This window comes from Malania oleifera, chromosome 13 (genome assembly GCF_029873635.1).
Source record: "Malania oleifera isolate guangnan ecotype guangnan chromosome 13, ASM2987363v1, whole genome shotgun sequence".
In the NCBI taxonomy this organism is placed as follows: domain Eukaryota; kingdom Viridiplantae; phylum Streptophyta; class Magnoliopsida; order Santalales; family Ximeniaceae; genus Malania; species Malania oleifera.
The window spans coordinates 29188347-29260435 of record NC_080429.1 but is presented as its reverse complement, the minus strand read 5'-3'; the positions used below and the strand labels follow the sequence as shown (position 1 = coordinate 29260435).

The window sequence follows — 72089 nt, the reverse complement described above, 5'->3', positions numbered from 1 at the left end:
TTCGGTTATATATCGTGCTAATTATGCAAAATGGGTAAACTGAGAGGGTGTGTGCTGGTTTATACTACATATGGATATATGAGTTTGTGAAAATACTGGAATTGCACAGGTTATCATGTTTTGTTATAAATTGTATATATGATAAGTGGAACCACAGCTTGTGACTATTGGAGTTGAAAGATACTACCACCTAAGGGGTTGAAAGATACTACTGACTAAGGAGTTGAAAGATACTACCGAATTGGAGTTGAAATACTTCAAGGTAATGGGGTTTATAGTCTCGATACCAAGAGGCTCGAATTCCGTTGCCAGTGAGTACAGTGCAACCACACACGCTAAGCGGTGTGGGTACAGAGATGGTCGGCTTGCAGAAGTTTGCAATCACGGGTGAATAATGGACCAGGGGAGGTAGTCAAACTATATATAAGATACATGACGGTGCTTGCACTAACAGGGCATTGTTAGAGATATCAGTGCACAACCCATGCCACGGGGTAAAATAGGCATTATTTGTGATAACAAGTTGTTGGTCATTCTATATTCATATACATGATTTAAAAGCTGATATGGAAAAAAACGGTATTGTTTATATTGATATATGTGTTGTGCTTCAATATTGAAAACCTTTATTTTATATATATGGATATATGTTTTAAATTGAAATACTCACATGTGGTCACACAATGATTGCAATACTTTCTTCCTTACTGAGAAGTGTCTCACCCCATTATACAACCTCTATTTTCTGGTCCTTCGGGACATCGGTCCTAGTTGCTAGAGCGACTAGGAGGGTGGTTTTTGGTTTAGTTGTGTAAGTATTTGGTTATGTAATAAACTTAGTTAGAAGCATCTTTTTGGAGGTTGTAAACACTAATTTATGTATTAAGTTGGATGTTTGTGAATCTAAGAATATAGCTGGTAGACTCTGCTATATACCTAGTATAATGCGACATTTATATCCCAATTTTGTATGATTTACACTCATATGTCCCTGTTTAGGGCGAGTTGTTCATATATGTCTATTAGGTACAGGTTATTATGTATATAGGTTGGCAACCTGGGTTTGTATAAAGGTTCGGGCCATTACAGTTGGTATCAGAGCCTTTAACCAGTCGGAAGTGTGATTTAAATCATGCTGCCTGGTTAAGGATATGTTCAGAATTAAGAATTTTCTAGTTCTGTAGTCTAGAATATACCAGAGTATAGGACGTGGATAAGACCTCGGGTTTCGTTTTGTATACCTGGAGACAGATTCCCTTGGCAGACTTCTATGTTTTTCTAGATCATTCAAAGGGGGTCGGAAAATCACGGCAATCTATTGATGGTGTTGTTTCCAAGCAGAAGGGTGGGATTTGAGTTAGAATGATAATGTTAAATTAATGGAGTACGTCAATATTGAAAATATGACTTTAGGGGATTGAGTCTATAATAAAATAGTATTAGCCGATATTTAGGCTTTTATCCTTCTAATGGATTTTCATTTTTGCCTTTCAAGATGGAATCCAGGAACATTACTGCAAACATAGGAGGTAGTAGTAGTGAGGGTGCTGGCCTTGAGGCTAGGAGTGACTCTACGAGTGTATTACGGGATTTCGCATAATGGCTTATGACTAAGGTGGTGCGAACGAATAGGGGGCAGGACCGTCTCACATCTGAGATGGGATGCTACATTAATTAGTTCACCAGGTTGAAGCCTTCGGTGTTCGTAGGAAGTGCAGATCCAGTTTATGCTGAGAATTGGATCTAAGAGATCAAGAAAATCCTGGATGTCTTGAACTGCATGGAGAAGCAGAAAGTAACCTTTGCAATGTTCAAGTATTCAGGGGAGGCAAAGAGATGGTGGGTGTCAGTTAAGAAGATGAAGGAACATTGATCGATACCATTAGCGATGACGTGGTCCCATTTCAGAGATCTAATTCTTTGAATGGTACTTTCTGACCACGATCAGAAACGCGAAGATGGAAGAATTTATAAACCTATCTCAGGAGTCACTATTGGTGCAACAATTCGCTACCAAATTCCAGGAGCTATCCTAATTCGCTCCATTCATGATACCGGATGAAGCGAGGAAGGCTTGGAAGTTTTAGAGGGGTCTGAGGAAGGAGATTTATAGACAGACAGTGATCTTGCAGTTGCAGGACTTTGCTACACTGGTCTACAAAGCCACTGTGGCAGAGGAGAGCCTGCTGGAGGACGTGGAGGTTCAAGTCCCGAAGAAGAGGCTAGAGCCTCCTAATTCTTCATCTAGGGCGAGGCAGGGTAACTGGAAGAAGAATAGTGGTGGTACATTTCATAACACCGTAGCTTCCCATGGTTGCTCTCTTTGTGGTAGGAAGCACGCTGGTCAGTGTTGGTTGACTATGGGGGCTTGTAAGCGGTGTGGTAGGCAAGGATATAAGGTGAGAGATTGTCGCCTACCAGGAAACAGTGGAACCTTACAATAGTCATACAGAGGAAATACTCAGGCGTAGTGTGGTGGTCAGCTAGGGGGTACAGCCCAGGCTAGGGTGTATTCTCTAATGCTTGGCGATGCAGAGAATGCTAGTGATGTAGTCACAGGTATCATTTACATGTTTTCTCATAAAGCTGTCATATTATTTGATTCTGGGGCAACACATTCTTTTATTTCCTGAGAATTTGTTAAACTGTGTGGATTGGAGGTTCAACTATTAGATAATGAACTGGTAGTGTGTGATACCCCATGGATGAAAGACTTAAAAGATTAAATATTACTACCCATATCAATAAGGTGCACCTTTCTTTTCGAGAGCGTTCCCATAAGAACTCCATAGTTAAGCGTGCTTGGCTTGGAGCAATCTTGGGATGGGTGATCACCTAGGAAGTTTTCTCAGGAAGTGTGTAAGTGAGGACAAAACACATTGAAAAGGACACATGTTGGTTTGTGGGGTCAGTCATTAGTCCAATAAGGCCTGCCCCCCTATTGTCTAGTCCAGGTGGAGGAGGAGAGACGCAGTGCTCCCTGGTAGACCCAGGTTGGGGTGTTACATAGTGGCTACACCGTCAGGATCAGTAGTCAGGTGTAGGAAGGTAGTCTGTGACTTCCAGGTTGAAATTTAGGGAAGGGTACTACCAGTTGACCTTGTGGCGTTTGATATGTATGGCTTTGATATCATCCTAGGGATGGATTGGCTATCCGCCAATTATTCCAGTATCGATTGCCGGAGGAGGTAGGTGATATTTAGATCACCAGGGTAGCAGGAATTTAAGTTCCTAGGATCGTGTGTGCGTTCTGCACCACAGATCCTTTTTATCTTTGCAAGCTAGGAGGTTAGTCCTAGTGGGTTGCCAAGGGTATCTAGCATTTTTGAAAGACACGCCAACTAAAGAACGTAAGCTGGAGACGATTGCAATAGTGTGTGAGTTCCCTAACGTGTTTCCAGAGGACTTGCCAGGATTACCTCCGGACTGTGAAGTGGAATTCGCTATAGAGTTAGCTACAGATACGGCACCTATTTCGAAAGCTCTATATCGCATGGCTCCAGCTGAATTAAGAGAGTTGAAAGAACAACTGCAGGAGCTACTAGACAAGGGATACATTCGACCTATTGTTTCTCCCTGGGGAGCACCAGTGTTATTTGTGAAGAAGAAAGATGGATCGATGAGAATATGCATCGATTACAGAGAACTTAACAAGGTAACGGTAAAGAATAAATATCCACTACCCAAGATTGATGATCTGTTTGACCAGCCTCATGGCATGCAGATTTTCTCTAAAATTGATCTACGATATGGGTATCATCAACTGAAGGTGAAAGCGGAGGACATTCTGAAGACAGCATTTCAAACCCAGTATGGCTATTACGAATTTATGGTTATGCCTTTTGGTTTGACTAATGCACCTGCAACATTTATGGATCTAATGAATAGGGTCTTTCACGAATATTTAGACCAGTTCGTCGTGGTATTTATTGATGACATCTTAGTGTATTTTAGGAGCGCTGCAGAGCATGAAGTTCATTTGAGGTTGTTATTGCAAATGCTTAGGGATAAGAGGTTGTATGCTAAACTAAAGAAGTGCGAGTTTTGGTTGGAACAGATTGCATTTCTAGGGTACGTCGTGTCCAAAGAAGGTGTATCAGTTGATCCAAGTAAGATTGAAGTTGCAGTGGACTAGGCAAGACCGAAGAATGTTGAAGAGGTCAAAAGTTTTCTAGGTCTTGTAGGTTACTATCGACATTTTGTAGAAGGGTTCTCCAGTTTAGCAAGTCCTTTGACAAAACTCACGAGGAAGAACGTGAGGTACGATTGGACTGACGAGTGCGAGCTGAGTTTCCAGGAGCTGAAACGGCGACTGGTTACTACTCCAGTCCTGACCATTCCATCTGGGGATGACGGATTTGTTATCTACAGTGATGCCTCTAAAAAGGGTCTTGGTTGTGTTCTAATGCAGCAGAGCAGAGTAATTGCTTACGCTTCTCTTCAACTTAAAGAGTACGATAAGAACTACCCGACACATGATATGGAATTAGTAGCAGTGGTGTTTGCATTAAAAATATGGAGGCATTACTTGTATGGTGAAAGGTGCGAGATTTTTACCGATCATAAAAGTATGAAGTACTTCTTCACCCAGAAAGAACTAAACATGAGACAATGTAGGTGGTTTAAGTTGATAAAAGACTATGACTGCACTATTAGCTATCACCTAAGAAAGGCTAATGTGGTAGCTGATGCTCTGAGTCGGAAGTTTGTTGATGCGTTGGTCTCAGCAGTGGGGGTTCAACATCAGATCTGTATGGATTTAGAAAGGTTGTGCTTAGAGGTGGTGGAAGGGAATCATTAGGCTATTCTTACCAGCTTGGTGGTGCAGCCGACCTTACAGAAGAGGATTCGTGCGGCACAGTAGGAGGATTCAGAATTAGTTGAGTTTATAGAAGGAGTTCAGAGTGGGTTGAAGCTAGATTTCAGTATTTCTAGTGATGGGATATTGAGATTTCGCTACAGGGTTTGTGTACCGAATAATTCCGTAATTAAACAGGTCATTCTGGAAGAGACACACCGTTCGCTCTACACCATACATCCTGGTAGTACGAAGATGTACCGAAATTTAAGGGAGTCCTTCTGGTGGTCCAATATGAAAAAAGAGATCGCCCGTTTTGTAGAGCAGTGCCTGACTTGTCAACAGGTCAAAGCAGAGCACCGGAGGCCAGTAGGACCACTTTAACCACTTGCCATCCTCGAGTGGAAGTGGGAGCACATTTCGATGGATTTTGTGACGGGATTACCTGCTGCGGTGCATGGGCAAAATGCTATATGGGTTGTGGTAGATCGGCTGACGAAGACTGCACATTTCATTCCAATCAGAGTCAACCATTCTTTGAATAGGTTGGCAGAGTTATACATGTAGGAGATTGTACGACTCCACGGTGTTCCTGTTTCTATAGTTACAAATCGAGATCTGCGTTTTACGTATCGATTCTGGAAGAGTCTATAGGATGCCTTGGGATCACAACTGACATTCAGTACGTCTTTCCACCCGTAGACGGATGGACAGTCTAAGAGGACTATTCAGACGTTAGAGGATATGTTGCGGGCTTGTGTACTGGACTTTGGTGATAGTTGGATATAGTATCTACCGCTTGTTGAGTTTGCATATAACAACAGTTACCAGGCTAGCATTGAGATGACACCTTTTGAGGCATTGTATGGTCGTCAGTGTCGATCTCCGTTATTCTAGGATCAGGTTGGTGAGTGACAGATACTGGGTCTGGAACTGGTTTAGCATACCTTTGCAAAGGTCGAGTTGATCAGGGAGAGAATTAAGGCAGCTCAGAGTCGGCAGAAGAGTTATGCTGATACTCGTCGATAGGATCTGGAATTTGAGGTAGGAGATATGGTGTTTCTAAGGATCGCTCCAATGAAAAGGGTGATGAGGTTCGGAAAGAAGGGGAAGTTAAGTCCTCAATATATCGGGCCTTTTGAAATCCTGGAAAGGATAGGTTCGGTTGCTTATCGAGTGGCTTTACCTCCAACACTATCTAGAGTCCATGACGTGTTTCATGTCTCGGTACTGTGGAAGTACGTGTTGAATCCTTCGCACGTGCTGAGTTACGAACCTCTAGAGATCAGTGATGCTTTATCATATGAGGAGGTACCAGTACTGATATTAGATCGGAAAGTTTAGCAATTACGGACTAGGGAAATACCGCTAGTACATGTATTATGGCGTAACCATGCAGTGGAGGAAGCTTCATGGGAGTTAGAGTCAGAGATACGCCAGATGTACTCGGAGTTATTTTCTGATGGTATGTAGTTTGGTATAGTAGTATAGGTGGTATGGTATTCGAGAGAGTTTTGTGTGTGTGTGTGTAATCTTTCGAAGCATCACATTGTAACCACTGTATTCCTCCGCCATAAGCGAGGGTAGATAATAAATTTGGGTCGGAGCTGCTTTGTGGGTGGCTGCCGACTTTTTTGTAGGTCTCCGACGTAAGGTAGAGTATGCTTGGTATCAGTTGGTGAATTTTGGGGACGAAATTTTTATAAGGAGGGGAGATTGTAATAACCCGACCCAAAATAATAATAATAATAATAATAATAATAATAATAATAATAAATAATAAATAAATAGATATTTTGGAGGAGATATTTTGGAAAATATATTTTAAAAGGAGATATTTTGAGATATTTGTATATAAATATCTTGGAGGAGATATTTATTTAGATTACTTAAAGGCTAAGTTAGTTTTTATTATATAAATACTCTCATTCTCTCTCTCTCTCTCTCTCTCTCTCTCTCTAGGATTTCACGCCATTCGTTGTCGAAATCCACAATCCGTTGTTACCACGTGGGTCGAGAAGAGAGTCTCTACGTTTATTGTGGAACATATCTTTGTTTGTGGAATTTCTAGATTTTCCCTAAAATCGAGGTAAGGGTCTAAATTCGGTTTCGATTCGGTAGATCGATAGTATAGGAAATTATATTGAAGTATTGTTCGTCAGTTTTTAGGTTTTGGGGACCCCAAGTCATTATATTCGATTGGTTCGTTCGTGTTTCGGTTTCAGGTTTAAGGTAAGGGGAAATTGATTACAACAGTTATTTCGTAAAACTAAACCGCTAAAAAGATAGTTTACATTCATATTTGACTGCTATTTTACTAAATTTCACTAGGTTGAAATGCCAGGTTTCATGATTTTACGATTTTGGTAAAAATACGGGTTTTGGCATATGATCTCCAAATGTTTCAAAACTTCTTTATATGTATTATTATGTATGTAGGAGATACCCGAATCCCTTATTTTTATTTAAATGGTGTTTATTGTATTATATACTATGTAGCGGATTTTTGTTTAAATTAGTGACATGTGGATGAAAATGAACTTGTGAACATTTGATATTATTGATATGGATTATGGGAACGGAGTCCCAAATTGTTATACTAGAAAATGTTGAAAAACAGGTGCAGGTTATATATCGTGCTAATTATGCAAAATGGGTAAATCGAGAGGGTGTGTACCAATTTATACCAGATATGGATATATAAGTTTGTGAAAATACTGGAATTGCACAGGTTATCATGTTTTGTTATAAATTGTATATATGATAAGTGGAACCACAACTTGTGACTATTGGAGTTGAAAGATACTACCACCTAAGGGGTTGAAAGATACTACCGACTAAGGAGTTGAAAGATACTACAGAACTAGAGTTAAAATACTGTAGGGTAAAGGGGTTTATAGTCCCGATACCAAGAGGCTCATATTCCGTTACCAGTGAGTACAGTGCAACCACACACGTTGAGCGGTGTGGGTACAGAGATGGTCGGTTTGCAGAAGTTTGTAATCACTAGTGAATAATGGACCAGGGGAGGCAGTCGGACTATATATGAGATACATGACAGTGCCTGCACTAACTGGGCATTGTTAAAGATGTCAGTGCACAACCCGTGCCACGGGGTAAAATAGGCATTATTTGTGATACCAAGCTGTTGGTCGTTCTATATTCATATACATGACTTAAAAGCTGATATGGAAAAAAATGGTATTGTTTATATTGATATATGTGTTGTGCTTCAGTATTGAAAACCTTTGTTTTATATATATGGATATATGTTTTAAATTGAAATACTCACATATAGTCACACACTAATTGTAATACTTTCTTCCTTACTGAAAAGTGTCTCACCCCATTATACAACCTCTATTTTCAAGTCCTTCAAGACGTCGGTCCTAGTTGCTAGAGCGACTAGGATGATGGTTTTTGGTTTAGTTGTGTAAGTATTCGATTATGTCATAAACTTAGTTAGAAGCATCTTTTTGGAGGTTGTAAACACTGATTTATGTATTAAGTTAGATGTTTGTGAATTTAAGAATACAATTGGTAGACTTTGGTATATACCTAGTATAAATCCCGATGGATATTCATGTTTTTCTGGGACATTTATATCCCAGTTTTGTATGATTTATACTCGTATGTCCCTGTTTAGGGCAGGTTGTTCATGTATGTCTATCAGATACAGGCTATTATGTATATAGGTTCGCAACCTGGGTCTGTATAAAGGGTCGGGCCGTTACAAATATGGTTGGAGATATTGACTCTAGAAAATTTACTTCAGGTTACTTGATCACTTCTGCAGGGGGAGTTGTGGCTTGGCAATCCAGATTGCAAAATTGTATTGCATTGTCTACAATTGAATCAGAGTTTATTGTAGTGACCGAAGCGTGTAAGGAGTTAATTTGGATGGATAGATTTATGCAAGAACTTGGCTTTACACAGGAGAGCTACATGTTATTTTGTTGTAGCCAAAGTTCTATTCATTTTTTTAAGAATTCAACCTTTCATGCTAGGTCTAAACATATTGATGTAAGGTATCATTGGATACGAGATGTTCTAGATTGTAAATTGTTACAACTTGAGAAAATTTATACTGATGATAATGGTGTTGATATGTTGACTAAAGCCTTACCAAGAGTAAAGTTTGAAACTTGTTGCTTGATTGGTGGGATGGCGAGCACCTCCACATATTTGGGAGGGGAGAGATTTGTTGGGTTTGGGTATCCCTCCTATGTGGAGAATCCCATTCAACTATTTAGCCCATTTTCTTTGGGCTCTTTATTGGGATTTTTTATAGGCCTTTTTACACCTCATTTAAGTAAATAAAATTAAGGTTGGCATTGTAGAATTGTATCAAAAAAGTGAGAGAAAGTGCACAACAAAAAGAGGGAGAAGCAGAAGAGAAAATCTGGGTTTTTGCTATAGTGTGCAGTTTTGATCAATCAAAGATTGGAGTGTCATTCGTAGTCCGATCGAGATAATCTTTGTCAGTAGATAGAGACTCATAGACGTTGATTTTGAACGATCGGATTGGTCATTCAAGCATTACAGCATCAAATATTGGCTTTTGAATAGTAACTACATCGAGAAAATCTGGGTTTTTGCAATGGTGTGCAGTTTTGATCAACTAATGTTTGGATAGTCATCTGCTATCCAATTGAGCTGATTTTTTGTCAATAGATAGAGGACTTATAGATGTTGATTTTGAAAGGTCGGATTGGTCTTCTAAGCACTACAGTGTCAGATATTAGGTTTGAACAGTAACCACATTTTCGATAAAATTCTTAACTTTCCCTCTTTGATTTTTAAGATTTCTTGTTGTTAGCTAAAAATAGACTTACATACTCATTGTGATAGCTGAAAATTAAGATCTTGTACCCACACTTTTATCATAGTGAAGTTTTTGAGTGGACTCTTAAGTCCCGTGATTTTTACCCTTTAATTTGAAGGGGTTTTCCATGTAAAATTGTGTGTCTCGTGTGATTGAAGGGGTTTTCCATGTAAAATTGTGTGTCTCATGTGATTAATATTTGGGATTATTTTTGGGCTGATTTTGCACTACTGAAAATGTACATTTTTGTGTTGTCATTTCATAAGAACTGATTTTGTTAATTGGGAGAGAAACAACTTCCGGTTGTGCTTCCGTGATTTTTCGGTAAGTTTCGTTTCTTCCCAACAAAAGTCGGTTAAATAAAAATGTTTTATTATATAAATTAATTTTGTTTACGTTGACTAATTATTGTGGATTTTAGCACACTTGACGCTACTAGTACGCTATTTTTTTTTTTTTTTTCTTCCCATTGATCTGAGGTTGAGAAAGTAACATGTTTTAACAACTAGAAAATTACCTAAGTAATCTTTATGCTCATTTGTATTTATAGAAAGATGGTTGATTCATCCTTCTTTTTAATTTTATGACAAGTGAAATTCAATATAAATTATAGCCTCCTATATTTTCTTCATTGGAAAATTATAGGGTTCAAAAAATAAATGTTTTAATCAAAAAATTAATAGTAGATAATATAATATACCAAAAAAGCTTGAATATATAATGACAGTACTACCTAGATCCTTGAAAAGGTTATGCAAAAAGAAAAATATGTACGTGACGTATAACAAACTCCACTAGAATGACATTATTTGTGATGAGCTAGCTATTTATGTGCACCCCTTGTGGAAAATAACATTGATTAAATTATTTTATTTCTTTTTTTGTTTCACTAAAAGGTTCACGACCATGATTATTCCTTCTTGAACCTCTCTTCACTCATTTCCTTTAACTTGAGACTTCTCATGAAATAAAATTCTTATTGATCAATGAAAAAATGTGATTATATCGTTGTTTTGAAAAATTTTACCTTCCCTTCTCTTCTAATACAAATCTTTTATAAGTCAATTCATTTTTCACTCTATTATAATTTAATCCTCTATTGTTATATAAGGTATATGTATATTTTGTGTGGATCCCACAACAATGAAGAGATGAAACACCTCTCTATTATTTTTTATCCCACATTGGTAGAAAAATTATTTTGAATTTTTCTTTATTTGTCCCACATTGGTGAGAAGTATTTTTTGGACTTAAGGGTGAAGCTATACAAAAAGTTCAAGTCTCTATTTATAAAACACACCTCAAAGTTGTACTTTGTCAAGAAATAGTGAATTGATCATCGGCACCCGAGGACGAAGGTAATTCTGTACCGAATTTCGTTAAAGTCTTATCTTATTTTTTTACTTTCTTTTATTATTAATTTCTGCATTACTTTAGTTTTTATATATTCAATAACATTAGTTGTAGTATTGGTATCTGGCACAAGTGAGTGCCCGACACAACAATTGGTATCAGAGTTAGGTTGAATAGTGTCAATACGAAGGTGTTTCTCTGTTAGGATCCTTGAGAGTTGTTCAAGAGCACATTGTTATATTCTTTGATAATCAGAGTGTTATTCATTTGGTAAAAAACCAAGTTTACCATGCATGGACAAAGCACATCGACATTCGGTTTTATTTTATGCGGGATATTATTGATGGAGACAAGATACTTCTTTAAAAGATTACTATAACTAAAAATCCCGCAGATATGTTGACCAAAATTGTGACAACAATCAAGTTCAAACTTTGTTTGGACTTGATTAATATCCCACAAGTCTAAATATTTTTTGGAAGGTGCCGATGATGTGGAACTCCAGAGAATATTGATGATTGAAAAATTTGTTGAATTTTTCGTTAAGGTGGAGATTTGTTGTTTTTTGTCTCACATTGGTAGAAAAGTTGTTTTGAGTTTTTTCTTTGTTTGTCCCACATTGGTGAGAAGCGTTTTTTGGACTTGAGGTTGAAGTTATATAAAGAGTTCAACTCTTCATTTATAAAACACACCTCAAAGTTGTACTTTGTCAGGAAGTAGTAGATTGATCATCGGCGCCTGAGTACGTAGGTAATTCTGTACCAAACCTCATTAAATTCTTGTCTTATTTTTTTTACTGTCTTCTATTATTAATTTCTGCATTGCTTTAATTTTTATATATTCAATAGCATTAATTGTAGTATTGGTGTTTGACACAAGTTGGGTGCCCGACACAACACTCTCACATATCCCTTTATTAGAAATGTCATAATAGAACACTCATGGAATATAAAGCTTCTTTAAAAAAGATATATAATTGTTTGAAAGCTAAAAAATAGCTAAACATCATTTAAAAGCTTGAAAAAAGAGATAATATAAGCTATTTAAAAGCTAAAAAAAATAAAGTAGTTTATTCAATATGTTATAATCTAGTTTTTAACTTTTCAAAGAAAATTTTCTCTAGAAAAATGATAAAAATTATGCATACTTGAATGTTGGATCTCACTTAGTTTTATTTTACATCTAGATCGACAAATAAAATATAACAGAGATGGAAAAATGAAAACATAAGGATATAATATAAATAGGTAGTGCCATTGTTAAGCGAATTATTAGACAAAGGTTAGTAATAATCATTCAATATGAAATAGGAAAAAATGATTGTACAAATGTGATAATGACAATGTTTATTTCTATTTTATATTAGTTGGAATAATATAACTTTTTAATTACGTTTAATTTGTAAAATATCTATTCCTATGAATAAAATGGAAAAAAAGATGAAAATATAATAAAAATTATTCAGAAATTAATTATTGAAAAAAAAAAACCCTGATCCAAAAGTTTGTGTAATTCCATTTAACACAAAAATAAGATAACAATCAACATGTAAGGAGAGTTGAATTTAGGAATAATGATTCCATATCTGTTATATGTTATAGAATAGTAAACATTTTTATATGTTGCTTTACAACAACAATACATCAAAAGATATCAAAGCCCAACTTATTGTTATTATGTTTTTAGGAACAAATATTTGTCAATAAAAAATAACTTTATAAAGTCATTTATCTTATAATGAAAATCGTTTATAATAATAATAATAATAATAAATATTTTTGTTATTTCATTTCACAAATTTGATGTAATACCAGTTACTAATATGTGACATATGGGCTTGTTCCGAACTCCTGTTGCCACACCTAAAAAGGATAATTAGGCACTCATCGCCCATATTTTTCCCCCCTAATTGATGGGGAACAAATTAGGAAAAAATTATAAAGCATGGGCTAAATGAACGATGCTTTCTAGCTAGGCTTTCTTTCTTTTACTTTTTTAAAAATATAAATCATTACTTTACGACCCCGAAAAAGATAAAAAAAAATGTAGAAGAATTCACTTTTTTACTTGCAAGGAAGAATAAAACTCTATTAAAAGCTAAAATGTTTGATTAAATTATTGTGGTTGATTAATGTAACTGTGTTAATTGAAGTTTTATCACAATTGATTAGATTGGGCAAGTGTATTGATTTTTCTTCTTGTCTTTTTTCCCCCTTTCATTAAGTGTCTGTTTGGAACAAGAGTTTTACGTGGGAAAAGAAAAGGAAATAAAAATAAGAAGAAAACTTATTTTCCATTATATTTTTGTTCTCCATTAAATACTGTAAAAAATAAAAGTCTTTTTAATATGACTAAAAAAAAAACTAAATATTAGTGATGTATAAAATCAAATTTTTGTAAATAAATTTGATCTATTTTTTATTTTATTTTCTTTCTCATTTTCCTTATTAACCAAACGTGAAAATAAGAGTTTCTTTATATTTTTTTTCTTTAATATTTTATGAAAATTTTGTTGTATCAAACACCCTACTTGTGTCAAACACCAATACTACAACTAATGCTATTAAAAATATAAAGAACTAAAGCAAATACAGAAACTAATAATAAAAGACAATAAAAAGAACAAGATAAAAATTTAACGAGGTTCGGTATAGAATTACCTATGTCTTCAGGCGCCGATAATCAATTCACTACTTCTTCACAAAGTACAACTTTGAGGCGTGTTTTACAAATGGAGAGTTGAGCTCTTTATATAGCTTCAATCTCAAGTCCAAAAAACACTTATCATCAATGTGGGACAAATAATACAAAAAATTCAAAACAACTTTTTATACCAATGTGGAATTATTCTACCAATGTGGGACAAAAAATAAAAAATCTCCACCTTGACGATAAATTCAACAAATTTTTCAGTCACCAACATTTTATGGAGTTCCACATTATCGACGCCTTCTAAAAATATTCAGATTTACAGGATATTGATCAAGTCCAAACAATGCTTGACCTTGATTGTTGTCACAATCTTGATCAACATATCTGCGGGATTTTTGAACTGTAGCACTCTTATGAAGAAATATCTTGCCTTCATCAATAATATCCCGCATAAAATGAAACCGAACGTTGATGTGATTCGTTCGTGCATGGTAGACTTGGTTCTTTGCCAAATGAATAGCACTCTGGCTATCACAGAACACAACAATATGCTTCTAAACAACTCCTAAATTTTCAAGTAAACCCTGCAATCAAATAGCTTCCTTAATAGCCTCTGAAGCTGTCATGTACTTTGCTTTTGTTGTAGACAAGGTAATGGTAGATTGTAAGGTAGATCTCCAACTCATTGGACCATTAGAAAATGTAAAAACATATCCAGTTGTTGATCGATGTTTATCCAAATCATCTGCAAAATCAGAATCCACATATCCAACAACCTGTTGTTCAATAGTATTATTTTTCTCAAGTACTAAACCAACATCAATCGTATTCATAATATATCTCAAAATCTATTTCATAGCTTGCCAATGTCCTTTACCTGGATCATACATATACCTGCTCACGATATTAACAACTTGTGAAATATCAGGTCTAGTACAAACCATTGCATACATCAGACTACCAACAACACTTGCATAAGGAACCTGTGACATATACTTACGTTCCTCATCTGATTTAGGAGATAAAGTCGCACTAAGTTTAAAATGAGGAGCAAGAGGAGTGCTTACTGGTTTTGACTGCTCAGACATGCCAAAACTCTGTACGACCTTTTTCAAATACTATTTCTGAGATAAACTAACTATTCCTCTCATTTTGTCTCTACGAATCTCTATGCCAAGTATCTTCTTTACTTCACCAAGATCTTTCATCTCAAACTCTTGATTTAATTGACTTTTCAACTTGTTGATTTCTTCCCTATTCTTTGAAGCTATTTGTAACGCCCCAACCTGGGTCTGCCAGGGAGTACTGCATCTCTCCTCCTCCACCTAGACCAGACAACAAGGGGGCGGGCCTTATCGGACTAATGACTGGCCCCACAGATCAATACGTGTCCTTCTCAGTGCATTTTGTCCTCACTCACACACTTCCTGAGAAAACTTCCCAAGAGGTCACCCATCCCAATATTGCTCCAAGGCAAGCCCACTTAACCGTGGAGTTCTTATGGGAAAGTTCCTGAAAAGAAAGGTACCCCTTGTTGATATGAGTAGTAACATCTAATCTTTTAAGTCTTTCATCCATGGGGTATCACACTATTAATATATCATCAACATACAAGAGTAAATATATAAAAGATCAATTTTGTAGTCTGCGAAAATGAACACAATGATCATGTTTATTTCTGATATACTTCTAACCCATCATAAACTGATGAAATCGTTTGTACGACTGTCTTGAAGACTGTTTTAAACCATATAACGATTTACCTAGTTTACATACCCAATTTTCTTTTCCAGTAACCTAAAATCCATCTGGTTCAGTCATATAGATTTCCTATTCCAAATGACCATGTAAAAATGCAGTTTTTACATCGAGTTGAACTTGTTCAAGATCAAATTGTGCTACCAAAGCCAACAAAATTTGAATGGAAGAATGTTTAACAACTAGAGAAAATACCTCATTATAATCATTGTCTTCCTTTTGTGCATAGCCCTTAGCTACCAATCTAGCTTTGAAGTGAACATTATTTGCATATGGAAATCCTTATTTCTTTACATAAACCCATTTGCAATCAATTGTTTTCTTACTTTTGGGTAGTTGAGCTAGCTCCCAAGTCTAAATCTGATGAAGAGACTGCATTTCTTCATCCATCGCTTTTTTCCACTTGTCTAATTCAAAGTTCCTCATTACTTCTTTGAAAGTGCAAGAAACATTATCCTCCACAATTGGAAGAGCATAGGCCACCATATCAGTATACCGAGCAGGTTTTCGAATTTCTCATCTTGGCCTCTGAGAAACAATTGATTCTTATTACTGTGAAGATTCTCGAATTGAAATCTCCTCTTATTGTACACTATTCCCCACCGTAATTGGAGAGTTAGCTTGTGTAGTCACATTTCTCACTAGATTTCCCAAAATTATCTCAACCTCCACTTGTTGTTGAGTATCATTGGTCTTCTCTTCAACTCGTGACTCCTAGAGTATTGTTTTCTTCATCATCGCAAGTTCATCAAAAGTCACATCTCTGCTTAAAATCATTTTTTTCGTCTCAAGACACCAAATACGGTATTCTTTGACTCTTGCACTTATCCCTAAGAATATTGCTTTCTTGGCTCTTGGATCCAACTTAAATTCTTTAACATGATAATAAGTCATAGTACCAAATACATGTAAAGAATCATAATCACCAGTAGGCTTTCTAGACCATACCTCATAGGGTGTTTTCCCCCCTATTGTAGATGATGGTAGACGGTTGATGAGATGACACACATATCTAACAGTCTCAGCCCAAAACCTTTTGTCTAACCTAACATTAGACAACATACATCGAACTTTCTCTAGCAAAGTCTGATTCATGCACTTTGCCACCCCATTCTGTTGTGGTGTATCTCTAAATATGAAGTGTCAAGCAATACCTTCATCCCGACATACCTTCATAAATGGGTCACTTATGTATTCACCACCATTATCTGATCTAAGTCGTTTAATCTTTCTGCTAGTTTGAGTTTCAACTAATTTTTTTCACTTAAGGAAAATATCACACACTTCATTTTTATGCTTTATAGAATAAACTCAAGCTCTTCTGGAAAAATCATCAACAAAAGTGACAAAATAATGCATATCACCCAATGAAACCATTTTTGTGGGGCCCCATACATTTGTATGGATGTAGTCTAAAATACCTTTAGCCTGGTGGATTGCAGTGCCAAATTTCACTCTAGTCTGTTTTCCCAGAATGCAATTGTAACAACCCGGCCCTTTATACGGACCTAGACCGCTATCAAACATACATATCGCCTGTACCTGATAAGCATACATAAACAACCCACCCTAAACAAGGACATACGGGTGTAACTCATACATAACGGTAATGTAAATGTTGTGGAAAAACATAAACATCCATCGGGATTTCCTATTAGACATATACCAGAGTTTACTAGTCGTATTCTCAAATACAGACATTTAGACTTAATATATAACCAGTTCTTACAATCTCCAAAAAAAAAAAACATATCACCAGCTAAGTTTGTTACACAATTAGAATACTTACGTAGCTAAACCCAAAAACCACCTTCCTAGTTCCTATAGCAACTAGGACCGACATCCAGAAGGACTTGAAAATAAAGGTTGTATAATGGGGTGAGACACTTCTCAGTAAGGCAGAAGATATTACAATCAGTGTGTGACCACACATTCATTTCAAATTAAACTTATACATGCAATGAATATTTTCAATACTTAATGCAACATTGATATATACATAGACATAAATACCATAGATTTTCCCATAATAACATTTAAATCATGTATATAAGTGTTAGAACAACAACCAGCTTGGTATGACGTATTACACCTATTTATCCCGTGGCACGGGTTGTGCACCGATAACTCTAACAATGCCCTGTTCGTGCAGGCACTGTCAAGCATCTATTATACAGTCCAACTGCCCCCACCTGGTCCATTATTTCACTAGTGGTTTTAATACTCCTACAAGCCGACTATCTATGTACCCACACTGATTCTCATGTGTGGTTGCACTGTACTGTACCAGGAACGGAACCAAGCCCTAGCACCGGAGTAATCTTTCAACCCCTATGGACAGAAGTATGTTTCAACTCCGTCAAATTGAAGTATCTTTCAACTCCTTTGGTGGCAAGTTGGGGTTCCATTCATCATATATACAATTTACAATAAAACATAACAACTTGTGCAATTCCAGTATTTTTGCAAAATCATACATTCATATTGTAGTGTAAACCGGCACACACCCTCTCGGTTTAACCCTTTTTATATATATAGTTCGGTATATAACCGGCACCTGTTTTCCGCATTTTTCGGTATAACAAAAATGGAACTCCAGTTCCCACAATTCATGCAAGTAATATAGAAAACTCACACCCTCCATTTTCATGCATATGTCACACTAAGTTATTCCAAAAATTCCGCTTTATAGTATATAATACGATAAACATCATTTAAATGAGAAATAAGGGATTCAGGCATCTCCTACAATAATATCTAAGCAAATAAAGAGATTTTGAAAAGTTTGGAGATTATAAGCCAAAACCCGTATTTTTACAAAAATCATAAAATCGCAAAACCAACATTTCTACCTAGTGAAATTTAGCAAAATAGCCATCGAATTATACATATAAGTGTAAACTATCTTTTTAGCGATTTAGTTTTACAAAAAAGATTGTTGTAAACAATTCCCCTTACCTTAAACCCGAAAATAGAATCACATACGGATCTGTCCAAAACTACGACCCTGGATCCTCGAAACCTAAAAACCATAGAACATTACTTCACTGTAATGTTGACTACTATATAAATACCTAATCAAAAACGGAATTGGATCCCTACCTCGATTTTTGGGGACAAACCCGAAAATCTTCCAAACGACCACTATAATTGTAGAGTTTCTCCTTCTGATCTACGCAGGAACCTCCAATCGACGAAATGGACCACAAACGGTGAAGGATCGTAGAGAGAGAGAGAAAGAATTCGCCGGTTCTAGAGAGAGAGAGAGAGAGAGAGAGAACTTTTGGGTTTTCTTAACCCTTAAGCAATTCAAATGGATATTTATAGGGCCTTTGACCAAGTCAACTTCTTCGACGAGGTGGCGCCTTCGTCGACGAGCCAGCCACACAGTTCATTGACGAAGCCCTACCTTCGTCGATGAGCCTCGCCTGGATATTTCTTTGGCTTGCTCAATATTCCTTCGTCGACAACGCTCTGAATTTTGTCGACGAAGCACTGAAGGGACCTCGTCAACAAACCCTACTAAAATACCCCCTTTAAATCTTTTCTTATTTATTTCTCTTATTTACGAGTTCGGGTCTCTACAACAATGCTCACAAAATTCAAGTTTACACACCTTTGCACCCTTTAACAAAACTCGCTTAGCTAATTGTTGTAAAGATTTTTCTCCTGCACGTGCTAATCACATATGTCATAACATGTTTGTATCTAAACCTGCATTTTTCTCAGAAACAATAGCTACTGAGCCAATAACTGTACTACCTTGTAAATTATACAAGTTATTTTTCCTTATTCCTTTAATCACCACTAGCGCACCTGATTTTATCTTTAAGGTTCCATCTTTCAAAGTGATAGTGAATCCTTTAGATTCCAAGACACCCAATGAAATCAAATTTTTCTTTAGACTTGGAACATACCTAACATCAGTTAAGGTCTTAATAGTTCCATCTTGACATTTCAATTGTATTGATCCTATTCTAGTTGTTTTACAGGTATTATCATTTCCCATAAAAACAACCCCACCATCTAATTGTTCAAAATTAGAAAACCATTCCCTATTGGGACACATGTGATAGGAACAACCAGAATCCAAAATCCACTCACCAAAATAATGTGACGAAGATATTCCAATAAGAGAAAAATCTGACTCACTTCCATCATCATTGGCAAAATTGACATTAGAATGTGCTTTGCCCTTATTCTTCTGCTGTAATTTAGGGTAATCTTTCTTCCAATGCTCTCTCTCACGACAAAAGGCGCATTCATCTTTAGCAGGTCTCCCATGAGATTTACTCCTCCTTCCAGTCTTACAACTCCGAGAACGTCCCCTCATTGTTAGTACTTCTGCTGTTTCCATATGGACCCTCTGATCCTTCTTTTTGCATTTAGTATTAATCAACGCAGTACAAACAACATCAAAAGTAACTTTATCTTTACCATACAATAAAGCGATGGTCAGATGTTCATAATCATCAGGGAGAGAATTTAGCAACAATATGACTTTATCCTCATCTTTAACCTTTTCATCCAAATTTAACAAATCGGCCAAAATTTTATTGAAAGCATTTATGTGGTCATTAATCGATATACTTGGTTGACACCGGAAGCGAAACAATTTTTTTTTTTTTTAAATAAATCTGATTTTCTAGACTCTTGGTCATAAATGTATCTTTCAATGTCTTCCACAATTTCTTTGCAGATGTCTCCCTCATAACACAATATTTCTGTTTTTAAGTGAGACACAGATGAATCGTACCACATGCCCAACGATTGATCTTTTCCTAATTTCTATCACCCATATCCACTAGTTTATCATCCAAAACAATATCTTATTTTTGCTGATACATGATATCCATCACCTCACATTGCCATATACCAAAATTATTGGTACCATCAAATTTCTCCACCTCAAGCCAAGCATTAGCTATCGTCCTTGATGTCGAAGCCGAAGGGGTTGGAGTTCGTGTGGACATAGTTTCTTCTACTATTGCACTAGTTTTTGTCATCTTCTATATATTCAATAGCAACCAACAAAGAAAAAGGCCTAAGATGAATAGAACATACCAACTGTAACGTCCCTCAATAAAATACAACATAATAAATACAATGGTTGACCCGAACCCGTGGGTAATGGGGACACCTGTCATACACAGCGGAAAACTTAGCAGCAGTAAACATAAAAATCCATACATCCACCCATAAAACATAATACCAGAGCTTTTATAACATTATAATACTGTACTTCTGTACATATCCATATACATTAAAATATCTCTAGGGTCACACAAAATAACTCTAACCCTAGTACAAAAATCTTACCCTTCTCACAGGTAATCTCACTAACTCAACGGCGGCCTTAACCCGCCGGTCTCTCTAGGGCTTCTGAAAAATTTAATAATGTTGGGGGTGAGACACTTCTCAGTAAGGGAAAGTAAACTAAATACAGCTGTGTGACAACATGAATATTTAAAGTGTTTATACATATACAGTACATTTCATAACTCTGGAAATAATCTTAATATCATGCTGGATAATCATGTATTTTCATATTTGTTAATAATTTATAACATACATAACATCTGTTATAACTCGTAATACTGAAAATATACTCAAGGTGAATAGCTAGCTAATGTCATGTATTACCCCCCATGACGGGTTGTGCAGCCCGAAGGCGGGACCCGACAATGGCTGGCCGACCATTGCCAAATCAAATATGTCTGTAAGTACGATGGGCCCACCACACCCTGGTCCGGACTGCCAAGTGGATGTCCACACTCTACTGAAAGCCACATCGACTATCCATCTCCTATCCCCTCGTGGAATGGTTAGCACTAATATAGCCTCGTGCCAAATCTGATCTACCCATAGCTATGGTACTGAGCTCCTGGTCTGAACTAAACTAACATCTTGGTTGTGATAACATATAATACATGATCATACATAACATCATTACGGCCTCGTGCCGAAAACATAGATACAGCCTCGCACCGAAATCATACGTATGGCCTCGTGCCAAAATCATAGTAAATATGACCTCGCGCCAATAATATCAATACGGCCTCATGCCGATAGCATAAATACATGGCCTCGCGCCAAATACATTTCAGGTATTTACATTTGAAAATAACTCATTTATCATATATTCGTCAACTCAATATAACAATACCCATCTTTCCAAAATACCTGAAAATGTATTTTACCCGTAAAAACATTCATATCATATCTCATTTTACATAAAATAATATTCATGCCACACATGCTCTATTAAAAGTCATACTTCATATTTTAAAATCATGATTTTCTGACATCTCATACATACATATACTTTTTCAGCATCATAGCAGTATTTTCCTAATTGTACATTTCATTCATAATAAACAAATTTATCATATTTTTTTTCTGAAAATAAATCTACTCATAATCAATAATAGTTTGTATGGAAAAGAACTGCTTTAGTTTACTCCCTTACTTGCCTACTGAGAAAGCCCCTCAAATTCCTAGCCTGACCCCTCGTAGGATTTCCTATTCAATACCCTGAAACTCAAAACTCTTAATATTAAACATCAGTATTTTCATGTGTACGTCAATTTCTATAACTACCATGAAGTCTAATTTGGCTTAAAAAGCCTTACCTCAACTCTGGGATGATTTCCAATTTCGTTTCCCCAACGATCCGCTCCGGCAAACTTGTAGGGAACTTCACCAGGAGCGTTGTGGTAGCCTCAGATCTTCGATCCGGTGTAAAACCAGCCCAAATCGAAGAGAGAGAGTGAGAGAGCCGAAGAGGAGAGAGAGGAGCGTGAAAAATGAATAAACAATCAAAATTTTCATATTTATAGGCAGCGGAATTCGTCGATGAGCCCGATCTTCGTCGACGAGACCTTGTATTCTTCGACGAAATTTAGGTTGCCTCCGAACCCCTCTCGGCATTTTCTCGTCGACGAAACCCTGTGTTCGTCGATGAACTCAGGCAATCTCTTAAAAATTATTTTATTCCCAAAATGCAATGTCGTCGATGAATGCGAAGCATTCGTCGATGAAGTCTACGGCCTCCTTCTGTTTTTGTCTCTATTTTCCTCTCTCTTTATTACTCAAATTTCCAATTTAAATTCGGGTCGTTACACCAACTATGTCCACTCTCTTTCATCCTATGAAATTCCACTTTGACCAGTCTGACCTCTAGGGAGTGACTGAACCGCAATATTTTTTGAACACTTGTTTAGACAAAATCTTTCTTAGATATCAAATGTGGAATCAAGGATCCTAACAAAGGAACACCTCCGCATCAACGTGTGGATACCCAGTGCGTATTCAAAAAAAGAAAAAGAAAAAAGGAACACCTCCGCATCGACACTATTCAACCAAACTCTGATACCAATTGTTGTGCCGGACACCCCACTTGTATCAAACACCAATACTACAACTAATGCTATTGAAAATATAAAGAATTAAAGCAAATGCAAAAACTAGTAATAAAAGATAGTAAAAAGAACAAGACAAGAATTTAATGAGATTCGGTATATAATTACCTATGTCCTCAAGCGCCGACGATCAATCTACTATTTTTTGACAAAATACAACTTTAAGGTGCGTTTTACAAATGGAGATAGTGGCTTATAAAATTAATATATAGGCATGGGCATTAATAATTTCAACCCTTATATAACAATTCTGGACGCTACCATCAACATTAAATTAACTTCTTCAATGTTCTTTATCTATTCTTTTCTTTATGGGTCATAATATGTATATATATATATCATTTTATTTCTCCCATTTATAGCAAGTTTGGTCCAAGGATTTTGTTTTCCAAAAGGAAAGGAAAATAAGAAGAAAACTCATTTTTTACTGTATTTTCTCTTTGTATCAAATTTTATTTAAAATAAAAAGTTATTCTAATATGATTTAAACTTAAGAAAAAACAAATGTGAAGGATGTACAAAATTAAAATATTGTTCATTGATTTGATATATATTTTTATCTTTTTTTCTCATTTTCTTTGATAACTGAAAAAGTGGAATTCTCCTTATTATTATTATTATTATTATTATTTTTTTTTTTTTTTTTCCTTTCCCCAATATTTCCAAGTTCCAAACGGATAGTTAAGGAATTATGCCCAACTTTCTTAATTACAAATTTAACCCCTTAAAAGTGAAAATGGAGGTACAAAATGAAAATTCATCATAGAGAAATAAATTATGCAAATTTGTTTTTTAAGGATTCATATAAATTTTTAAGATTTTCAATGTTGCAAAAAAATAAATAAATTAATTAATAACCTAATTCTAATTTTTGGTAATTATATATATTTGCTCATGTATGTGGTTTCCCAAAATGTAATGTTCCTTGGCCCAACTCTAGTGAGGTATTGTACGCTTTGACCCATTAGCCTAAAGGATTTGTCTTATAAAAGGCGACTCACTTAGTTGGAGCCAAAACCCTCCTTATAAGCTGAAGATCTCTGTAATACACATCCGATGTGGGACTGTAATAAGCTCTTTAACGTCTTTGTCAACATGATTTTACCTGGTACACATTCGATATGAGTTCATGATAGACTCTTCCGTCCGATTTTTGACATCATTGTCAACGTGATCTCCTTAGTACATATCTAATGTGAGACCGTGACAGACCTTCTCGTCCAATCTTTGACGTTCTCATCAAAGTGATTTACACCTTTGTGTACGATCCACTCACATGATAGTATCCTCAGGACAAATCCACTCACATGATAGTAACCTTAGGACAAATCCACTCATATGATAGTACCCCCAAACAAGAGAATCTGATACCAAATGTAATAGTCTTGGGCCTAACTTCGATGAGGTATTGTTCGCTTTAACCTACTAGTCTCATAGGTTTGTCCCATAAAAGACGTCTCACTTAGTTAGATCCAAACCCTCCTTATAAGCCTAAGATCTCCCTAATACAAATCCGATATAGAACTATGACACAAAACTATTGAATTGTGTTCATAGGTCCTCTGATACCACTTTAATATATAAAACATTATTTTATTATTTTGTAAGTCAAAAGAATGATTGATAGGGATACAATAAAAATGGTAATATTTTTGCCACAAAAATAAACTTTATACAAGAAATTGGATTAAATTATCATTCATTTAGATATTTAAAAATTAAGTTTTGCATATTGAAATTCACCAAGTGGGAATTATAAATGTACATGTTATTCACTCATAATCACTTCATGGATTCTCTCAACCTTATTAATTCTATTAAAATTATTTATAAAGAATAGTTTCAAATATTTTGAGTTGAGTGTGGTTTGTAATTAAGTACAAAATATAATGATTAAAATGTAAAAGAAAAAAAAGAGAGAATATTGAAGATTACATATTGTGACTACTGGGATTAAGGATCCTAAGGGATCATTTGATTTGCAGTGCAAAAAAATATTCTCATAAAATAACAATCTTATGAATGAGATTCCTACTTAATATAAACATTTTGTTTGGCTCATATTATAATATTTATATGAATTTATTTCATATGGTAGATATTTTAAGAAAATAATCATTATACTTTTATCGTGTATAACTAATATAAAAATAATAATTATATTTTAACATAAAAACCTACTAAGAATGCATATGTAAAATATGTTTCTTAAAATTTTCAACAATCATAAATTTAAAGAATTTAACACTTAAATAATTAATTAACCAAAATTATGGACGACAATATTATTACTTTTCTAAATTTTAATTATTATATTTAATTATTATAATATAGTAATTTAAATTTTATTTAGTAATAGTTTATTATTTTAAATATAATATTATATTATATGACCATTATAATCCGACTTAACAAAATTGTAATGACAGTTTGGTTTAAAAATAGGATTCTTGTTTAAATAAGATTTTTATAAAATTTATTCATAGAAAAAATTGGGAAATAAGTAAGCATATTTTATGTAATTTTTTATTTATAAAAATATTGTCAAATTTTCAAAATTCAACACTCCCTAAGAAAATTCAATTCAATATAGACGATAGTTCTATCTGAGTTCTCTGTTTTTTGAAGTTTTAGTTGAAATTTAAAAATCAAAATAAATGCAATAGTCAAAATCAAGCAGATCCTGCTGCATTGGGAGTTGGGATTGGAGAGAGAGAGAGATTTATTACATTTCCGCTGCAAGCGCAGGACGTGTTCAAAGCTCCTCCCACTATATCACGGAATATGTTCGACGAAAAGTCTCTGAGAAGTGAGAAGCAAAACAAGCCAAGTACACCTACGAAGAGAGCTTCAGAGAGATAGAGAGGGAGAGAGAGAGATGTGGAGGCGCGTCAGCTTTATTTCTACTTTGATTTCATCGTCAAAATCACCTGTTAGAGACCAGGTGTTGATCCGCTCTCATGCATCCCTGAGTTGTTGTTGCATTGTTTTGAGATTCGGCTTGTGATTGTGTCTGATTCAGGTTTTGTTTTCAAATACGTTTGCTTATTGTTGTATGGTTGTATAAGTTCAACCCTTTTTTTAGCTTTCTTTGGTATATCACTCTGGTTAAGCCTTCAGAATTCAGATCATTGGCGACATTTTCAGGGTTGTTTTCCTAGATTAAAATGTGGTCAAGAAAAACCTTTCTCAGCTTCTGTTTGGTCCGCCTGAAAAGTCAGAAAACGCAAAGCTAATGAAATCGATGCCTACTTAATATTGACGTGTACGATGGTTGTGGGGTATCGCAATCCAATTGCGGATTGATGAACCAAGGGTTAGAATTTTAATAGTATTTCCTCACGCTACATTTTCTCAACAACTAAAGAAGTTAGAAAATCTAATTACCAAAAAAGAAAAAGAAGAAGGAAGTTTTGAAATCTAAGAATGCAAGCGTGTTAGAAACTTGAAACAATGAATGACTGATTAAATTAAGTGAGACAAATTAAAAAATCAATTTTTGATGGTGCAACACTAAATCACTTCATCATAAAGATAATGCGCGGGCCTCAAAGATCATTGAGAACTGAGAAGTATGGCTGAAAAAATTGAGAATTTAAAGGATGTATCCAATATTTTTATGATATCCTTAAAACGTTCAGAATCCTATTTGAGCTTGTGGAGCGGATGCTTTGCATCCTTTTTACTTTTCAATTCCTGTTAAAAGAAATTGTGTAAAATGAGAAAAGGATAGCTCCAGGGTACTTTTCAAGTATTTTATGTTGACAGTGTTTTAGATTCTGTGATTTGTGTTCATATTGTCCTGCAGGTGCGAAACTAGGAGTCATGGTCATTCATGTTTGGTTCAATGTGATTCTAATTGTTCATTTATTTTACTAATAGTACCACTTAATATCATTCTTATTCTTGCTTAATTTTTATCCTTTTTTTTTTTTAACCTCCCTCACCCGAGTGCATATGCATGCGGCAACTTGTAACTCCATTTTTTGTGCTATTCGCTGCAGGCAACACATGGATTGAAGTTTTGGGAATCAAACACAAAAGAAATACTCACTCAGGTATATAGTTTATGTCGTTGCCATCATAGTTGCCATATTCTTCCTCATTACCTTCATCCTCTTCTTCAAGATTGGTGATTAAGATTGCTTCCTATACTTGAGCTTATATGGCATTTAGTTATATTGGGGTTCTGAAATTTACTTGGTTAGTTGATTTGGCTTCAATTAATGGAACTTCTGAATGTTATTCCGCAATATGCAATGAAATGTTAATGAAAATAAAAATTCTAAATCTTGCACATATCTGTAAGTGCACCCATTTAGCTTAACACTGTTAACAATGACATTATATTTAGTTCTGTATCAGCTCAATACAGATTCATCTCAAATATTTGGGTCTGCAGCACAGATAATCTTCCGGTGTAATGTCATGAAAGCATTAGTTATCAGGCCCTGTCTAGTGGTTTGGAGTTTGGACTGACATTTTATTTGGCTTTCCAATTCTCCTAAAGTATGTCAATCATGATCATATTATTCCTTACTGGTGTGTTTATTGATACTCATAGCAACTTTACTCCCTGTTCGGTGTTTGAGTGTCTTACCTGTTTGTCAGGATAGTGCATCCAAAACCTGGAAAAAAGAAAAAAGAAAAAGTTTGTATCAGGTTGACAAGCATTGCAGGGGTCCTTTGCTAAATTCTATAAACATGAATTCATTTTGTTCTATGTGTACCATATTACATGATTCGTCAATTCCATTAATGTACATTAATGTAATCCCCAGCATGGAACAATGCTATAATGGTCATTTCATTTTTGCAAACATTGAACTAGAGAAGGTGCATATGATATCTTTTGAATTATTTAACTTGTTTTGTTAGATGTTAGATGAATTATGCGTATCTTGTTCTTTCCTTGTTTGGATGTAGGCAAAAGGTGGAATGTCTCCTAAAGAGAAAACCCCATTCATTACTTTCGTCTTAGGTAATACATTTTGGTTATGAATTAACATTTTTGTCTTTGTGTTTTCTCTCTGCTATTCAATAGTCAAAACCATGTCAATTATCTCTGTGATTAGAATTTTATTTTTCCCGTTGATAGCATTTTTTTTTGAATTTTATTTTTATATACTCTTGCATTTTTGGGGGCTTGGAGTTCGAATATATCCAAACTTCCAGACACAACTTTAGGGAACTTATCTATGCTAGTTTTTCTTGAATGGCCTACAATCCTACAATCTTCTGACATAAGGTGCAGATAGTGCCATAAAGCTTGTTAAAGGGAAGACAAGGCATGACCAATGTTGTTTGGAGCTGCATTTACCATCAGTATTGCTTGTAAAATTACTTAATTTGTGAAAAATACTGATGCTTACACCAATTTATTCAATTTGCTTTTAGGTGGTCCTGGTAGCGGCAAAGGCACACAATGCACAAAGATTGTTGAAACCTTTGGATTCTCACACCTCAGTGCTGGAGATCTATTGCGGAAGGAAATATCATCTGACAGTGAAAATGGGTAATTAACTAATTATGCTATATTTTCTCAACTGAGATACTTAGCATGCTGCTTGATAGTGTGGGGGCTTCTTGATGATGGTAAACTTTTTTTATTTCAGGGCCATGATTCTTGAAATAATTAAGGAAGGGAAAATTGTTCCTTCGGAAGTGACTGTGAAACTGATCCAGAACGCAATGGAATTGAGTGAAAATTTTAAATTCTTAATTGATGGTTTCCCACGAAGTGTGGAGAACCGCACGGCATTTGAACAAATTGTGAGTTCCTCTCTCTTCCAACTACAGTGTTGGTGAAAATTATGTTTCTCACTCTATTCATCTATCATATATGTTTCAAATGCATTTGAAGGAGCCACATTGCTCCATCAATTTTGAAATTACAAAAACCTTCTTGATCATGGTTTTAAATCGCGGTTGCGGGTAGCGTAACGTAACGGTAACAAGTATAACGGGAAGCGGGAGTAGTGGATGTTATATAACGGGAAATGGGTGAAACGACTGTGAATATTTTTGAAGCACGCACAACCTTTTGCATATTAGCGTACTTGCATGTTTTAAGCTTTTAGCCCTTCTTAGAAAGAGTTTTAGTGTATTTTGGATCATTTAATTCGAGTAACTAAGTTCTTTGGTAAGGGCAACAAGTTTACATTTGTTTCAAACCACTATTGATAGAAAAATTACCTGTGTGTGTGCATTTATACTTCTCACTGTTCTTATTTGTGATAAATTCTTATGTGTGCTAAATTAATCAATAGAACAAAATACATTATACACTCCATTAATCTATTAGACACATAAGACTTACAAATAATACAAATATAAAATAGATAGAAAAGAAAGATGGTTGAAGTTGAAAAATATAAAACATAAATATCATATTACTAATATTATCAAAATAAAATATTTTCCTAACTAGTATTTTCAAATTGTTAATTAATGTGTCTATTGTGAGTATTTAAAGAAATAGTAAATTTTGTATCATTGTCATCCTCATTATAATCTTTTACCCCTCTCGCCACATAGTATATTGAGAATGATTTATGAAAGAGAGAGAAAAGTGAGAAGAAAAAGTAAAAAATAAAATAAAATTTTTGGTGTAACAGTCCTGTAGTAGTTACGTAACGGCCGTAGTGCCCTTTATGTAACGGTCACGGCCCGTAACGGCCGCTACAGTCGTTATTTTTCTTCACACTGATTTCGCGGTGTGTAACGGTATCGACAACCCAAAAAACCATTACATAATGAAGTTACGTAATGGTCGCGACCTTTATTTAAAACCATGTTCTTGATTCTTCCTAGTGGAGTAGAGATGATATGCTTAAATTGAAGGAAAATGGAACTAGTGAATAACATTTGAAGAATCTCTAATAGGATCATGCATGTTCTTTACCGTGGGTGTGAATTATGACTATTAATTGGACCTGGATGTAGATTGGAGCGGAACCAAATATCGTGCTTTTCTTTGATTGCCCTGAAGAGGAGATGGTAAAACGAGTGCTTAGCCGTAACCAGGTTCCACAAATTTAATGCATTTTGAGCTTGCTTTTTTTCTTTCCTTCTTTTCACTAAATGTGTTATTATGATTCAGGGACGAGTTGATGATAATATTGATACAATTAAGAAGCGCCTTAAAGTATTTACAGCACTAAATCTTCCTGTTATCAACTATTACTCAGAGAAAGGGAAACTCCACAGGGTATTCATTCTGTACTCCTTTGAAAGTTATTCTTACTAATAAGGATAGCAGTACAGTTTTAATTATCTCCCTGTGGTTGACAAGTCTTTGTTTCCACATTAAAATTATTTGTGATTGATCCCCTGCCGCTCCTTGTGTTTGTGTTGGAATGTCATGTTGGAACAGAAGAATAGAAAAACAAAAAAAACAGAGAAGAAAAAATACTGAAAAATGCCTATTTAATTTACTGACTTGATGAAGAAATTACATATATAAAAAGCTACAGTGCTGCAGCTCTTTTTGCTGGATTTTTAAGTTTCTTTTCTATTTTCTCACTACTTAAAATGACTGGGATAAGGCCACTATTTATAGGGCAGAGTACATGGGGAATAGATGGGAAATTTTGATATTCTAGGGACTTAACAACTCATTAAATAAACCTAGAAACAAGGCAAAGAATATGACAAGTTCCTAGACTAAAGAACTCACTCCTGTGCTATTAATGGATGACAGCTGTATTCCACTTTGAAAAACTGAACAGAATTTTGAATAAGAATCACACTGGCTGCAACTTGCTGACTGAATAATTTTATTGCTGAATGTTTTGCTGACTGTAAGCTGAGTTGTCTGCTGACTTTTCAACTAAATAACTGAATTAACTAACTTCAGTAGGTTCACGGCTTTCTCACAAATTCCCCTCTAAAACCGAGAGTCCTAACATGTCTCTGAACTTCAAAAACTTCTCAGTAGTAATAGGTTTTGTGAGCATGTCTGCTGGTTGTTCATTAGTGTTGATGAATTCTAGCTTCGTTTCTTCCTTCTACACAAGGTCACGTTTAAAGTGATGTCTGACCTCAATATGCTTTGTCCTGGCATGAAAAATTGGGTTCTTAGTTAGAGCTATTGCTAACATATTATCACAATAAATGGTTGTAGGATCCTCTTGCTTTAGTCCTAAATCACTAAGTAATTTCCTTAGCCAAACTCCTTCACAAGCAGCCTCTGTTGCTGAAATATATTCTGCTTCTGCAGATGACAAGGAAACAGTGTTTTGTTTTCTTGAACACCATGAAATGGTGCCATTTCCAAGGCAGAAAACATATGCCGATGTGCTTTTTCGATCATCAACTGATCTGGCCCAATCACTGTCAGTGAATCCGGTCAAAACAAACTCAGAATCTTTGCTGTACTTCAGTCCAAGTTTTAGTGTGCCTTTAAGGTATCTTAATACCCTTTTTGCTGCTGCATAATGAAGTACACTTGGGCTGTACATGAACCTAGATAACATGCTAACAACTTGTGTAATATCAGGCCTAGTATGAGTCAAGTAAATAAGGGATCCAACTAAACTCCTATACTGATTTTTGTCGAATTTCTTAGCTCCATCATCAGAATTTAATTTTTCATTTGGAGCCATAGGAGTACTTATAGCCTTACAGTCCTTCATATGAAATTTCTTCAAGATATCAGCTGCATACTTTTCTTGGGAAATGAAAATTTCCTTTCTTCCTTGCTTAACTTGCATCTCGAGAAAGTACTTCATGATCCCTAAGTTTGTCATCTTAAAATTTTTCATCATTGAGTGCTTGAAATCAGCAAGTAAGTGAAGATTGCTTCCAAAGTAAATCAGATCATCAACGTACAAGCAAACAATGATGAAATCAGTTTCTTTTTAAAAAAAAATAAAGAGCTGGTTCATGAGAGCTTTTTTGAAATCTTGAATTCTACAAATAAGAATCAATCTTACTATTCCAAGCTCGTGGAGCTTGTTTGAGGCCATACAAAGCCTTATTCAGTTTGTACACCTTTTCTTCTTTGCCCTTCACTTCATATCCACGTGGCTGCTCAACATAAACTTCTTCATTTAGTTCTCCGTTGAGAAATGCAGATTTAACATCCATTTGATACACATTTAACTCCAATTTGGCAGCTATTGCAAGTACAAGCTGAATTGTCTCAATTCTTGCAACCGGTGCAAAGGTCTCATTGAAATCAACTCCAGTTTGTTGAGAATAACCTTTGGCAACCAATCTGGCCTTGTACTTTTGAATGGAACCATCCTTATTGTACTTGGTTTTGTAAACCCACTTGAGACCAATAATATCTTTGCCTTCAGGAGGATCCACAAGCTTCCATGTGTTGTTATTTTCAATCACGTTCAGCTCTTCTTCCATGGCATTTTTCCGTTTGTTATCCTTCACCGCATCTTCAAAATTCTGTGGCTCACAAGCGAAAAGAGCAAATTCTGAATTTTTATTAGAAAAATAGCTTCGAAAATCACCATACCTCTCCGGAGGTCTTCTAACTCTTTCAAATCTTCTTAGAATAGGTGAAGAGGATGAAATTCCTTCATTTTCTAAATTTTTAGATTTTGAACTAAGGTTCTCGAGTGCAATTTAAGCTTTTGAAATTGCTGGATTCTGAGATACAGTGGTTGATTTAGGTCTTGTTGCTTCAGTTGGTACAAAATATGGAATATTTGTTGAGTTCTGGCCGCTGGAAGTCCACTGCCATACTCCCCTTTCTTCAAAGATGACATCTCTTTCCACTGTTAGCTTGTGATTAACAAGATTCAGCAGTCGGTAGCCCTTTTGATCATCACTGTACCCAATAAATAGAAAATTTTCTCCCTTTTGATCAAACTTGTCCTTATTAGGAGCTTTGTTGAGTGAGTAGGCTAGACAACCAAACACTTTCAGATGACTAACATCTGGTTTTCTCCCACTCCAAGCCTCATAGAGAGTTCTATTCTTCACTGATTTTTTTGGTGACCTGTTTAAGATATAAACAGTGGTATGTACAGCTTCAGCCCAAAGAGAATTAGGAAGTTCTTTACCTTTACCATGCTCCGAGCCATTTCAACAATGGTCCGGTTCTTTCTTTCAGCAACTCCATTCTGCTGAGGGTTTCTACTCACTATTAGTTGCCTTTGAATGCCTTCTTTCTTGCAATAATTCATGAAAGGGTGATATATGAATTCACCTCCACGATCAGTTCTTAAGGTCTTCATTTTCGGCCTAGTTTGCCTTTCGACGAGGGCTTTGAACTCCAGAAATATTGAGAAGGCATCTGCTTTTTGCTGAATAAAATACAACCATATCATTCTAGTAAAATCATCAACAAAAAGGATGAAATACCTTTTGTTTCCGAGAGATTGGTGTTCTTGTGGGACCAAATATATCCGCATGAACAAGCTCCAAAGGAGGTTTGGCCCTCCAAGAAGTTTTTGGGAAAGGAAGGTGGTGCATCTTCTCGTAAATACAGCCTTCACAAACTCCTTCAATTTGATTTATTTGGGGAAGACCACGAATCATATCCTTTTGCTTGAGAAGCTACAGTCCCTTATGATTTAAATGCCCATATTTGAGATTTGTTTGAAATTTCACTCTTTAAAGCCACTAGACTTGTGTAGTTGATGGAGTGGAAAAACTTTGTTTTGATTCATCTCAACTTGAGCCATCAGCGAGTTTTTCTTCTTGTCTATGATTCTGCATTCATTTCCTTCGAAATGGACTTGATATCACTTTTGAATTAACTACCCCACACTTAAGAGATTGTGAGCAAGACTTGGGACATAAAGAACATCATGGATGAATTTTTGCTCACTTGATATGGACTGCACTGCTATTACACCTTTTCCTTCAACTTTTACAAATTTCCCATCGTCAAGAATAACGGAATTTGAAGCATTTTCATTAATTTTAAAAAATAACTCATGGTTACCTATCATATGACTGCTGCAGCCACTGCCAAGGTACCAAACCTTGTTGTCGTTGCTTTCAACATTGAGACAAGTGAGAAACACTTGCTTTTCATCATTTTCCTTGCTAAAATTTGCTTCTGAACTTTCATTCTTCTTGTGCCAACAATCCTGGTTTGAATGGTTTGGAATGCGACACCTTTTACACCTTAAATAGCATTCAGCTGAGGTGTGATTTGACTTCTTGCATATGATGCTATTCTGTCCTTGATTGCTGGACCTTTGAGGCTGAGAATTCCTGCCTCTGCCACGGTCTCTTCCACAACCACGAGACTGATTATTTTGGCCTCTTTGAGACTGATCTTGTTGCTGAAAATTTCCCTTTCTCCCTTGATTTTTCTGGTTCAAATTGAGCTTTGATTGAAAATCCTGCTCCAAGGGCTGACCTGAAGATCTTTTAATTCTTTCCTTATGTGATTCTAAAGAACCACAGAGGTCAAACATGGTCATAATTGAGAGGTCTTTTGATTCTTCAATTGCTGCAGCTGCATGATCAAATTTTGGTCGTAAACTTTTGAGAATTTTTTCAACGATCTTTTTTTCTTCTATCTGAGAAAAAATCTTTGATGCTTTCAAAATCTTTCATTGCCAAGCAATTAAAGTTCTTCCAAAGAGATTCTAGTCGGATCGAGACTACTTTATTAATTCCTTGTAATTCCTTCTGCAGTGTTTCCCATGCGTCTTTAGCCTTTTGAATGCCAAAGATGCGGGGATAGATGGTCTTGCTGATCCCTTGATGAAGATAACTCAAAGCAAGAGCATTATTTTTTTATTTTTTCTTTGTTCTTGGCAGATTTCTGAGATGAGGTTGCTGTGCTCAAGGTCTTAAATTTCGATTTCGACCCAAATTTCGAAGCTCCAAATGTATGGAAATTTTGATGGAAATTTTGATTTTGATGTAAGTTTCGATTTCGGTTTGAAAAAATAACTGAAATCAGTAGTAAAGCAAGGAATTCTTTATGAAACTTTAGAAATGGTTAATAGACATAATAATGTAAGTTTTAGGACTAATATATTACAAGTTAAATACATCAATGTTGTGTATGAGGTGGAAAAATTATAATATAGTATGCTAATCAAACATATTTGTAAGATAATGTACATTAAACATATCTAGGTAATACAAATGAAATTCATAAATCATTTAAATATTATATATCACACAAATAATGATATTTTAGACTTGATTAGTTAAATAAAATTTTGTTGTACGTTTTTTTTTTTCATTAATTTCAAAAGCACTTGTAATAATCTCTTGTTTCGATAAAAATAAATAAAATAAACTAAAAGGAAAATTTCACTTCACTCCTAAATCTCTAATTTGAATTCTGAGGAAATTTCATTGTATAGTTAAAATTTTGACAAGTTTTGCTAAAATTTCGAATGATTCATTGAGATTTTGACAGAAATTATGCAAGATGTAAATTGACTGCCATTTCCATTTCGAGGGTAATGGAAATCGGAAATTTCGATGGAAATTTCAACAATTTCTTGGAAATTTAAGACCATGGCAGTGCTTGTGTTTGTAGAGGATGAATCATCATATGCTGAAGTTGAATCATCATACCCTTCTTCAATAATCTCCCATAAGTCTTGTGCAATGAAGAAAATTTTCATTTGATCAGCCCAGTACCCATAATTTTCTCCTTTGAAGATGGGTACTTGGTTTTGAGAATAATTGAACATAGTTCCAGCAGAGGAAGAGGTGCTGGACGACATGGCTCTGATACCAAATTTTGTTGGAACAGAAGAATAGAAAAACAGAAAAAACAGAGAAGAAAAAATACTAAAAAATTGCCTCTTTAATTTACTGACTTAATGAAGAAATTACATATATAAAAGCTACAGTGCTGCAGCACTTTTTGCTGGATTTTTGAGATTCTTTTCTATTTTTTCACTACTTAAAATGACTGGGATAAGACCACTATTTATAGGGTAGAGTACATGGGGAATAGATGGGAAATTTTAATATTCTAGGGACTTAACAACTCATTAATTAAACCTATAAACAAGGCAAAGAATATGACAAGTTCCTAGACTAAATAACTCACTCCTGCCCTATTAATGGATGACAGCTGTATTCCACTTTGAAAAACTGAATAGAACTTTGAATAAGAATCACATTGGCTGCTGCTTGCTGACTGAATAATTTTATTTCTGAATGTTCTGCTGACCATAAGCCGAGTTGTCTGCTGACTTTTCAACTAAATAACTGAATTAACTAACTTCAGTAGGTTCACGGCTTTCTCACATGTCATTGCTTGGTACATTGTGACATTGAATAACTTGTCTTTGAGCCTTTCTTTTCATTGGCTTTAATTTTTTTTTTTTTCACGTATTCATTTTTCTTAAATCTTGCCTTCTTGATTTCGTTCTAAACTTGGCTATACAAGGAGTTGCATTTTAAGGACTTACACGCTGACTATGCTAATGTAACCTTTGCACACAGATAAATGCAGTAGGAACAGTAGATGAAATATTTGAACAAGTTCGTCCAGTGTTTGCTGCATACAAGGTATAACTTGTGTATGCTTTATTGCTGATAATTTCGTTTTTAATTCTTTTGCTGTTACTCAAAAAGGTAGTTTCTTGTCACTAAGCATTTTACTTTGTCTTTGCCATAGTTTGTTATTTTACCATTATGGAGCATCGTAATAATTGCTGTCCGATTTATTAGATAAATGTATCCTATAGTAAAAACAACATATTACCAGAAATAAACAAAAAACAGTGACAAGGACAACAACTTTGATAAAGGAAACAGTCCTTCCCATTTATCAAAATAAATGAGATTTATTACTTTTCTTAAAATATTTCAAATAAATATTCCAAACAACTAGGAAAAATTCTTAAATGGGACAATATAATAAATATGCAGAAGGAACAACCCCACATTCGTTAAAACTCTTTCTCAAATAAACCAAATCTCTTTAAACTCTCTCAAATTTCTGTACAAACTAATTTTCTTGATCCAGACCTATCTCTCTCTCTCTCTCTCTCTCTCTCTCCAGACACATGCCAAAATAATTTGAGATTCCAAAAATTTTAAATTAAAAGAAAGAGCAGAGAAAAATCACTTCTGATAATTGCTTTTCGTAATTCAAGCTAAATTTTTTTCCAAATCAACTATTGAACTTGTTGCACAAACATCGAGTGTGCCCTGTTCCAAGTAACAAGAATAATGACACAAATATATGGACAGGGTATATATATCTTAGTAATCTCCATCCTTGTTACCTATTCTGCTGCATTTATCTTTTCGTTGTGTGTGATGTGTCCAGTAGGGCTACATTGACATGTTTCTTAGTGGATTTATCTTTTCATTTGATCCAGATTTCTCAGTAAATCTATTATATGATTTCTCATATAATCTTGAAAGGAAATGATCAAAATCTGAGTAGTAGGACTATTATAAGTATTGGATAGCTTTATAGCTTTTATATGCATTGTTGAGCAAATTCCTTAAAACTTAATATTTTGGGAACTTGTTGATTTGTGAACATGGATTAGAACTTTTGGTTCCAGGTGGCCCTGGATTCAATTCTTGTGTTCTGTGTTTGTTTCATCATGATGGTTGTCATAGTCCTTACTGCTCTATGCACTTTGTTTTATTTGTATTTGTGCACTGGCAACTTTAGGTTGTTCAACTTTATTTGTGTGAGATTTAATTGCAAATGAAGGGGACTGTTGGCTAGTTTGACATATATTCTTGGGCCCAATTCCTAATAATTTAAGTTTTTTGGATAATTAGTTATCTAACAGTTTGCATAGTCACTTGGGTTGCCCTAAAAAATGGAAGTTTGATAATTACCATCTAAGAGATGCATAATGGGAATTGTGGAAAAGTACTATTGCTAATCAGATTATCCAAGATCACACGACTAATTATTTAGCATTGACAACTTCCTAAGCAAACCAATTCAGGGAGGTTTTTTCTGCATGGTAGATGTCTACATGCGAAAATTTCCTGTTATAGTGCTTAAGAGGAATTTTGTCTTATAGTAAAAGAAGAAATTTATTAAGACTAGAAAATCGAGATAAGAAAGAGGATAAAATGAGCAAAAAGATTTCCATGTTCATTGCATATTAGTAAGACACTCCTTATTTCCTTTAAAAAAAAAACCAGCAGCAGCGCACAAGTGAAGCTGGGAAAACTATCCTATGCAGTGCCCCAAGGTGGGGCTGGGAGAACTAGCATACCCAACAAGAGATTAGAAGGGACTTTGCCTTTGGTGCAGGTGGTTCATTTCCTCAACCCCACCCCCTCCATCAATGTGGGAAGGCCAGGTGTCATGGCCCAAACACTTCGCACCTATTTAAGGACCATGCAACACTAGTTATAATAAACTAGCTTAACTAGTTAAAGTATACCGCAATTTCACCACATGAACAAATTCACAACCATCAAATGCAAAAAAAGTGGACGCAGTAAGCAAACATGAAGGCAAATGAGACTCACATGGTAAAATATAAAGGAATGCAATTTATTATTCACACCTTCACATGCAACATGTGTTTAGTGAGGGAGGCAAGTAGGCTAAACACATTTACAATAGTTAGTCAGTTTTACAATGACTGATGAACACTCATCCTCCCCTTAAAGAGCTTTCTATGCTATTTGGGCTCTAGCACCAAGAAACATAAAACTGACATAGGAGTCATACTCCCATTTTTGACTAAGACATTATCCTACTCAAAGAATGAAGCCTACAAAGTTATTTACTTGATGATTACCCATCCCATGAACACAAGACAAGCAATCACATAATGCCCCGGACAAGCTTGGTTCATGAGTTTGGGTTCGATTCCCTTGAGTTTTTGTTTGGAAGTGGGGAGGGATATCTACTGGGGCCATTTTAAGCCGTTGTGTATCGAAAAGAAGGGAGATCAGAAGACATGTTCCAACAGAACTTCTAGCTTTCTGTTCCAACCAAATAGACCAGACTATCACACCAAAAAAGGACAAGTATGATACCCAGAGAGCCTTCCCTGCCTATGCAGTTAGTACTAAGTACCTCGAAGACTCTGATTATTATTATTTTTTTGAATAGGAAAAAGCTCTCCCAGGATAAATGATGCAACCAATGTTGCTCTTATTTGTGTTTTGAGTTGGAAGGCATTTCTGCTCAGTAATCACTACCGATTCTGTTCCAACTAACTGTTGCGGTTTGCAGTGCAGTTTTTTTATTTTCTCAATGATCTCCAGAACCTTCATTAGTCTTAAGCTTCTTAGTGACCCTTATACCGTCCTTATATGTATTTTACATCTAGGATGCTGTTAAAATTGGTTCATAAATCATTACTTCATTTATTTGGGGCAATGGCAAAAGGATCCTATCAATAGCTGACTTTTGCAATTTTGTTTTTCGTCATTGCACATTTTTGTGCATTAATTTTTTATTTAAAACTATACTAGTAATAAAAATATGCGTATTGTGTAACAGTCCCAGCCTTTGGGTCTTACTGGCTCAAGGCTGCAGCCTACTTCATCCTTGTATAGCAAAGATCTTCCTAGTGCACACCTGATGTGGGTTCGTGACAAGATCCCCCATTAGAGTGGGTAACAACTTTGTGCAAGACTTACCCACATGGCACCATCCCCAGGGTAGTTTTGACACCAAATATAACAGTCTCAACCAAACTCCGGCAATTTATTGTTTGCTATTGCTTGCTATGCCTAAAGGTGCCTCATAAGGTTGAGGACTTGAAGCCCATTCTGTCGTTGTATGGTCAAGATCTCCATAGTGCATGCCCAATGTGGGATTGTGACACATTGCAAGTGAATAAGTGAACAAATTAATAATACATACTACTTTGAATGAATGCTTGCAAATTATGTACAAATTACTAAACTAAACACACACACACACACACACGTGTATTTGAATTTATTAATATTGCTGCTTAAATTGTCATTACTTCTATATTCCATCTTAAGTAAACAATTCAAAATTTATCACGATCTGACATAGAAAACCAAGTAATCGACCCAAATAAGTGCTTCAAGTGTATCACAGCCCAACATGATGTATCAACTAAGCCTACTCCCCAAAAACCAAGTGCCTCTTTAAGTAGCATACCTTGTTCTTGTACTTGTACTGTGACCAGAAACACACTTCGTTCTAGGTAAATATGGTGTCTCTGTTCTTTAAAGTTCAATCTACCTTTAGCAGATCTGGATATCATGTTCATGTTACTACCAGTAATTGTCAAATCGAGATTTGAATTGTGAATCAAAATCCAGTTTTATGAATCGAGAATTAAATTAGATCGTAAGAATTGTCACTAATTTCCAAAATCAATTCCAAATGACATGCATATACTAATTACAAATAAAATAGGCAAACGCAATTAAATTTTGACTATATACAAACAACTATTAGACTATTAATATAATTTTAAAATTTTGCAATGAAGAAATATATTTCATGTCTATCCTTTCCCTAAAGAATTAAATGTAAGGGAAGGCATTAAAAAAAATTAATTAAAAGTGTCCTTTATGTTGTTTAAGGGAAGGAATTGAGAAAAGATAATGAAAAGTTGAACTTTTGGTTTTAATCAACAAAATATATATATATATATATATATATATATATATATTTCATGCATATGCTTTCTCTAATTAAAAAGAAAAAAATAACAATTAACTTAAACATAATTGGTAAATAATTGAAAAAAATGCTAAAAATCACTAAGCTCTGTATCTTAACAACACAAAGAAATGTAAGCAACACTACCTTAGCCAGTAAGTGTCCTGCCCTTCTTCTCGGTGGTAGAACATTTTACTCCTCAAAGAGTGAAAAATGATATTATGAAGGCTACATAAGACCTAAAATTTTCCTTTATCCACATTTCAGAACAGAAATGACCTAGACAAGGAATGGAAGGAAATTGGGTAAAATAAAAAGAACAATAAAAAAATGTTTTTAGGCTTTTAAATGATCCAGGTCTTGTAGGACACGATAGATTTAGAATCATGTGAAATTTGACGATTCAAATTGATTTGTTAGATTCAAGGGGTGAGTCAATAGATTCGGAAACAATTTGGATGTTTTTTTGATTCTCTAGTAAGACTTGAATTGATTTGGCGTGGGGTTGTATGAATCTAATTGTGATTAAGATTCTAAAAACCGTGCTACTACCCCGATTAATAACCAGCTTGCATGTCCTATTCCCACATCTGATGAAAGTGTTAAAATAACCAGCTTGCTCAATTGTGGTGATGACATGGTTATCATCCTTGTTAAAATCATCAACAAGCTCACTTTCATCTCTTTACTAAACAACCTCCGCTACTTGATTCTCACAATTGATCATACCATTAGTCTTAGTTCCAAAGTGAAGGCTTGTTAAGGACGAGTAGCTATGTGATATCTTGCATGACAACAATGGCACTGCACAGATGAGCTATTAGCTTGAGGTATACTAGATTGAGTAGAAAAAGTAACATGATGGTCTGTCTCCCAGTACTCTCTTCAGCGGTAGGCTGAGGAATGATAGACGATTGAGGAAAAGGATTTGGCTTGACATGACTCACTCACTTGAGATGATGACCTACTAGGGATCTTGAAGTACTTTTCAATGGTAATAGCTTTTTGATTAGCTGTCTCTCTCCTAGCAGCCTTTTTAAGACTATTCATGAACGTGGTGAACTTGTGATGTGTGACCTTAACAATACCACTCCTTGGTAACAGCTGCTTAAATCATCCAACATAACCTGCTACAGTGGTGGCTTGCCAATGGTTCAAAAGTTCACTGGGCAGTTGGTTCTTATAGGAAAAATGGAGGTACTTTTTCAAATGTTTTCTCTTAACTTCCTTTTTGTAATGGGAGGTTTGTCTAACTGCTGGAGGGTTTGTTGAATAGTTCGCCAGTACTTCTTGGCAGGTTCTGCAATTTTCATCTTGCCAAACTGAGCTTTGTCCTCACTTCGAATGCAGTACCACTCAAAGTAATCCTCTAATTTAAGAAGGAATTTGGATCTAATTTCCGATCATAGGTATGTAGATCTACCTTGACCCTCTTAGTGAGATCTCCATAGTCCTCTTGGTCATGCCTTGGGGAATGTGGCATATGCCTAGGGTTAGCTTGGTTACCCTATGTTGGAAAACTCATCAAAACTACCCTCCTCAAACCTAGACTCTAGGTTTACTTGAAACTGGAAGTGCTGAAGTGGTCTGCTAGGTTGTCTTGGGGTTTGAATCATCTTGTTTGGTGCTATAATAACTCCCAGAGTGGGAAGAATGCCTTGAACTGACCCTACTGAATATGGGGATTCATTTGGGTGCCTAACTGATTGTTCCAGGCTATCTACTGTTAGGACATTTACTCAACAACTTCATGACTTGTGCAAATTATTTGGTGAGATGCTCAAATTTTTGGACTATCTAAAGGGCGTCTAACAGGGTGGACAAGGATTGTGTGTCAATTAATGCAAATTCAGTGGGGATGGTTTTAGTGGTTTTGTTGGTGGCCATGGATAATGCAGTATGATACAACAATGCTGTGGAAGACTAAACTTGACTACAAGTGATATGAATCCTAAAATTATTACAATGCACACTTAAGCTATTGAACATGATCCACATGAGTTGGCATGCTCCAACATTGTATGACAACAAGGATATGGATATGAACAAGGATTCAAGCAATGAATGAACCACAGGAGCTTATATGAAAAATGCAGATTTTTTTTTTTTTTAATGGTAGCAAGAATTGGAATTATGAAAATTACTAAATTTCCTATCATGTAAACATTAATCAAGATAAATGAGAGAATTTTGGTTACCTCACCAAACACTCTAAGCAAAGTTGCAACAAGTCAAGCTTTCTGCAGTCATGCAATTTCTCAAAACATGTAACATGCAGTAGCACTTGAATTCCTCAATTCAGGTTCAAAATCTTGGGAAAAAAAAAACAAAAAAAACATAATATCTCAGCTGGAATCAATTTCTTGTGAACCTGGAGGTTACCAATGGTTCTGGTTCTGTACCATGCGCCTCACCAGTGTGTGGGCTGCTGGTGATGGTCTTCTGGCTGTTGATTACAGCTATGGTGGCAGTGTGTCAAGAAAGCCATGAAAGTTTAGGATTTTTGGGCCAGAAATATTTGGCTGGCATGTGGGGGTTCATTGGTGGTCAGACAGCAATGAAATTTACAGGTAGGCCTTTCAGTTGTTTCCATTTTCGATGGTGATTGCTGTCCTGAAAATCTTCCAGAAAAGGGCTGCTGGTAAATTGAGTGGCATGACTTCAATTTCTGGGAAGTTGTAGATGAACATTGCTTCAGTGCTGGGGCTTTTCCTGTGATATTTTTGCTTTGAATGCTTTGTAGGAATTGTAGTTATGCACAAGTCCCATCCAAATCACTAACCAAGTATTTATACATACAACTAACCAAAACTGAAAATTGGAAACTGAACTGAAGTCAGATTTCAAAATGATAACTGTCCTATACAACTCACAAACCAAGTGATGTGGGACGAGAAGCGGCTATTTGGATGGATCATTTCGACCCAATTAGGAGGTCTATGTCAAAGAATAGAGTGAATGGTTTATTGGATCTGAAAACCCAAATGTGCTTAGTTAGTTACTTGTTTAAGCATGTGTATGTAGTTTGCTTGTATTAGGATTATTTATGTTGGGGGCTTTCTTGTAGTAATTGTGTATTCTAGGGGTATGTTTGTAATGTAATGTAGTTTTAGGAGTACGTGTGTAATTTCATGTGTTTGTAGGCTTTCTTATAAATAGTGTGTGAAAGCCATGATGTAGGAAGTTATTTGATGAATGTGAATTGAATTGAACGTGAGTTTCCCCCTGGTATCTCCTCTCTTCTCCCTTTCCCTTCCTCTCTTCTAATTTCTCCATGGCTGCAGAACCTTGTTGCAGACCCTGCATCACTTGGTATCAGAGCCCAACTTCGATCTCCATTCTTCCATTTCAATCCCCCCATTGTCCCCTTCCCTTTTCTCTTCTGCCTTGTTCTTCTCCACCTATCTTCTTCTCTTCTAATTTTCTCTCCTAATTCTCTCAATTTCTGATTTCTTCTCTTCTTCTCCTCTCTTCTCTGTTCTGATCTCCTGTTCTGTCCCTAATCCTCTGCTGCCTTGCAGCCTTCTTCTTCTTCTTCTTCTTTAATTCTCTCCCTTAACTCTCTCAATTCTCTTTCTCATTTCTGAATTCTGTTGCTGTCTCTTGGCAGTTTCTGTCCAGCAACTCCCCCAACCTCCCATCGTCTTCTTTTCTCTCCTTCAGTTTCTTAATTCTCTCTCTCTCTCTCTGAATTTCAGTTAAAAAAAAACCAAAAAGCAATTCTGCAGTTTCTGAACTTTTCAGAAATTTCAGTCATGTCCCCAGATCTCGAACACCACTTTCCAGCAACCATCCTGCAACACCACTCACACCACCAAAAAAAGAAACCCCACAAAACCCTTCCTTCGAAATTTCATTACCATCCAATAACCAGAGGAACCCTACGTGCTGGCCAAACGTACTCAAGCCGTTGGCTTTCAAGAATCCCTAGTGTCCTGTGTTTTTCTCACCACATCACCACCACCACTGTGCTTCCTACCCACTGATCTGCAGTTGCCTGAAGTTTCATCGTCGGAATCTTGCTGCCAGTGACTCATGCGCCCCACATGCCGGCGAAGCGCTTGAGAAGATCTCCCAGAATCTTCTGCAATTTCCTGTCTCCTGAGGAATTTCCTGCAGCCATGATATTTTGAGTTTCTCCATGATAGTTTGATCTGCAGCTTGACATTTTTTGTCGCGGACACGATATATTGTAAGCAAGCGTGATATTTGGCATGAAACCCTAGAAATTGTCGCTGGCAGTATCAAAAATCAGGTTTTATTGCTGCAATTTGTGATTTTTGCTAGTGAATTTGTTTCATTTCTGCATGATACTCACGATGAAAGGGACTTGAAGATTGTTCTTAAATAATTGAAAGTAAAGTTTGTGATTTGCTTCACTTAAGTGCATCATGGTGATCAATGTTGAATTGTCTGCAAAGGTGGAGCTGTTATCTATCAGGATACAAAATATGGAAAATGCTTTGGAGACTATTATTGGTGCTTTGAATAGGCTAACAACCAAAGTTGCAGCCATAGGTAAAAGGCCCATGGAATTTCCTACCAAACAAGATGGTGGAATAGCTGGTGTCCTTCATGCTTTTGAGTTTTTGTGAAGGCCAAAATAATCATTTGAGTGAGGTAATTAAACTAGAAGTGTCAGATTTTAATGGTGATGGTTCTCCTGATGAATATGATGATTGGATTTATTATTTGGAGTACTATTTCTGATTGCATGACATGAATGAGGCTGTAAAATTGTACTTTTCTGAATCAAAATTGAAGGGAACTGCTCAAATTTGGTGGATTAAACAAAGGGAAATTTTTAGAAGAAGGAGATTTGGTGAGATGACAACATTGGATGAGATGAAGTGAGCCATGCAGGAGCAATTTGTGCCTCCCAATTATCAGCAGTGTGTTCATCTCCCTCTCTTTGATTTGAAGCAAGAAGAAAAGACATTGATGGAGTACACTAGTAGATTCTATCATTTGGCTACTCTTGCTGGTGTAGAATGGAAAGAGGACGTTATAATAGCTTTGTACAGAAAAAGGGTTGAAGCCAGCTATTGCCTCCAAACTTGTTGCATGTTGTCTCATCACAGTTGGGGATGCAACACAAGTTGCCACTCAAATTAAGGAGGACATGCAATGCAATCCTCCTAGAGCTACATCAGCCCTTTGGTTTGAGAAGAGTACTCGTGGAGTTGTATGGGAGAAGACAATTGAGCAATTGGGTGACGGTGTTCAAACTAATACCTCTTGGAAGACTCCTGAGCATTCTGGAACAACTTCTAAGGACCAATCATCACTCAAATGCTTGAAATGTCAAGGTTTTGGACATCGAGCTGCACAATGTCCTCACCAATTCATGGCTGTTGCAAAAGAGGAGGAAGAAGAAGGTGATGATACTCAAGTAGTTGAAACTGAAACAGAAATTCCATGTGACTTTGATGACGATGGCAATTTGAGAACCTATTTAGTGCTTTGACATATGCTCTCTTCCCACAAGGTTAAGGAGACATAGGATTGGTGGCGGACCGACATCTTTCAAACTCAAGTGATATGCCAAAAACAACTTTATACTTCGGTTATTGATCCTGGTAGTTGTACAAATGTAGTCTCTTAAGAAACTGTGAAGAAGTTAAATTTGGAAGTTGAGCCTCATCACAAACCATACAAAATTGCTTCGGTGAATAATACCAACTTGAAGGTCCATGATTGTTGCTTACCTTCAAGATTGGTTCCATTATGGAGACAATGCAATGTGATATCCTTCCTCTCAAAATTTGTCACATTCTTTTGGGCTGACCATGGTTATTTGATAGGAAGGTGATGCATGATGGATATTAGAATTCTTATTCCCTCTCCATTGACAACATCACAAATTCTGCCATCACGAATTCTTCCACTCACCAAGTTGAAGCATACTGCTGGTTCCTTTCTTATGCAACGAGATGAATTTATTCATAGTGATGGACTCCTTGGTACTTTCCCCAACTCGACGGAGTCAAGTTCTTTCCGGAAGGAGGGATTGATGTAGGACGAGAAGCGGCTATTTGGATGGATCATTTCGACCCAATTAGGAGGCTATGTCAAAGAATAGGGTGAATGGTTTATTGGGTCCGCAACCCAAATGTTCTTAGTTAGTTGTTTGAGTATGTGTGTGTAGTTTGCTTGTATTAGGATTATTTATGTTGGGGCTTGTTTGTAGTAATTATGTATTCTAGGGTTATGTTTGTAATGTAATGTAGTTTTATGGGTATGTGTGTAGTTTCATGTGTTTAGAGGCTTTCTAATAGATAGTGTGTGAAAGCCATGATGTAGGCAGTTATTTGATGAATGTGAATTGAATTGAACGTGAGTTTCCCCTAGGTATCTCCTCTCTTCACCCTTCCCCCTCCTCTTCTAATTTCTACATGGCTGCAGAAACTTGATGCTTCCCCTGCATCACCAAGTATTTATACTACAACTAACCAAAACAGAAAACAGATAATTACATAAAACCCCAAACAAACATAACAGGGAACTAGAGAACACAACAAAAGTCTAATACAATCATATTTTCCTAATTCTATGCCTAAAAGATGTATGCTGAATAGGCAGCCTGAAGGAAGTAGCCGGTCCCGTGTCACACACCTTTTGGACTCTATGTAAAACATATGACCATTATTTGTTGTTATATTAGTATAGAAATAGTTTCCCACATGACACTGAAAGGCCTTGTTTAGTTAAGCCTCCATGCAGCATTTATATAGAAAATCCTTTCATGATCTCTCCCTCTTTTTGTGCAATCAAACAAGGGACTGCAGGCTGGAGGGACTCTTCTTATTGCTAAGCTTTATATGCTATATCAATTTTTGGGCTCTTTATGAGCTCACTTTTTTTTTTTTGAATATTATATTTTGGTTTTCTCTGTTGTAGTTTTGCTATTGCCTATGCTCTAGTCAACGGATTGCCATGGCTTTAAAAAATGATAATAGATAGTGTAATGTGGTGTTAACAATTGTTGTGGGAAGTGGGAGTAGTAGATGTAACAGGAAGCAGGCATGAGACATACACAAACTTATCTAAAATGGAATATTTGCATGTTTTAAACCTTTAGCCTTGTTAAAAAGATTTTTAATGTATTTTAAATCTTTTAGTTCCTTAATGGCATTGTTTAGTAAGGATTTACATTGATTTTAAAATGCTATGTACAAAAAATTATATATATATATATGCACCTTTCATCAATCATGTGTGATAAATAGACTAATGAAGCAAAATACATTAGCTTGTATAATATGCTCAATTAATCTTCTAGAGCATAGAAAACATAGAATAAATGTGTTCCACTGTCATAAGATTTATCATTAAAAAAATTATAAGTAGAACAAAACGATAACTAGAAAAGAATAGAATGTTGAAGTAACAATAAAACAACAACACCAACAACAAAACCAAGCCTTAGTCCCACTAAGTGGGGTCGGCTATATGAATCCTTTTCCGCCAATTTATGCGATCATGGACCATTTCTTTTGATAGATTCAAAGATATTAAATCCTTACTCACTATCTCCTCCCAAGTTATTTTAGGTCTACACCTACCCCTTCTACTGCCCCCCACAGTAACTAAGTCACTCTTCCTCACAGGTGCACTATAGGGCCTACGTTGCAAGTGTCCATACCATCTGAGTCATCCTTCCCTTATCTTATCTTCTATAGGAGCTACACCTAACTTACCACGAATATGTTCATTCCTTAATTTATCTTTCAATGTTATACCACTCATCCATCTAAGCATCCTCATCTCGGCAACTTTTACTTTTTGGATATTATGTTTCTTCGTCGCCCAACATTCTGATCCATATAGTATAGCTGGTCTTATAGCTGTCCTATAAAACTTCCCTTTCAATTTTAAGGGTATTCTACGATCACATAGAACACTTGAAGAACTTCTCCATTTTACCCAACCTGCTTTAACTCTATGCATTACATCATCTTCAATTTCTCCTTCAGCTTGCATAATAGATCCAAGGTATCGAAATCTATAAGTGCTATTTATTTCTTCATCATCAAGTTTAACTTTGTCTCCAATATTCCTCCTATCATTACTAAAATTACATTTCATATATTCTGTTTTATTTCTACTTATCTTAAAGCCTCTAGATTCCAAAGCTTCTTTCCATAATTCTAACTCAGCCTCTACTCCATCCCTAGTCTCGTCAATTAATACAATATCATCTGCAAACAACATACACCATGGAACCTCCTTTTGAATACTCTTAGTCAATTGGTCCATCACTAAAGCAAAAAGATAAGGACTCAAAGCAGATCCTTGATGTACACCTATGGTAATTGGAAATTCTCTAGTTTCTCCATCTATAGTCTTTACACTAGTCATTACTCCATCGTACATATCCTTAATGACATCGGTATACCTACAACATACACCCTTTTTTCTAAAACCCACCATAGAACTTCCCTAGGTATCCTATCATATGCTTTCTCAAGGTCAATAAATATCATATGCAAGTCCCTCTTCTTTTCTCTAAACTTTTCCATTAATCTTCTTAAAAGATAAATAGCTTCTGTGGTAGATCTCCCAGGCATAAAACCAAATTGATTTTCTGAGATCTTCGTTTCTAACCTTAATCTTTGTTCAACTACTATTTCCCATAGTTTTATCGTATGGCTCATAAGTTTAATTTCACGATAGTTATTACAATTTTGAATATCTCCTTTATTTTTGTATATAGGTATTAAAGTACTTTTCCTCTATTCATCTGGCATTTTCTTAGTTTTTACAATTGTATTAAATAAATTAGTTAACCATATAATTCTGTTATCACCCAAGCATTTCCAAACTTCAATTGGGATGTTATCTGGTCCCATAGCTTTCCAATTTTTCATCTTTTTTAGTGCAAACTTAACTTCGTTAACTCTAATTTTTCGAATAAATCTTATATTTTTAGTCTTTTCCTCATTTGACAATTCTAAATTTAAGCCTTCTATTTGGTTTTCGTTAAACAACTTACTAAAGTAACTTCGCCATCTTTCTTTAATATCTTTGTCCTTAACCAAGACAATATCATCCTCACTTTTTATACATTTTACATTTCCTAAGTCCTAGTTCTTCCTTTATCTAGCTTTAGCAAGTTTAAATATATCTCTTTCCCCTTATTTTGTACCTAATCTATCATACAAACTATTAAATGATCTATATTTTGCTTCACTAACGGCCCTTTTTGCATCTTTTCTTACCTTCTTATATTTTTCAAAGTTATCGCTGTTTCTACATTTTTGCCACGTTTTATACCAAATTCTTTTTGTCTTTATGATTTTTTGTACATCATTATCCTACCACCAACTTTCTTTGCTATTTGAGAATCTTCCCCTTGATTCGCCTAAAATCTCTTTTGCTATCTTTGTAATAGAGCTAGCTAATCTATTCCAAAGAGTATTTGAATCTATCCCATCCTCTAAGGTCCAATTCCCATCTTTGATCATTTTATTTTTAAATTTATTATATTTTCTCCTTTTAGGTTCCACCATCTAGTTCTCCTACATTGGTTTATTTTATCCTTTTTCTTCCATTTTTTAATGCATATATCTAACACTAAGACTCTATGTTGTGTGGTTAGACTTTCACCTGGAATAACTTTACAATCCTTGCATGATACACGATCTACCCTCCTAGTTAAAAAAAAATCTATTTGACTTCTATTTTGTCCACTTTTAAAGGTTATTAAGTGTTCTTCTCTCTTCTTAAAGCAAGTATTCATTATACTAAAATCATATGACAATACAAAAAGAAATGTTAAGTTACTAATATTTTCAAAATATCTAAATTTTTGTAAACAGAAAATTGTTCATATCATATAGATAATGAATGCATCTATTTTGAATATTGGAAAAAATTAAATAATTCTGTATTATTATCATCCTCATTATAATCATCTCACCCTCTCGTACTCATCATGGTAAATTGGGATTGATTTGCAAAAGAAAAGATTGAGAGAATGGTGAACAAAATAGGAAAAAAAATTATCAAAACAAAGTTGTGGCAGCTGTTATGGCTGTTGCGTAGTAGTACAATCCATAGTGACCATTGCAACTGATATTTGTATTCCTATTGCTTTCATGATATCTAAGAGTATCGAGACCCTGAAACCAATACTTAACAAAGCCATTCGAACTATTTCAGGTTGACTGCATGGATCCTGCATCCTTTGCCTTAGCTTAGGCAATGCTTTTTGCTATTACCAACAAATGACATCTCATGTGCTAATGATGTGCATTAAATTTCTCTTCTAGGAATTGTATTCTGGTATATACAGGCATACACCTCTTGTTGAATGGTAACAAGTAGCTTATGACGCTTAAGAGAGCACACATGTTTAATCCACAGCCCAAATGGTCTATTGACTCTTCCGTTGGATAGTGGTTGGTTATATAATCCAAAGTCCAAATGGGATCGACCGCATTCATATAGGAGCAGAATGTTTTATTTATTTATTTATTTGTTGGTTGGTAAATTACATCACAAGTCCACTGAAGTTTCACTAAATTGCACTTCACTTAAATTTATCCTGACAATTTGATCCTTGAAGTTTCATATTCAAAATAGTTCAAGTTTCTGTTCAGGAACCTCATGTAAGCTAAATTGAAACTCCAAAATTTTGAGTAAATTGTTCATCAATCATGGATCTCGTGGTGTAATTTACCTTTTTTATTGGTGGAAGGACTGGACATTTTGTCAACAAATTACAACAACAATAACTCTATAGACTTTATTTTGCAGCGGATGATTCAGTGAAGAGGAAATTTAATATATTGAAGGAGAAAGCAAAGCAAAGGGAGACCCTGTTTTTTGTTTAGAGTCCCCCTGCCTTGATCCTGCAAAGACAGGTAGCTTTATAGCTTTTTTAAATTTTGTGGAGTACAAGAATCCAATAATGCAGGCAAATTTGGCGGCTTTAGGGGTAATCCTTTTCTTTTTCTTTTCTCCGACTTCTTGATTTTACGTGTATTACTATTATGTATATATATGTAGCTTTTAAGCTGTAATGAAAGCAGTGTTCTGCTTCAGCTCAGGTGCTTTGATTGAATTTTTTATTTTTCTTTCTTTAAAATTTTTTTATTCCTGTGGTCAGAAATTGCTATTATAGTTTGTGGTTGCAACCTTATATATATATATATTAGGAACATCCTATGAAGTACATAGGTACGAATCTTAAAATGGGAAGAGGTGGGACGAAAATAGGCTACTTTCCAGACCTTCAATGAACTAGACATAAACATCACAAACACATCCAGGCACACTAGGAATTGGGCACATGTGAGGTACAGGGAAATATATATTGCAGAAAGCAAGAATATATTACCTCAAGAAAGGATTAGGAGAAAAAGACAGCCTGAAGATCATGGACAAGAAGAAAAAATTTAATCAAATTTTCTACTACCTGTGGTTATAGTTGCCCTTTATATCAAAGTCTTTCGATTAACTTGATCGTTAACAAAAGTTGGGTTCCAAAAATAATAAGAGTTTCTTGTTCTCTAAATGTGATGAAGAGTGGATGTCCAACCCAACTCGCAAATAACATCTCAGAGTGGATTGCCCAAAGAAGAAAGCCAGTTAATCAACGTACCGATCAATAGGAATTCTCTATCCGAAGCTTGAGTTTCAAGTTTGGGATTTGGATTAGTGGATTCTGGACTAAACGTAACATAAAATTTTATTGGGTTTCTTTCAAATTCACATAAATCTAAATTTAAGACTCGAAATTCATGTTTTCAAACACTTCCTAAATATTAAGTACGAATTAACTTTTCAATGACTCCTTTAGTTATATGATAACCAATGAAAAGGCGGTTCATGGCTTCTTGACTTTGCTGATAGAAAATGCATGAAGGGAAAGCAAGTTTAACCCAAGAAAACAACTTGTCAAGAGTGTTCCACCTATAACAAGCTCACAAACAAGAGTGTTTGGGAATATGACCTCTAAAACCAGTGTCTCAACAGCTCCTTAGCTCTCAAAAAATTCAACGTGGAGTCAATAGCTAAGGTACCCAAGGCAGATAATTTACAAGTTTACGGAATCATCATCACTTGTATGTGAAAGGAAATCCACCATATGTTTAACCGTCACTATATTATTAGTGAATCTTTTAGGCAAGGCCAACATCCTTCGAGGATATGATCTGAAGCTCTAGCATTTGAGGAGATACCCAGTTCAAGGAGATATCCAGTTCAGTAGGCATATGATCCCCAAATCTATCCTAAAGGGCTTAAAGGATGCCAATTTTTTATTTTTAAAAAAAAGAAGTTAGTACTGTTACCATTTCAATAAAATATGAAAAACAAATAGCTAGATTTCTTAGCTCATTTTCATGCCCATAAAGAAAAGACATTTTTGAAGTTCAGGTGCCTGGTGAAATGTTCGGGTGGCTGAGTCTAAGGCGATTTCCAAACTGCTCGAGGTTCGGTCGCCTGATCTGAAGTTCGGTTGCCCGAGGTCAAAATGACCATGAAGTTCGAGCGCCTGGGTCTTTGGAAATGTCTTTAATTTGAGTTCGGTCAACCATGAATACTCAGTTCATTTCGGTTCGGTCGCCCAAAGTCAGGTCAACTATTTGACTTTCCCTATCTTCGGTCGACTGAGGCGTTTTCAACGCTAAGGTTCGGTCGCCCGAAGTCAGGTCAAATTAAAATCAAAGTCATATATTTAGACCGTAAGATACATCTGATTGCATATATGATAGTGGGGATAATCCTAAGTGCTTGTGCAAGGACTTAGGGTTAGTCAAAGGTCAAAGCTTTTTAATCTAGGGTCTTTTGATTAACATACGGTCTGTCTACGATCATTGCTAACCTTACAGTCCTACCATGCATGCCATGCATTAATTATTACAGACCTTTGATAATAATTATAGACCCGAAATGAATATCAAAAGATATAATACAACTTGAAAAGGAAGTCAATTTTCATGCGCTGCTCCTTTGTAATTTCATGGAATATGCCGAAAGATGTGCTCGTTTAAGTGTTTCTCGGCTTCCATTTCTCATCTATCATCCGTGCTTAGAAAAAAGTAAACCTGTTCATACATTTAGCATACAAATAAGATACTGTGGTTTGTCATAATCAAAATAGGAGACGGACCCAAAGAGTCAACAATATTTTTAATTTGCATTATTTTGTACTTTTTTATTTTACTCATTTTTAAATTTTTATTTGGTTTTAGGTAAAAAATGATCATTTTTTAATCATGTTTTTAATTTTTTTTTCTTTTATAAATGATAACTAAATAGGCTGGTAGTTAATTTGGTTTTTACTTTTTATTTTTAGTTTTTAATTTTATCTTCATAACTTTTTTTCTTTGATACCCAAATGAACCTTAAGTTTTATAATTTTTAATTATTTTGACAACTTGTTATAAGAATAATTTAATATCCAAAATTAACTTTTGCAAACTAAATTATTCATTTTATAGATAACTTGAATTAAAATAAGAATAAAATAATCATATGAATTTTAAATATAGTTAAAATAAAAAGATACATATTTTTTTTAAAAAAATTAAGTAAATAGTAAAAGACATTTAAAAAAATATATATACAAATATATTTTTTTTCTATTTTCAATTATCTTTGTTCTTGAGATGTGAATTATAAAAATATAAGAATTACATTTTTTTTATTTCAATTATGATATTTTTAGTTTATATTAATTTTTATTTTTATTGTTTTAATCATGTTTTTAAATTGTTGTTATTTGATTCAAAAGGGCATTTATTCATTTAATTTTTCATTTATTTTAGTTTAAAAAAATTAGTCAAACATATTATTATTATTATTATTATTATTATTATTATTATTATTTTTAACTTTTTCTTGATTTTTAATTTTTATTTTCATAATTTTTGTTAATGAAATTAATCCTTGCTCTTGAGTGAATTTCGAATCTTAGATTTTAAATTTAGATAGATTTAAATAAATTTTAATATAATTTTGTATCATATTTTATTTAAATTTAACTTAAGTCCAAATTCAAACTCCTCAAAACCGCTTCAACAGAGAGAGATCCAAGAGTTTGGACATCAATTCACCAAGATCCGTATGGATTAAGAATTTAATTTAGGAAAAGGAAAAGTAAAAGGAAAGGAAAACAAAGAAAAAAAAATTTTCTGTTATACTTTTCTATATTGAATATAATTAAAAATACAATTTTATTCTAATATAATTAAAAATAAAGAAAAAAAATAAATATTAATAGTATAAAATTAAGATTTTATTCATGGATTTGATATATATATATATATATATATATATATATATATATATATATATATATATACATACATAACCAAATATGAAAGTATGAATATCTTGATATTTTTTTTTCTAAATATTTTTTAAATTCTAAACAAGACATTATTATTTTTTTCTTTTAATATTTTTCAAATTTCAAATGACACCAAAATATTTCGTAATCCTATGATGTACCATGCTAAATTCTATTGAGAACAAAAAACACTATAAAACATGTATAGTCGTTGTTGGCTTTGCTATATGGTTATAAACTAATGATATTCATCTCTTCAAACATCTTCCTGAGCATTGAGTCCTCATTTGGGAGTACTTAAAAAAGAAGGCGCCGATAGCACTTATAACTTAAAATAAGTACTTTTACAAAAAAAATGATATTTGACTAATAATATTACAACAAAGTACACTTATTGCAATAAGTGTTTTTTAAGAATCACTTTTTTTGAGAAGTGTTTAAGTGAATTTTGAGAAGCAATTTATAATAACTTTTGGCCACTTATAAGGGGTACTGTTTATTAGCGGGGTTCGTTTTGTAAATATAAGAAAATTTAGTGATTTTTTTTTTATAATTTTAAAAGTACGCTAGAAGATAATCATATATTAGTTTATTATGCATTATAATATATTAATTATTAATGAAACATATTTAAATTTTGGAATAAAGAAAAAAACCATCTATTAATTTAAATTAATACTAAAAATTAAAAATAGTAATTTAATTAATAATAATATTTTAACATAAATTAATATTATAATCATATATTATAAAAATATATTAAGAACAAGATTATTATTAAAAAAAATAATATTTTATTTTTTACTTAATAAAAATATTTAAATATTAGTTAAAAATATTAGTTAAAATAATTATTAATTAAATACTTAATTAAAATTTAATCATATATTATTTTATTATGCATTATAACTAATTAGTTATTAATAAAATATGACTAAATTCTAGAATGAATAAAAAAGAACCATCTATAAATTTTAATTAATATAATATAAATTAAAATTTTTAATTTAGTTATAAATACTATTTTTAACATAAATTATGTGATAACCATATGTTATAAATATACATTAATGACAAGATTATTGTTAATTAATAAATAATATTATATTATTTTAGTTAATAGAAAATATTGAAATTTTAATTAGAAAAAATAATATAATTGTCATTTAAAATTTTAATTATAAAAAATACTAATATTTTTATTTAAAATACATATTAGTTATTATAATTCAATTTTGGATTGGACCAGAATTATTTATTAATTAAAATTTACATTAAACAAATATAATTAATAATATTATTTTTATCATAATTTAACATGATAGTAACAAGTTATAAATATACATTAATAACAAGATTATTATTAATTAAAAATAATAATCTTATATCATTTTTCAATAGAAATATTTAAATTTTAATTATAAATAATTAAAATAATTATTAATGAAATTATTAATCAAAAATATTAATATTCATAATTTAAAATATGTTTTAAATAATCTTATAGTACCTTACAATAAAAGTAAATGTCTAAATACCACTTGTTTTAAATACAACTGAACATCACTTATAACTTAATAGTAATTTAAATTTATTATTAACTAATGCACGTAGATACATTCATCAAATACTTATGTTGAAGCAATGTGATAAATCACCATGATGTCCGCCAAAGAAGAAGGTGTTCCAAGGTAGCATCAAGATTCGAGAACATTGATGTTGTTGTTGTTCTTAGGAAGCTAAAGTTTGAAGGTTTCAATACTATAGAGTAGGATAAAATAATTAGATTATCGAGAACAACCAATGTAGTCCTCTCATCTAACTCTATCAGTCAATGAAAACATACCAAATATTGAGTATTATATAGTAGAGATTATGTATAATTTGATAGGACCTAATGTTTAGATATTAATTTAAACAACTTCTTGCACTAACTTTTTTAACATTTGATTTTTTAGGTCTTATGGATAACATTTCTTGGCTTACCTATTTTTGCATCTTTTTTGCCAAATCTCAAACAAGAGTAGTAAAATTTTTAGGACAATATATATTGAGTTGGATGCATACATTACCATGGTGACCATAAATTTCCATATTTAAATGTGTCTTTGCTGTAAATGAAGTCCATTGTTGTGCTTGTTACTACAAAATCACTAGGACATTTTATTTTGGTTTGAAACTTGAAAAATTAGGAGAAAAGGAAAGAAAAATATGGAGGAATCCACTTTTTTATGTTTGGTTATCGAGAAAAGTAATAAAAAAAATAAAAAATAAAAAATAAATCAAATAAATGAATAAAATTGTAATTTTACACATCTTTAACATTTATATTTTTTTAGTTTTTAATTATATATAAGAAAAAATTTTATTTTTAATATTATTTGGTTTAAAGATAAAATGTAATGGAAAATGAGCTTCCTTCTTATTTTTCTTTCCTTTCTTTTCCATTCTTTTCCCCCATCAAAACCTTTGATCCAAACAAATCATTAGTGTTAAAGTATGTGTTGTTCATATTGTTGAGAAGTAAAAATAAATGTGTTTAATCAATACATATCCCTTTGACCAACAAATTAACAATTAATTTAATTTGTTGATGATAAAATTAAGTAGAAAATAAATAAATAGAGTGCAGCAGTACTCGCCGTCAATTGTGTGAATTAATGTGTGAGATTATTACCAAATGAATCTAGATGCATCTGGAAACAAAAATTATAACTATCGCAATGTCTCAGAGAAGGGTTTGGAATGGTGAGTGGTAATAATAACAAAAGTTCGATGCTGTCACCACTAATATGTTATTTACTGAGGTGCGGTTAGTTCACCTAATTATTACTCATTGATTAGTCTATAGACTAATTTTAAGGTCAAGGAATTAGTAATCTCCATCTGCAATTGCCAGAATTGGGATCGGAAGTTTAGTTATGTGAGGTAAAGGTATTAGCACCCTCTATGCACCTGTTCTACGAACGGTACTTAATTAACTATGAATTATTTAGAAATATCTAATAAAACCTTCAAAGGAGGGGATTTTGTTAGATAAACCCCCCTTAGAACTAATATAAATAAGATCTAAAATATTTCTTTACCCTTTATTTAATCATTAGGACGCACACACACACCAAATGGAATATATACAAATAATTAACAAACAAATTCATCAAAATTTGAGCAAAAAGAGTTTTTAAAACATTTCTAAGTTTTCCAAAAATGTTTAAGAATTTATTTTAAAAAAATTTTCAATATTTTTCTTCAATTCTCTGGGATTTTTAAAGACTTTTTCTCTATTTTATTTGCTTTTGATATTTTATTTTTCCATTTTTTGTTATCTAGGTCAAAATGACTCAAATATTTTTTATTTATTTTTTGATTTTCTATTTTTTTCCTGAATTTTTTTACTATTTTCCAATTCTATAAAAATAAAAAATTAATTTAAAATAAAATTTTAAAATTAAAAACAAAACTCGCAGTTCGGTATGGGTCAGACCGATTCAACTAACTTGAATCAAGTGAATGGGTCAAATCAGGTTGACTCAATTGGGGAAGATTATTGCCACATATTAGCCAACAGTGGTGACACGTGGTGCTGACTTTTTATTTTATTTTATTTTATTTTTATTATTTTTAATTTACTATAGTAGAGTGATGTTAGCTTGACGTCATCTACTACGTGGTAGGACACAAAAGGCTCATAGCTTTTGATGAGGATTGCTGATGTGGCAGCGATCCGACTGTCCAGAGAAAACACAACTTGGATGGTTAGGATCATGCCGCTTCCCTCCCTGAACGCACGGTGTTAAAAACTCCTTTTTTTTTTTTACTTTTCTTTTCTTTTCTTCCCTCCTAAATTCTCTCTCTCTCTCTCTTCCTACAACTCTCCCATCTCCACTCTTTTTGTCTCTTATCTCTCTATTTTTTACCCTCTCATATATTCCACTCCCTTTCTCTCTATTAGCCCTCGTCCTTCATATTTTTCCCTTTCCTCCCTTCCTTCTTTGCTCTTATCTGCTATTTCTCAGCCTCAGTGCACCACTGTAGCCCCTTGTGGTTACCATGGTCGCCACCACACAGTGACACTCCTTCCTAGGTAAACTTCTTATCTTTCTCTTTATCTCTTGAACTTTATCTTTGATCTTTCCGATCTCTCTATCTCCTTTGATCAACTCACTATGTTCTCTCTTTTGTAGGTTGAACACAAGTTTATGAAGGCACATAGCCTAAGCTCCTTGCTCTCCCCTCAAATCCAAACTTGGATTTATATTCAAAGGTTAAAACCCCCTTTTCCTCTCTCTCTCTCTCTCTCTCTCTCTCTCTCTCTCTCTCTCTCTCTATTTTTTTCTATTTTCCCTTTATTTTCCTAGATTTCTCACTTTTTCCTATTAGCCAATAAGGGGGAATTGGATTTGGCTTACCAAGGTTAGAGTTTAGGTTAACCCTATTTTAGTAAGGGTTAGGGTTGGTGGGCCCGCGTCGTAGGTTAGATTTTGGACTAGGTTGGGGCTAGGTTTTAGTTTAGGTGGTTGGATCTAGGAATTGGGTTATTAGGCTATTGGGCTAGGATGGGCTTAGCTAATTTAGGTGGGGCTTGGGTTAAGACATACCCAATTGGGCCTTAGGGGTGTTTAGGTTTTAGGTTAGGGCTAGGCTTAGTTCTAATTAAGTTTTTAGGCTAAACCAAACCCAATTAGGCCGAGGTTAGTTTAGATATGAGGCTAGGCATTGGGCTTTTGAAGATTGGGCTTGAGTGGGGTCTTGGGTTGGTTGGTTTAGTGTTAATTTTAGGTCCGGCTAGGCCTAGTTGGATCTGGGTTTGAAATTGGGCATAGGTTGGATTAGGCTTAAGTTAAGGTAAATGGTTCAGTTGACTCAGGTCAATGTTGATTTGGATCTTGGGTCTAGTCATTTGGGTTTGGGTCAATGGGTCAATGGACTTGGACCAAGGTCAAGTTGACTTGGGTTTTTGGGTCAGATTTGAGGTATTCAAAACTAGGTTATTGGATATGGGTATTTTGGGTTTTCAAGTTAAATATTTGGATCTAAGTCAACAATCGGGTCTATGTATTCCAAATTAGGGTCAAATACCAGAATTTTGTTTGGAATATTTTGAGGAAAGTATTAATTTCTATTATGTTTAAACCTAAGCTCAAATTATTGAATTCTGAGTTCAAAATTCAGCATTTGCCAGAAATTGAAATAAATTTAATGCAAAATTAACAAGTACCTACCTCTGCTCCTGAATTCTCTACTTTGCAATCTTTTCTTCCTTTTGCTTGAGCCTATTGAATTCTTTTCTACAAAGCTTCTACAATTCAAACCTTTTGTTCTTCTGCTTCTCTTCAATTCCCAATCTCGACCACTCAAACTCTCAACTTTTCTTCTCACGATTCTTTTACAATTTTTTAATGAGTAATTCCTCTTTTTTTTTTTTTTTGTCTATACTCCTATTTAACTTTCTAAAGCTCACTATTTATTGGCCTGGTGAATCAATTCAATCAATTCTAATTTAATTAATCAGAATTTAACTGAATAATCAAATTTAAGTTGAATTGCTTAATTTACTCTGCTCTGAACTCTGATTTCACCAACATCCTAATAGCAATTTCTCACGTCTACTTTCCCCTTTCCTTTTGTGCTTACAGGTTTGAAGGTGAAGATGCTGGCCCACTGGATTTTTGCTTCATTCATTTTTTCCTTATATATATATTTATTTATTTATTTTCAATGTAAAAATTTTCATTTTCCATGTATTTTTTCATTTATTGTATTAATGAATATTTACATAACTATAAATAATAATCCAAATTATGTTATATAAGCCCTAAACAAAACGGGGTGTCTACAATAACACAATGTGCTAAAACTTCTGCTACTTAACAAAAATAATTTTATGAGTGTTCTTAGTGTTATTAATTAACCAAATGTTACTTAGCATTTGTTTACTATAAAATTGGTATTTTGGGAATCTTAATTAGGAGACATTCCAATAATCAAAGAGTCACACCTTAATTAATATAAGAGGTCTGAAGTTCAAATCTCACCTGGGGTGGTGTAACAATCTTAGTACTTAACTTTTAGAGGGAAGAAAAATAACTTTGGTCTAACTCTCATGAGGTATTGTTTGCTTTGGCCTATTTTGGTCTCATAGTTTTGTCCAATAAAAGTTGCTTCTCATAATTAGAGTTTGAGCCAATCATATAAGCTTAAAATTTTTTTAGTTCACATCTGATGTGGGATTATAACATTTGAGAAGTGATATGAAATAAGAGATGAGTTGGCTCTTGATGGGTAGTCATTGCCAATGTGAATCTTGAATCAATGAAAAGAAAATAATAATGAATAAAGGTATTGTTTGGGAGTATGAATTTTCAGTATTACATTTGGATTTGTGTAAATTTAAATGAAATTTAATATAATTTTGTATTTTGTCTAAATTTGTACAAATTTAAATTTAAAACCTAAAATCCAAGTTTCGTAACAAAGAATCTATTTAAAATATGTAATAAAATAAATCTTAAAATCTTAGCAAGATTCTAAATGTTAAACTTGTTGGCTTTTTGAATCCAATTTCTGTTTTGATGTTGATAAGTACAAGTGTCTCATGTGCGTGCCTAGTATTTTGAATAGATTTATAATTTAGAAAGCACACATAGAAAAGGAAGATGGAAGTTAGAAAGGATTTAAAGCTCACATCATATTGGCATATCCCATGAAGAGCAAAGAAGAAAGAAGACATTTGTTTATTTCAATTGTAATTGCATTTGATTTTCATACTTTGGTCTGTAATAATGCATGCATCTGCATGATATGACTTAATGCTCAAATAAGCCAAAGACAGACCTTAAGGCAGACTTTGGTTGACCGGCGTTAGATTTTTGGGTTGCTTTAATAGCCCTGGTCGACCGACCCATTTCAGTTATAAACACCTCGGTCGATTGAGAACTCTGTTGGTAAAAAAGTCAAAATGTTGACTAAGCTTCGGGTGATCGAACAAAAATGAACGTATCGTCCATAGTCGAACTGTTGTGATATGGATCGTATAATGCAATTTTTTTGCACAATGGAATAAATAACAAGAAATAAATGACACGATCAATAAGAACAACAACACAAAGATTTGCGTGGTTCGGCAAAGCCTACATCCGTAGAAACAAAAGGCACACAAATTCCACTATAGAAATCACAATGTACATAATACACTTCAATAATGATCACTCTCACTCTCAAAATATGCCCAGATAGCATATATAGAGTTTCCTTGAAGGTTTCCCCCTTTTTGCCCAACCACCTAACGTTCAAAAATTCAAAATTTCAGAAAACTTCAGTAGCCCTGGTGCCCCTCATCGACGAACATAGGGGTTTCGTCGACGACACCAAGAAGAACCTTTGTCAACGAATATAGGACTCTCGTCGATGAGCTTCAGAGCCTTTGTCAACGAACCTCTGTTGTACCCTCGTCGACGAACATAGGCCCTTCATCGACAAGTCCTGTTGTGCCGCCCCTTCATGTTTTTCCTCCTTCATTCTTTGTTTATCAAAATAGAAGTATAAGAGTCACAAATAACAATCTCCACCTTGACGATTATACGCCCTTTAAGAGAATCTAAAAAACATGAACTGCTTCACTTTGAATTTAAAAACACTTGGTTGGGTATGTCTCCCTTCTATCACTTGGAGACATGAAGTAAGTCCAAGCAATGCTTGAACTTCTCTGATGTAACTGATTTTGTCAGAATATCCATTGCATTTTCAGACATGTGAACTTTCTCCAACACAAGTTCATCCGAAGCAATCAATTCCCGAACCTTGTGGAACCTCATATCAATGTGCTTGGTCCTAGCATGGTATATCTAATTCTTCGCCAAGTAAATGACACTCTGACTATCATAATGCAGAACCACACCATCTTGTTGTAATCCCAGCTCTCTGACTAAACGAGTAAGCCATAAGGCCTCTTTTGCAGTTTCGGCAACTGCCATATATTCCACCTCAGTCGTGGACAATGCTACCAGAGATTGTGCCATGGATCTCCAACATACTAATCCTCCTACAAGGGTAAACACATATCCCGTTATAGACCTTCTGTTATCCATATCTCCAGCATAATTTGCATCAACAAACCCCATAACTGAAGGACAATCCTGTTGCTTGCCGAAAATGATGCCATATCCCGATGTACCCCGCAAGTATCTGAGTATCCATTTTACAGTTTCCCAATGCTGCCTTCTTGGATTAGAGAGGAACTTACTCACCACGCTCATTGCATGAGCTAAATCTAGTCTCGTACATACCATGACATACATTAAACTCCTCATAACACTAACATAGGGGGCCTTTGACAAGCCTCAAATTTCCTCATCTGAACTTGGAAAATCTGCTATAGACAACTTGAAATGATTCTCTAGAGGTGTACACACCGATCTTGCATCAGTCATGCTAAACCTCTCCAACACCTTCTGTATATAACCGCCCTGAGATAGCCATAATCTCCCTGCAGTTTTGTCTCAGTGAATTTCCATCCCAAGTATTTTCTTGGCTGAACCAAGATCCTTCATATCAAATTCCTTAGGCAACAGGTCCTTTAACTGATTCACCTCAGTTAAATCTCTTGCAACTATCAACATATCATCAACATACAATAACAAGAAAATAAGTGAGCCATTATCAAGTTTATTCACATATACACAACAATTATACTTACACCATTTGTAGCCAATCTTCATCATATAGGAATCAAACCGTTTATACCATTGCCTTGGAGACTGTTTCAGCTCATAAAGAGATTTATTCAACCCGCAAACAAAATTTTTTGTTAGCTTTTCCGTGATCCCAAGAGGGGGGGGGGGGTGAATTGGTAGTTTTAAAATTTAATTCCTAGGTCAATCTCCTAACACTAGTATATTCACAATCCTATGGTCAATCTAGTGCAAGTAAAGTAAATGTATACTAAAAGTAAATAAAACAATTTAATAAATCATACAAGCACTAGAAAGCAGTAAAGAAAGGGTGACATGCAAAAATGTTATCGAGGTTCGGCCAATTGTCTATGTCCCCATCTTGTCTAACAAGCACAAGGATTACCACTATCACTTGCTCACTTAAACGGGTGGAGCAGCACCTATACAAACCAGGTCATATAGCATAGGGCTGACCTCAACCTTTACACCAATCCTTACTAGGCTGGATTATCACCCCCTCAGGCCACGCCTGGAAACACTCAGAATTTACAATCAAATGGTACAATGAAACAGTGCTTTCACGTAAAGCAGATTTGTACCCAAATAATACATTCAATCAAATACGCATCAATAACATGGCTATAGTGTAAGCTCAGTGATGCAAGATTTGTTCTACCAATACTCAACACAGTATAGTCAATATGAAGCTCAAGGGTATCTAACACAATACAATCAGTATGATGTTCAAGAATAATCAGCACAAGCAATGACTTGAAATCTGAACAGAATATTTCAATAACACATCAATATTCTAAGTATACTAGATAGATAATCAAACTAGTTTCAAAATGGTTTTCTTCAATGGAATAAGCACAAAGCTAGTTTGAAAAGATTGCTTGCTTGTTTGAAAAATTCTTTGCACACCCAAAACAAAGCTCTTGGACACTTGCAATGGAATTCAAATATCCTAAGCTTTCTTGGTTTAATCCCACACAAGATTTACGATAAGAAAATCTGTGAGAAAAACCTAAGCTATGCTCCTAATAAAATAAATCTCAATCACACACAACAATGGGAGTATTAGCACAAAACAACAATCACATGAGCACAAATGGAACTCTCACAATCTAGGATTTTATCAAAGGGATGCAAGTTTTGAGAGTATTAGAACAGAGAGTAGATTTTCAAGAGAGAGAGAATTTTTTCTAATCACTTTGCTAATCTATCTCTAATCAAGCAAATGAAAGGATATTTATAGGCAGGTGAAAAATTATAACCGTTTGGGATAAAATGGGAATAATTAAAAAATTCCCAAATGATTAAAATCCAATTAGCCCGTATTAACCCAGTTTTACCGCGGTTAAAATTATTTTAATCGTCCGAGGTTTGGGTGGCTGAACCTTGGTTCGGTCGCCCGATCAGATACAGTCATAAAAGTTTTTAAATGAGGTTTGGTTGCTTGTATAAAGGTTCGGTAGTCTGAATTAAAGTCAGTAGCAAAGTTATGTAACTTTGGGTGCCTGATCCTGTGTTCGGGTGCCCGAACTCATGTGTTCGGTCGCCCGGGGCTGATTTGAACTGAAATCCTCGATCGCCCGAGTTGGTGAGCAGTCGCTTTCGGGGTGTTCGGGCACCTGAGGAAGATAAGCACGTTTATGATTCGGTCACCCGAGGGCTGGTCAACTTTTTAACCTTCATGATTCGGGCGCCCGAGGAGATTTGTACTCCAAAGGTTTGGTCGCCCGACCCCTCTTAGCTTGCTTAGATATGTTTAGTTTTTAGCGCAATTATTTCACACTCATATATTTTATGCTATGTGTGCGTGAGTGTTGAAGCCTAGGGTCTTGCTATGGTCTAGTTGAGCTTATACTATATTTTGTATGCATGATGTGCAAGTGATGAGCATACATCTACAGCCTAAGTTACTATTACAGACCCATCTGAATTATTACAGACCGATATGAATTACAATTACAATTCTTCGCGATCTTCTTGTTTCCACAAGTGTCCTCGGGATATTAATTTGAACCTGCACAAGCACTTGTCAATCATCAAATATTAGTATGTCATTATCAAAGCCAAGTGCGACCTATAAGGTCAACATTTTCTTTTCCTAGTTCAATGAATCCCTCTGGTTGTACCATGTAAATTTATTCCTCTAAGTTACCGTAAAGAAATGCTGTCTTCACATCCATTTGTTCCAAATGAAGATCATAATAAGCTACTAACCCCAACACAATTCTGATAGAAGTATGTTGGACCAATGGAGAAAAGATCTCATCATAATCTATCCCCTTCTTCCGTGAGTATAATTTTTCCACCAACCGTGCCTTGAACTTCTCACCTTCCTTTTCTGATATTACCTCCTTCTTCCTGTACACCCATTTACACCCAATTGGTCTCTTCCTATCTGGAAGCTGCACTAACTTCCAAGTTTGATTTTTATATAGTGACTCCATATCCTCAATCATTGCTCCCATCCATCCGTCTTTCTCCTGACTGTGCACTGCCTTTTGAAATGTAGTTGGATCGTTGCAATTAGTAAGAAAAGCATAAGACACTAACTCTTCAAACCCATACCTTGGCGGAGGCTGAATAGTGCTTTTGGATCTTCTTAGCAAAATATCGTCGACTTGTTGGCTTTCCAAGCTGGAGCTCCCTACAACCATGGGACCATGATCATTTTCGTTGCCCTGAGCTTCCAACTCCACCTGCATGATATGTTCATCACTGCCCCAATTTTTTGGCTTCTATTTCTGTCATCAAACTCTTGAGTACGCTTCACCATAGCCTTCTTATCAAAGACTACATCTCTACTGATCACCACCTTTTTTTCCACTGGGTTCCATAGCTTATACCCCTTCACATCCTCTGGATATCCCAAGAAGATGCAACGACGATACTTCGGTTCAAGCTTAGACCTCTCCTCACTAGACACGTGGACATAGGCTGGACACCCGCATACCTTCAATTCTAAGTAGTCTACTGCATTTCCCTTCCAAAAATATTCTGTCACTTTAACCACTAGTGATGCCCTTGGTGATCGGTTAATCAGAAAACAAGCCATACTAATTGCCTCGGCCCATAAGTTCTTTGGTAGCCCTGCATTCAATCCGAGACACCGAGCCCTATCAGTAAGAGTCCGTTTCATCCGTTCTGCCACACCATTTTTCTGAGGTGTCCGACGAATTGTAAAATGTCTTTTAATGCCCTGCTTAGTACAAAACTCCATAAACCGAGAATCAGTGTATTCAGTCCCATTATCCGACCTTAAGTATTTAATTCTCCTGTTTGTCAGGTTTTCCACTTTAGCCTTCCAAATCCTAAACTTGGCAAACGTACTAGATTTGTGACGCATGAAGTAAACCTAAACCTTCCGTGAGTAATCATCAATGAAACTCACATAGTACACACATGTCCACCCTTTGATGCAACTCTTACTGGGCCCTAAACATTTGAATGTACATAGTCAAGAATTCCATTTGTTTTGTGAGTAGATGATTTGAATTTTGCCCTATTCTATTTTCCAAGAACACTAAACCTACAAAATTCCAACTGACATGTTTTAAAACCTTTCAACAATTTTCTTTTGTGTAGTTCTTTCATGCCATGTTCTCCCATATGCCCAAGACACCTATGCCACAAGATGGTCTCATCTAATTCAGCATCCACGACAGCAACTCCACTTATAACGGTAGTTCCCTGCAACGTGTAAATATTTTCATCTAGTTTTTGTCCTTTCATTATAGTCAGATTACCTTTCTATATCGTCAAGACTCCATCTTTGGACCTGTAATTAAAGCCATTATAATCCAAAGTGCCAAGAGATATTAAACTCTTTCTCAACTCAGGTATATGTCTTACATTACACAATGTTCTTACTGCACCATCAAACATTTTTATCTTTACATTTCCTATGCCAATGATCTTACAAGAAACATCATTACCCATAAGAGCTGATCCAGAATTTACTAACCTGTAAGTGTCGAATAACTCCTTGTTTGGAGTCATGTGATAAGAACATGCCGAGTCAAGTGTCCAAGAGTCCATTAGATTATCCGACTCCGATGAAATTGATAGAACATCACCATCCATTGAATCCACTTCTTGAACAACATTCATAGATTTAGAAATCCCCTTATGCTTATTAGCATTTCCCTTCTTCCAATCTGGAAACTTCGGTTTTACATGCCCCTTTTTACCACATTTATAACACTGAATTTCCTTCTTCTTCTTGGATTGATTTTGGGGTTTTTTATTAGACCCATTTTAAAACTTTCCTTTACCTCGCTCATTACAACCCTTTACCACAAGTTTTTCTCTTTCATCACATATTTTCAACCTTTGATGAAAATTTAACAAAACACTTGTTACCTCTTCCAAATCAAGTGTTTCTTTTTCCCACGTAAGAGTGGTCACAATATTTTCATAGGTGTGAGTTGAGGGCAAAGAATTTAATAGCATCAAAGTCTTATCATCCTCATCAAACTTCACATAAACTCTCAAAAGATCATTTATGGTTTGATTAAATGCATTGACGTATTGATCTAGACTAGATCCTTTTACCTTTGTAAGACAATATAAATGCTGCTTAAATAAAAGTTTGTCATTGAGGGATTTAGACATGTACTGACTTTCTAACTTTTTCCAAATAGCCGCTAGAGAATCCTCTTCCATCACCCAATAGAGATCTTCTTCGACTAAACACAAGTGTATTGTCGATGCTACCTTTGCTTTCAAATCTAACCGCGTTGTCTCATCCATTCCTTTCGGTTGAGTATGATCAAGCAGAGCCTTAGCCATTCCTTGTTGCATAAGAATGTCTTTCACTCTCCTATGCCATAAAACGAAGTTTTTGGTTCCATTGAATTTGACAAAGTCAAATCTTGCAGAAGAATACGATCTTGATGCCATAACAACAATCGCTCTGATACCAATTTGTTGTGATATGGATCCTATAATGCAATTTTTTGCACTGCGGAATAAACAATAAGAAGTAAATAATACAACCAATAAGAACAACAACACAAAGGTTTACGTGGGTCAGCAAAGCCTACATCCAAGGAAACAAAAGACACATAAATTTCACTATGGAAATCACAATGTACACAATACACTTCAATAATGATCACTCTCACTCTCAAAATATGCCCAGATGACATATATAGAGTTTTCTTGGAGGTTTTCCTCCATTTGCCCAACCACCCAACATTCAAAAATTCAAAATTTTAGAAAATTGCCGTAGCCCAGGTGCCCCTTGTCGATGAACACAGGGATTTCATCAACAAGACCAAGAAGAACCTCCGTCGATGAATACAGGACTCTTGTCGACGATGCCAAAAGTATGAAATTTCGTGCTCTTTCTAATTATTCATTGACGACCTTTAGAGCCTTCATCGACGAACCTTTTCTATACCCTCGTTGACGAACATAGGCCCTTCGTTGATGAGTCCTACTGTGTTGCCCTTTCATGTTTTTCCTCCTTCCTTTTTTGCTTATCAAAACAGAAGAACCCTGATTATTGATTGTTCCACTGGCGTTAGCCGTATGAACTTATAGTTCAAAATCATTCTAGGCGACCGAATTGTGAGGTACGACAAACCGAACCAATGAACTAGGCGCTCGAACCTACGAAGGTTGGGAAATCGCCTTGACTTCAGCCAACCAGACTCACCTACAGTCACCCGAACCCAATACAGGCTTTGTGTTTGTTTAGGCGATCGACCCTAAGGACCGGGTGACCGAATCTTTCAGGTTGCTAAGAATTAACTGCAGTAATTGAGGTTAAAATTTAATTAAACTTTTCTAATAATATCGAGCGTGTCCCTAATAGTCATATTTTTCCAAAAAATTATAAATACCACTTCATTTGCTTAGATTAACAACTTTGATTAACTTCCAAATCCTCTCAAAATATTTTGTTAATCAAAGTTCCTCCAACAATATTTTATTGAAAAATCTTTTCTTTGAAGCAAATTTATTTTACTCTCTCCTAATCTCTTTCACTTATTACTTTTGCAAAATCATTTTTGAAAGAGAAATTTTCTGTGTGGGCATTTACTTTAGATCATCCACTCTTACATAAGTTTTATTTTTTTGACAAAATTATTTTTGAGATTTGGATTAAAGTTTCTCTCAATTATTTTCTTCATAAATATTCTTGGGAGAAATTTTCTATCATACAAATATTTGTGAGCTTAAATCCCAGATTCTCTAAATAACTTTTATTTGTAAAAATATTTATTGGAGAACATATTTATCATATATATATATATTCATATATATTTTATTTGTGCAAAAATTAGTTGAATGTAAAACCTTAGGTTTTCCAATTATTCTTTGAAAAATATTTTTGGGAGAATATTTTGTTAGGGTCAAAACCTTTGAGTGTTCATCATACAAATTATTTTCAAAGGTTGAAATATTATTTTGAAAAACACCCTTACTCTCAGAGCATTATTGCATATCATATTAGAGTACTTGTATTGAACTTAAATGTGTACATTTTTGCTTGTATTTTTTAAAAGCATTTTTATGTACAAAAATAATTTTATTGTATTGGTTGGATTCATTCCATTAATTGAACTAGGGAGTCTCAGCCCCGTAAGTGAGACCGGTTCGGTTCAGCCCGAAATTTGAACTGGGGAGTCTCCGCCCTGAAAGGGAGATAAGTTGGGCTTAGCCTTATAATTGAGTTGGGGTTTACCTTATCCCGTAAGGAAAGGTTGTAAACGACTTTTGATCTGTCCATTTAAGTGACTAGGGATAGTGCAATCCTTGGAGGATATGCCCAAAGCGGAGACGTAGGCTAGTTTGGCCGAACCCCGATAACAAATATCATGTGTGTGTCTCTCTCTCTATCTCATTTAATACTGCACTTTAAATTTGCGTATGTGTATGCTTGTTTATTCATAGTTTTAATTATTTGCATGCACACTTTTATTTAAATGAGATATGCTGCACATGTATGTTCACACTCATAGTTTAATCATTTTACCTGCACGCTGTAATATCAAATGAGATATGATTTGTGGTGAATTGGCAAATGTTTAAATTAGTTAAAAAGTTTTAAAACCCAATTCACTCCCTCTCTTGGAATCACACCATTTCCAACATAATTGATTAAACCAATTAGTCAGAAGTCTAAAATGTATTTTGTTCTCATCAAAGAATTCAACCACATAATTTCTAAGAATAAATTAACATTTTTTTTCATTAAAATGAAAATTTTTTGAAATTTTTAGTATTCATTTTAGTTTTTCAAAGAATTATAAAAATGAGTTTTTTATTTTTTTTTCTAAGATTCATATTAAAATAGTAGAAAATAAAAGTTGATTTAGTTATGTAATATATATATATATATATATATATATTATTTATTTATTTTCTTTCTAGATTTTAAAATTATTACAAGAAAAAGATAACTAGTTTTTAAATTTTTCAAAAAATAAATAAGGTGGTATTTGGAATCATGAATTTCGGTGTTTTGATTTAAATTTGTTTAAATTTGAAAGGAACTTAATACATAATCTATAAAATTAAGTCCGAAACCCCAATTTCATTCGCCCATTAGTGAAATAAGAAGTTGGAAATCTAGAAAACAATAGAAATATGTTTTTAACTTGTTACATAAATTTATAAAATTGAAGGACAAGGTAATATTTTTTAAAAATATTTAAAAAAACTAGAAATTGAAAGTAAAACTACTTCCATGACCAATTGTGCCATGGACAATTATTTTTGAAAAGTTTTTAAATATGTTTAAGAGAGCAGTTATGATGAATTATAAGAACATTTTAGAATAGTTATGGACAATTATAAGAAAATTTCAGGTATAAAATTGAAATTTAAGTAGCCACTTACTTTTAGAGGGTTGAGATTTTCTTTCTTAAATTTGTATCTACAATTATTAATTTTTCTAAAAAAAATGAAAGAAATTCATAGAGGATTAAATTTGACATTTATGAGCAAAGACACAAAATGGAATCTCCTTTATAATATTAGAGATTAGATACGTTTTAAAATTGGAAGTTAGCTATTTTTTTTAAAACATTATTTTTAAAAAATAAAAAAATAAAAAATATTTTTCACAACTAAAAGGCCCTTAGAATTAATCCATATCTCCATTTTTACTGTTAAGAGGGTTTCCTCTATGAAATTAGTTTTATTAGGTTAGTTTATTTAGTTAAGTGTTAGATTACCACTTTACTTAAGAGTTTAAGCCATCAAGCTTTAACACTCCCACACACGTGGAGCCTGACAGCACGTGGAGAGATAAATAATGATAAATAATACCATATAATAAAAGGCGAGTGAATAGACTAGAACCCAAGATCTCTTGGTAACCAGTGCTTTGATACCATATTAGATTACCACTTTACCTAAAAGTTTAAGCTGTTAGGTTGTGGGTCAACAATGTATATCAAGGTTTACGATTAAGTATGTCATGCGTGAGGTTTTGTTTGATATCTAAGGGTTTATGTAAATTCGGATTGCATTTAATGTAATTTTACATTCTACATGCTTTGGGTTTATAAATAAACTTCTCTCCCTAAATAAATATTTGAATTTATAAATTGATTATCGAATAATTACACCATCTTTATATATTAAATCCCATAAAATATAGAACTGCTAATAATTTTATAGTGCCTTTATTACTTATTTGATATTTAAGGGAGTTTTAAAAATAAAAATGCACCAATGTTGTAGCTGAGGGAAGACTGGTGTTATCTCAGGATGGCTGTATAGACAAAATTGTATGGAGAT

General features: G+C 34.6%; 1 protein-coding gene across 2 annotated transcripts; it reads left to right on the top strand.

Moving 5' to 3' along the window:
• Positions 1-25339: 25339 nt before the first annotated feature.
• Positions 25340-51394, top strand: LOC131146786 (UMP-CMP kinase-like). 2 transcript variants are annotated; one of them, XM_058096573.1, is made up of 9 exons: positions 25340-25751; positions 26812-26865; positions 27734-27788; positions 28205-28322; positions 28423-28579; positions 29753-29833; positions 29910-30017; positions 36206-36271; positions 51108-51394. In XM_058096573.1, exons 1-9 carry the CDS (start codon positions 25686-25688, stop codon positions 51120-51122), a joined length of 720 nt encoding a protein of 239 aa, XP_057952556.1. In that variant the 5' UTR covers positions 25340-25685; the 3' UTR covers positions 51123-51394. The 2 variants fall into 2 exon arrangements, with proteins under 2 accessions (XP_057952556.1, XP_057952555.1); XM_058096572.1 differs by having other exon boundaries at positions 51094-51394.
• Positions 51395-72089: the final 20695 nt, after the last annotated feature.

Bases quoted from the DNA above. Each gene is read 5' to 3' on its own strand.
- LOC131146786 (XM_058096572.1), top strand. From the start codon at position 25,686: ATGTGGAGGCGCGTCAGCTTTATTTCTACTTTGATTTCATCGTCAAAA. The intron at 26,866-27,733 runs GTATATAGTTTA...GTTTGGATGTAG, and splicing joins CAAAAGAAATACTCACTCAG to GCAAAAGGTGGAATGTCTCC. The intron at 29,834-29,909 runs GTTCCACAAATT...ATTATGATTCAG, and splicing joins GAGTGCTTAGCCGTAACCAG to GGACGAGTTGATGATAATAT.